Source organism: Calonectris borealis, chromosome 26 (genome assembly GCF_964195595.1).
Source record: "Calonectris borealis chromosome 26, bCalBor7.hap1.2, whole genome shotgun sequence".
Classification (NCBI taxonomy): domain Eukaryota; kingdom Metazoa; phylum Chordata; class Aves; order Procellariiformes; family Procellariidae; genus Calonectris; species Calonectris borealis.
In genome coordinates, this window is record NC_134337.1 from 7,145,544 (window position 1) to 7,211,635 (window position 66,092).

General features: G+C 49.6%; 7 protein-coding genes and 1 long non-coding RNA gene across 22 annotated transcripts; 4 read left to right on the forward strand and 4 right to left on the reverse strand.

Moving 5' to 3' along the window:
- The first annotated feature begins 4,721 nt into the window (after window positions 1-4,721).
- HSD11B1 (hydroxysteroid 11-beta dehydrogenase 1) lies at window positions 4,722-9,485 on the forward strand. The gene is made up of 6 exons (XM_075174176.1): window positions 4,722-5,073; window positions 5,685-5,815; window positions 6,404-6,515; window positions 7,178-7,363; window positions 8,184-8,327; window positions 8,918-9,485. Exons 1-6 carry the CDS (start codon window positions 4,986-4,988, stop codon window positions 9,136-9,138), a joined length of 882 nt encoding a protein of 293 aa, XP_075030277.1. The 5' UTR covers window positions 4,722-4,985; the 3' UTR covers window positions 9,139-9,485.
- A 1,982-nt stretch (window positions 9,486-11,467) lies between these two features.
- On the forward strand, window positions 11,468-14,845 carry LOC142093271 (11-beta-hydroxysteroid dehydrogenase 1-like). Its single transcript, XM_075174291.1, has 6 exons — window positions 11,468-11,664; window positions 12,248-12,378; window positions 12,975-13,086; window positions 13,219-13,404; window positions 13,965-14,108; window positions 14,541-14,845. The coding sequence occupies exons 1-6, from the start codon at window positions 11,577-11,579 to the stop codon at window positions 14,762-14,764; spliced, it is 885 nt and encodes a 294-aa protein (XP_075030392.1). The 5' UTR covers window positions 11,468-11,576; the 3' UTR covers window positions 14,765-14,845.
- Window positions 14,846-15,426: 581 nt separating this feature from the next.
- Window positions 15,427-15,883, reverse strand: LOC142093274 (uncharacterized). Its single transcript, XR_012677360.1, has 2 exons — window positions 15,748-15,883; window positions 15,427-15,657 (listed from the first exon to the last, which is right to left on the reverse strand). It is a non-coding gene; the product is annotated as an uncharacterized LOC142093274 (long non-coding RNA).
- On the forward strand, window positions 15,642-31,314 carry TRAF3IP3 (TRAF3 interacting protein 3). 15 transcript variants are annotated; one of them, XM_075174282.1, is made up of 17 exons: window positions 15,648-15,888; window positions 15,998-16,206; window positions 18,645-18,992; window positions 20,239-20,397; window positions 20,937-20,994; window positions 21,225-21,249; window positions 21,677-21,706; window positions 21,993-22,088; window positions 26,037-26,108; window positions 26,372-26,512; window positions 27,240-27,377; window positions 27,630-27,765; window positions 28,553-28,615; window positions 28,695-28,754; window positions 29,291-29,442; window positions 30,629-30,883; window positions 31,050-31,314. In XM_075174282.1, the coding sequence occupies exons 3-17, from the start codon at window positions 18,812-18,814 to the stop codon at window positions 31,131-31,133; spliced, it is 1,650 nt and encodes a 549-aa protein (XP_075030383.1). In that variant the 5' UTR covers window positions 15,648-15,888; window positions 15,998-16,206; window positions 18,645-18,811; the 3' UTR covers window positions 31,134-31,314. The 15 variants fall into 15 exon arrangements, with proteins under 15 accessions (XP_075030377.1, XP_075030385.1, XP_075030391.1 ...); XM_075174278.1 differs by having other exon boundaries at window positions 15,649-15,888; window positions 20,283-20,397; XM_075174277.1 differs by having other exon boundaries at window positions 15,650-15,888; window positions 18,641-18,992; window positions 20,283-20,397.
- Window positions 31,315-31,936: 622 nt separating this feature from the next.
- Window positions 31,937-33,131, reverse strand: C26H1orf74 (chromosome 26 C1orf74 homolog). The gene has a single exon (XM_075174292.1). It carries the CDS (start codon window positions 33,090-33,092, stop codon window positions 32,253-32,255), a length of 840 nt encoding a protein of 279 aa, XP_075030393.1. The 5' UTR covers window positions 33,093-33,131; the 3' UTR covers window positions 31,937-32,252.
- A 395-nt stretch (window positions 33,132-33,526) lies between these two features.
- IRF6 (interferon regulatory factor 6) lies at window positions 33,527-37,697 on the reverse strand. Its single transcript, XM_075174499.1, has 7 exons — window positions 37,476-37,697; window positions 36,362-36,566; window positions 35,784-35,906; window positions 35,534-35,680; window positions 34,943-35,335; window positions 34,409-34,527; window positions 33,527-34,094 (listed from the first exon to the last, which is right to left on the reverse strand). The coding sequence occupies exons 1-7, from the start codon at window positions 37,647-37,649 to the stop codon at window positions 33,873-33,875; spliced, it is 1,383 nt and encodes a 460-aa protein (XP_075030600.1). The 5' UTR covers window positions 37,650-37,697; the 3' UTR covers window positions 33,527-33,872.
- A 7,948-nt stretch (window positions 37,698-45,645) lies between these two features.
- On the forward strand, window positions 45,646-52,725 carry GUCA1B (guanylate cyclase activator 1B). Its single transcript, XM_075174502.1, has 4 exons — window positions 45,646-46,178; window positions 50,264-50,413; window positions 51,852-51,966; window positions 52,598-52,725. Exons 1-4 carry the CDS (start codon window positions 45,975-45,977, stop codon window positions 52,723-52,725), a joined length of 597 nt encoding a protein of 198 aa, XP_075030603.1. The 5' UTR covers window positions 45,646-45,974.
- A 6,948-nt stretch (window positions 52,726-59,673) lies between these two features.
- On the reverse strand, window positions 59,674-63,177 carry GUCA1A (guanylate cyclase activator 1A). Its single transcript, XM_075174501.1, has 4 exons — window positions 62,980-63,177; window positions 60,892-61,041; window positions 60,238-60,328; window positions 59,674-59,834 (listed from the first exon to the last, which is right to left on the reverse strand). Exons 1-4 carry the CDS (start codon window positions 63,175-63,177, stop codon window positions 59,674-59,676), a joined length of 600 nt encoding a protein of 199 aa, XP_075030602.1.
- Window positions 63,178-66,092: the final 2,915 nt, after the last annotated feature.

Consider the following 66,092-nt stretch of genomic DNA (forward strand, 5'->3'; position numbering starts at 1 on the left):
CATTGCCAGGTCTGAGCTCTCGGCACATTACTGTAATTCAGAAGCATCGCTGCTGCGGCAGGGCTAACAGTTGATAAATAGATTAAACTCAGACGAGAATCACGTCTTTGGCCAAGGCAGCTGCAAATTCTGTCAATCACAGATCGATTCCCAAGATTAGCCCTTCTCTACAAGTTGTAGGTATCTCACCCTGCCCTACGGAAAAGGGAAAATTTTGAAAATGAGGAGATAGAGCTGGTCTCAAGCAGCCCAGCTTGCAAGCCCAGGGCTGACTAGGGGGCTCCAGGCGAGCCCATCCAGGATGACCTCCACCACTTCTGGTTTGGACCTCAGGTTGTCTTCACGTGTGTACGTGGCCTCCTCACATCATGCCGGCTCCCTGCTGCCCACACCTCCTCTCCACAGTTACCCAGTCACAGGGTTTATGAGCTTAAAGCAAAGAGGTTTGTGAAACAATCAAAATAGTTCCTCCTAAGGCAGCTAACGGGATTAGACAGCTAAACCACGCACTGCGCCGGCAGTTCCGGAGCCAACTCGGTAATATCATGTCCTGCAGAAGACAATCTCCTGCCGCCTGACGCACTGCAAGCTCAGAGGTCGTTACCTCCCGAAAGGTCAGCCTGAGAGGTCAAGCCTTACGCGTTACCATTTCCACAGCAGATTGCATTGATATTGGACAGGACCCGCTCTCTGCAGAGTGGTGAATTAGACACATAATGGCTGATTTTACCACACAGACGATATGAAGTCTTATTTCAACCACACAATGATAAATTCACTGTGCGTGGAGGCTTAGTAATCCATTTAACATCACTTTAACGATGATGAATGACAGACTTGCCAGATGCAGTAGATTAAAAGGCTTCAGCAAACTCCCCTGTCTTTAAACCATGGCACGACTCTCCAAACCAGCCTCTTTCCCCAGCCCCATCTCCTGAGCCCCCTCACGTCTGTGTTTCGACACCAGGCAAGCTGCAGAAAGCCCTGGCCAATACAACTGCCACAAATACAACCCCATGCAACCAGCAAACGGCATCCAACGCACACCGCCAACAGAGCACAGCGGAGGCATTCCGAAAGCCCGTGTGTGAATTGCAAAGAGAAATTTTAATTATAAGTACTGGGATATACCAGAGAGCAACCAGATGGAATAAGATGTACAGTCAGCACTAGTAAGGACGCCTCAGGCAAACTGCAGCATAGAAGCATATGGAGCATTTAAGACTGAGTTAAACCAAAGTCCTGAGGGATAAGCTCTTGAGGAGAGCCATGCATTGCCCAAAGTGGGAGTTAGGTTGCTGAGCGTCATAGGAGTTGATGTCTGTTATTGTCTTTAAGACTTGTCTGAACCCAGTTTACTTTAACCTGTAAATGTGGTATTTTCCTGGTGCATTAAATCCTCAGGAAAATTGCAGCTGGCATAAGACCTGGTGAGTATTTGTCTGTACCCATCCTGCAACACCTCTTCAGAGATCTTATTTCAACTTGGAGCCGTTGTCCAGGCTTTCATCATATGGTGTTGAAGGCCACCTAAAACCCAGCAGCCCTCCCTCACAGGCCAATCACTCCAAGGGCATGAGCCGAATATCTTTAGAGAGTCCTCACTCGCTATTTGCAGTTTGGACTCTGGATGTTTCAAGAGCTGCCAGGCTAAAATTAGGGGCCCCGATAAGTATATCGGCCTCTGCACCAAGGGCGTTGGGAACATAGATAGTGGCCAAGACTTAAAGCAGCCACAGTATCAACAATCAAATATCAAGGCAGCAATTCCTGATTTGGTTATATAGGAAAAAAAAATAAATTTAGTGCTTAGATGTGGCTTAAACATCACAGTATTTTCTCTAAACCAGCAGTGAGCAGACATACCACGTCAAACCAAACCCAGTCCTAAAATCATCTCAAGTCTCCCTTGGGAGCCGAGAGTGCATTTTTCAGGAGCAGTGCAGCCGTGACAGTGATGGTGTTTGCAGGACGTCGGCACTGCCCGCAGGCTGTGTCCAGGAGCCATGGCGAGGCAGCGTGCAGCCAAGCCGAAAAACACACACATCCGTCAACGGCCCAATAGCATCATGTTGACATGTACATCAGCCTAACGCAAATATAACTGAGGGCAGCCCTTTACAATGGCCGTAGCTGTAAAGAAAGGAATTAAATCTGTGCTCACAGTAAAGCATGCTGGGAGAGCTGGATATGAGAAATAATGTTTTAATGTCCACGTGACAAAGGAAAGGAGAAGGGAAGGAAAATCCTCTGCATTTAACAAAGATTTGATAATGGGTTGGAAAAAACCAAGTATCACTCAAAACAGCAAAAAAGAAGTGGTATCCCAATTCCTGCCAGGTGCTTTTGAGTCCCTGAGCTGCACGCACAAACCTGCCCAAGCCCCAGCCCTGCCCCTGGAACGCGCTCCCTCCGGGCTGCGGGCACGGCGGGGGCTCTCCAGCAGCTCCCCTCTGCTGCTGCCGTTTGTTGTCAGAACAAGTTTCCTTCACGTCTTCGTTTCCTTCCAGTGAGCTCCAGGCAGCACTAAATGAAGAACCTCCCCTGCGCAGAGCACTTAGCACAACGCCGAGCATCACCCCTCGAAAGACACGGCTTCAAACAGACGAGTGACGCAGAAGCGACGTGCAGCGGGGGAAACATCCAGGACAATTCAGGTGAAGCCGCTTCAGAAGCGAGAGGCTGCCGCCCCGTGCTCCATCCCACCGGGCCAGGGCCAGGCGCACCACCGGGCTCCCCTCTGCCACGGCACGAGGGTTTGGCAGCAGCGGGGCCAGGGCTGGCCTCATGGGCTGAGATCAGAAAACGCTTCACTGCAGTCCTCTTCCTGCCCTCCTCTCCCTTCCCTCGCTCCCCACCCCCAGGAAAAGGTTAAAAACAAGTTCTTAAGTTGCATGCAGCAAAACAAACCCAGAAAAAGCTGCGAGTGGGAGTGAGGAGCAGCAGCAGCACCCTGGAAGGGTGACAGACGGCCGAGAGCAAACCCACACCGGCAGTGAAGCGTGGCCGGATCCGGCAGCTCCTGCTGCTGCCGCAGCCTCCAGCCCTCCCGGGGACCCCCCCCCTTCATTTCAACACAATGGCACATACACAAGTTTTCTTTTAAAAAAAGTTTAAGTTATGTCCAAAATATTCAGTATTTCAGTCCTTCATTATCAGCTACTTTGTTCCACGCAAAAACCCAAACCAAACCTGCAATTCTCATTAAACAGCACACCAGCGAGGCAAGCGCAGCGTTTGGCTCCGTACCCACCGGGCTGCCTCTGGCCCTGCGTCTCCCCGCGCCAACGCAGAGCAAAGAGCACGATACCTTCCCAGCACGCTTGCAGATGGTGCACAAAGGTTGGCAGTTATTGCTTTACTGCAGTATCCTAACACTAGTAATAAACAATATCTGAAAAGAGCCTCTCTCCCGGCCGGCAACACAGACAAGATCACGGCTGAAGTAAAGTTAATTAGTTCATTTTTTTTCCAAGCCAAGGAATGAAGTGGTTGCCCCATGATCATGACCCAAGTTCAAAGCAAAGGGAGGCAGAAAAAGGCAGAGTGACTGTACTGGTCACTGACCAGTGTGGGTTGAGTGCTTCTTATCAGAGGGAAAATTGAGACTGAAGTAGAAAGGCAGAAAAGAAAAAAAAAAAGTAATCTATAAAGCAGAAGCAATGCCAGAGAGCTCCACTGCCCAACCAGGTATGTCGCTAAATTAAATAATCTTTATTTTAAACTTGCAATAGAGGAAAAAAGTTTTCTTCAAATAATTCTTTCTGGCTGGTGATGGTGGCGGGGTCTGAGGGACAACCACGACATTGTGCCCATGTAAATCAGACCATAGTGCAGCCCCTGCACTGCAGCTGAGGCTCTTGTCCCAGCAAACACGACTTTCCCTCCGGGAAAGCAGAGGCTCTAGCGAGGCGGCTCCAGGAGCACACGAAGTCCCGCAGCGTGCCCCCATCCCACGTACCAACGGCAGGTTCTGGTACTCTGCGATGAAGATCCCAGTGCCAGACCAAAGCTGGAGCACGATTTATACCTATTGTGCAAGATCGATGGCATTGAATTTGCGGCTGCCTAGACTCAGGGAGCTAGCGGATGTTATGTGGTTTTTCCTCAGACTACATTCACTTAAAAGTAAGAAAAAAGCTCTTGCAAAACTCAAAGCAGGAACCATGGCAGCAAGGACCCCTATTTCTCTGCAGAAAACAGTATTCAGTATTTCATTGCCTGAACGGCCCCTTGGCGCTGGGGCAGATGCACCCCTGGCAATGGGTTCAGCTCAGTCCCTGCTCCCTCATCTGCTCGCAGGAGTAGGTAGAGGAGGAAAAAAAAACCCTGCCTCAGCAAAGCTCTGTTGGAGCTGTTCAGGGGTGGTGCGCACTGCTGGGCCCCCCCGTCCAGCATTCCGGTGGCAGGCAGCTGCCGGGGGGCACAGAACACAGATGCCCTGGGGAGCACGGGACCTTTGCCATGTCCTGCTGCATGTCCCCCCCAGCACAGCAGCCCCCGGTTCCTCCCCCGGTGCGTGATCCACCGCAAGGCTTTCAGCAGCGACCAGACCTGGGTTGCATCTCCGCACGCACCCACGTACACTGCCAGTGGGAATAAACGACGATGTTTGACCACCTGCACTAGGCTGCCTCCGACGTTCTCGAAGTGAAACTTGATGCTGCTCAGCAAAGACACACCTCTTCCAGGGTGTTGTGCAAAATTCTGCATTTTAACGTAGGACAGGAAATATGAAAAGAGCCGGGCAGAACCCAAACAGCACCGCCGGTTAGGCCGAGGCTCACCAGCTCCAGCAGGGAGCAAATCAAAGGCTTTGCTTCACTTATCCATCCACCCGTGATTTTCCAGTGCTTTGGAAGTCGCAGTTCCTTCGCTAACAGGTTTTAAAGGATTGGCATTGCTGCTTCCCTCTGGAGCAACTCTGCAGAGGGTTTTTTTTCCTCCCTTCTCTTTCATGCTTTATTTCCTGACTCCACTGTGGGATGGGTCGGTTGCAAAAGATTCTCATTCCCTTTTTGGGATTGGTTTTGGCCTTCTGGTTTTATTCTGCGAGGGAGAATTTCAAACCGGGTAAGTATTAAAAGTGAATCTGTCTTTAAGGAAAAATATTAAAAGCCACATTTGAGTGTTTTGCATAGAAACTGTACAGAGCTTGGATCAAACCACGTCTGAGCCTTTGTGTGGTGGCTGATACCGGAAAGTTGTTTTAACAAAGATTTGAAAACAAACGAGCAAGTAGTAGCAAAAATACTTCCTGAGGGAGCAGGTGAGGCAGGGGGTCTGAGACGGAGAGGGCTCTGAACGCTCCATTTTCCAGTGTGTAGAAAAGAATTTACAAACATGACTTTTAAATGTTGGATTTTAAGTTTTGAAGCATGCACTTTGTGGGTGATTTTTATTACAAAATAGTTGGGGTGCTTAGAAGTCGTGTCCTGACTTGTGGAAAAAACTGCCGAAAGAGTCAAGCCTGTCCCTGTGTCACTGCATTCAGTGAGGAGCTGCAGCTGCTTCTCAGCACAGCTTTTTCCAGCAGATGGAAGGGACGCCCTGGTGCCGGACACTCTGCACTTGCAGGCTCGCTTAGCTTCCAGTTAACTACTCATTCTCAGGGACATTAGGGGATTTTATTTTATTTTTAAATAGGGTTTGGATAAATTAAATCCCTGTGCTTTGGTCCCCAGAGATGCTGAAAGGGAAGCGGGTGATTGTCACCGGAGCAAGCACTGGAATTGGAGAGCAGATGGCGTATCACCTGGCGCGGATGGGATCCCACATTTTGATCACAGCACGGACAGAGGCCAAGCTACAGAAAGTAAATGGCAAGCTGAGCACTCACACATGCATGTTCATGGCAGTGCACACACAAACGTATGAAGGCCAATCTCACATCACAGGTACATGCATGAATATATGCACATGTAATTGCCATGGCACACTTACATTCACAGGTATGCATACTTGCACCGTCCGGGGCTCCTGCATGCGCAGAAATCCCTCTCCTGCAGATACATGCACTCTGCATAGCACGTATTCGGATATTTGAACTTGCTTAGTTATGTACACATATCCCCATACACTCAGGCTCCCTCACCACACACACCTACCCACCCTCATTCCACTGCAGTGATATACAAGCTCCTGCGCACCCTATACACATGCAATTCCGGTACAGACTGCACCGATAAAGAGCCAGACTGCCTTGGGTAATGCATTCACCAAAGGAATATTGTTTTCAGGCTCCCTTTGAAGCTTAAAAGGCTCCAAACATACTCCCGAGACTCCAAACCGCTGTTTTAAGGCAGGGACACGTCACGGGGAGCACAGACACCCTCTTTTGCTACCGCACCAGGCTCCCCAGGGCAGGGAAGGGGGTTTCTGACGCGTCGTGTTGGTGCGGCAGGTGGTGGAGCGGTGCCTGGAGCTGGGGGCAGCCTCCGCGCGGTACGTCAGCGGCACCATGGAGGACATGGCCTTCGCCGAGCACGTGGTGAAGGAGGCAGAGACCTTGCTGGGTACGTTTACAGCCTGCTCTCCGCAAATGACAGCGGACATTGCATCTCTCCTTGACCATGCTGCTTTTTGCCACGTGCCCGCTAAAAAAAGCAGGAGAGATGGAGATGGGGTGAGGCGGGAGACATTTTTCCCTCATTAAGCCCTTTTCAGTGCCGTTCCTCCACCCAGCTTCATCACTCCAGCTCAAACTGAACTGCGCTCTCGATTTCAGCTCTGTGCCCTCATGACGTCCTGTTCCAGTATCGTAATCCTGGATTTCATCACCCCCAGCTACTGCGGTCTGAAGCCGTCCATCAGGCCCGTAGCAGCCTTGCTATTGCGGTCATGGGTCACGGCTGCGGAAATGCAATGTTTCGGCTCTGTGTGGAGCGCTCCCTCTCCCACCCCGGGCCCACAGACAACTCGAGGGTGATCTCCCTTGTGCCATGGTACCTGTGTTTTGAACGGGGGGGAGGGGGGAGGGGTGGCGGGAAATCACTACAAAATTTTTACTGGCAGCCACCATCCAGACTATACCCCTACTCCAGAGATGCCAGGCCACAGCTCTGACCCAAAAACGTGATTTCTTTTCATGACATTGAGTCTGCTCCCAGGAAAGGCTCTGCTCTGCTGGTTGTAGCCCTCTCCCACCCAGCGCTAATGCCCGCTCCTCTGCTTGCAGGAGGCCTAGACATGCTGATTCTTAATCATGTCGGCACGTCGTACTTCGGTTATTTCAATGGGGATGTCGGGCACGTACGAAAGCTCCTGGAGATCAACTTCCTCAGCTATGTGGCAATGACCACGTCTGCCCTGCCTATGCTGAAGGAGAGCGAGGGCAGCATCGTAGTGGTTTCATCCATGGCAGGTGAGTGGGGAGCAAGGTAGGTGACATGGGATTCAGTCAAAAGACACTGTGGCCTGATTTTCACAAGTAAGCAGCATGCAGAGACACCAGGCGTCCTAAAGGAGCCGTAACTGCTTAACACACTCAAAAAAAAAAAACCAAATCCAGATCTTTTTTGTATTTTCTCAATGAACTTTGTTCTCTGATGCAATCCAATCACCCTAGCTTGCTTTTTGACCAGCCCTGTAATTAAACCCTTCACCCTGGTGTCAGGCTCCTTAGAGCAGCAGAGCTCATACACCTCCAGTTTTATGGAGAAAAGTGGAAATGCAGTAATTTCTCACTGCGTTGGATCTCTGGCTGTTCATCTTGGTTTGGTAGGTCAAGTTCTTGCTAATATTTGTAGAGTGAGTTATTGACTGACTCTATTCACAAAAACATGACTCCATTCTAATAAATTTCTGTTAAGTCAGGAGACTAAATTGCTAACAGATGTCCCCACTCACAGCCAGTATGTTGGTTAGCCTTCTGGTGATCAGCTTAGCTCAGTATCCAGAGGCAAGAGTTTAAACTTTGCTCCATCTCTCCCCTCTGAGAGTTCCCTAGTTCCTGCAGGTTGCTCACACCCTGAGCAGAGACATGAGCCATGGTGTTGGCCTTAAGACCTTAAAAGAGCTGGAAGCTGACGGGAATATTTGTAATGCTGCTGTTCAGGTGCCAGGATGACATTTCACTAACAGTAAACTCCCTTTGGGTAAAATACTCTAGCTGTTGAAGAGCAAAACAGAGGCTCGGGCAGAGCAGCTTTCTGTGCTGTAACAGAACTTCACTCTGTATCCAGGTAAAGTCGGGTTTCCCTTTACGGTCCCCTACTCTGCAACTAAGTTTGCCTTGGATGGATTTTTCAGCTCCCTGAGGCAGGAATTCAGCATTCAGAGCATTAACGTTTCCATCACACTCTGCATCCTTGGCTTCATCGATACTGGTAAGATCAGTGCTGTTTGATCCAGCTGATCAGGAGCTGGGCATCACCTTCCCAGCTTCTTGTCCTGCCCTTCAACTCCCTCTGCCACTGACTCTCCCCTTTCACCTCTGCTGCTGCTGCTTTTCCTCCAGACTTGCCGTAGCACGAATGCATGCAAAACACACCCTGGTCTCTGGGGGATCCTACCTCTCTTCCACCAAAAAACAGTCTCAAAAATAATTTCTTTCCCCCCACTACATAAAACCAGCTACCGCACACAGGCTGGCACAGCCTAACATTCAGTTAGTACAAAGGGATGTGCCAGCCAGCTATCTCCCGTTAATCCCATCTGTTGATGCACCAACGAGGTACGGGAATGCACGTGCATGATTAGGGCAGCTGGGAGAGCGCTGCAGGCGTCGGGCAGCAGAGAGGAACGCAGCCTCATCAACCCACCTCCGACACGTCCCGCTTTAACAGACGTGTCGCAAGCCCCGCGCCCCCCGCTCCGCGTTCGCTCGGCCAGCGCCCTCCCCCGGCCCTGCGCTCGCTCCTCGCGGGCCAGCCGGGCGAGGGGCGTCCCCGCCTGAGTCCCTCCTGCTCCCGGGCAGAGAGCGCGCTGCGCGCCGCCGCCGACCTGCTGCTGGTGCCGCCGGCGCCGCGGGAGGAGTGCGCGCTGGAGATCCTCAAGGGCGGCGCGCTGCGCCGGCGGGAGCTCTACTACCGCTACGGCTCCACCCGCCTGCCGCTGCTGCTGCGGGACTGGGCCGCCGAGCTGCTGGACTACCTGGTCAGGAGCCGCTACCGGCTGGAGCGCCTGAAGGGGAAGTAGCGCCCGCCCGACGGCCGCCGGCTCGGGGGCTGGCCGGTCCCACAGCCTCCTCTGCCGGCGGGACGGGCCCGGCAGCCGGGGCCCCGCCGCTGGGCCTGCTCCTCGCACGGCAGGACGGGCCGCCCACCAGAAATCTCCGCTTGCGCTTTGAAAAGTTAATTATTTCGGTTTTAAGTAGATCGTATCGCCTCCGACGGGGCTGGTTGGGGCGGCCGCGAAGCGCGGTGCGAGGCGTGGAAGAGGGGAACTCCCCGCAGCTGCAGCATCCCGTCTGGTTAGACCCACTCCCCTCCCCAGACTGGGGAAAAGTAGTAAACTAATTATTAAATAAAACTTACTAACCTAAATTTTGTGTGTTTTGTTTTGGTTTGTGGGAGGTTTTTTTTTTGGGGGGGGGGGGTGATTTTGGGGATTTTTTGTTTGTTTCATTTGGTTTTCTAATCCTCTCTCCATTACTAAACTGCTGTAAATGGGCACAACTCCACTGACTTGCCTTTCACAGGAAAGTTGAATCCTTGCAACAATCCTTCATTATTTCATTGTAGGAGTCACTGTTTTTAGCCCCTTTTTTCGTTAGCTTAATGACCAAATTAAATGCAAGTGTTTCCGCCATGTTTAGAGAGTTTTGCTTGGGGTACAGTTTCTTACACAAATGCTATAACTGGAAAATGCCTTCTAGACACATGGAGCTGCTGCATCACCACCCTAAGCCACGAGCTTGGGCCGCAGGAGCGATGCACACCCAATGCGAAACCAAAGCACAAGGCTGCAGTCAGCACTGCACTGTTTCCCTGACCCTGGCAGCAGTGCCTGAGCTGGGGCATTTACATCTAACATGGTTCTGGCCATTGAAGTACCTACTGTTACCTGTTCTGAGACAAAACAACACGCAACTTCCCCAAACCCTTCCCACTGAAGCGCTCCCCAGGATCAGTTTGCTCCTCGCTTTCTAAAGGAAATGGGGAACTGGCATTTCTGTTCTCCTTACCCTGAGATCACCTACACAAACCAGTGCACACGGAGTGGGTTTTGCCCTTTAAACTTTCAGAAAATTATTTGCAAACCTGTTTGCCATATGCCTAGGCAGATGCTGAGCAGCGCGACACACAACACTTGTGAAAGCTGAAGAACTTTATTATTCACCCGCTTGGCTCTTTTACCACCTTTTGCAATTAGTGGATTCCTCAAGACAAGAGTGCCATATTTAGGTACAAGAGCCAGCAAACACCAATTATGATACAGAATCGTAGGATTGTTTAGGTTGGGAAAGACCTTTAAGATCATCAAGTCCAACCGTTAACCTAGCGCTGCCAAGCCCACCACTAAACCATGTCCCCAAGTGCCACATCTACACGTTTTTTAAATACCTCCAGGGCTGGTGACTCCACCACTTCCCTGGGCAGCCTGTTCCAGTGCTTGACAACCCTTTGGGTGAAGAAATTTGTCCTAATATCCAATCTAAACTTCCTCTGGTGCAACTTGAGGCCGTTTCCTCTTGTCCTATTGCTTGTTACTTGGGAAAAGAGACCAACCCCCACCTCGCTACAACCTCCTTCCAGGGAGTTGTAGAGCGCGATGAGGTCTCCCCTCAGCCTCCTCTTCTCCAGACTGAACACCCCCAGTTCCCTCAGCCGCTCCCCACCAGACTTGTGCTCCAGACCCTTCACCAGCTTCACTGCCCTCCTCTGGACACGCTCCAGCACCTCCATGTCCTTCTTGTGGTGAGGGGCCCAAAACTGAACACAGGATTTGAGATGCGGCCTCACCAGTGCCCAGTACAGGGGCACGATCACCTCCCTGCTCCTGCTGGCCACACTATTTCTGATACAGGCCAGGATGCCGTTGGCCGCCTTGGCCACCTGAGCACACTGCCGGCTCATGTTCAGCATCAATAAGGATCTAAAAACTTTGCCAGCCCTGCTCTCTGTAGATATTCCTATGAACCTGTACCACGGTGATCATTGCTGATTAATAAATCCTTGTAGCAGCCAGCTAGGAAAGGAAGCGTTGCCTCAGTTTTAGACACGGGAGAGGGAGAGAGAAGGATGCCCATTCCACGCAGGTCCACACTGAGGGGACACGGGTGTCCCAGCCCCAAAGGCAGCCACCAAACACCACGCCCACCACTTTATCGAGTTTGAAGCTTTTCAGTGCCTTCCCTTCCATGCGCTCAAAACCACACCTGAAACTCCTGACAGAACAAGGGTGCAAAGGGACAGCCTAAAGTCCAAAGCGACACTTTCTGTTAGGTTAATGTTTGCTAAGTTACAGGAAGCACAAAGAAGTGGTCCAACAGATTCCAGCAAACTTGTGCAAGACAAGAATCAGTTCAAAACTGCTAGCGCTCCCAGCCCTGTTTGCAACTTACTGAGGCGTCCACCTCCCTGCGGTCAGAGCCGTGGAATTTGTTTTGCTCCTGCCTGTACTTCTGCAGAGAGATGGGCCTGCTCCTGAAGATTTTCATCCCCTTGCTGGGACTGGCGCTGGCCTTTTATTTTTATTCAGCCCCCGAGGATTTCAGTGAAGGTAAGTCATTGGAAAAACACGCTTTAAAACCACAACCAGCGAGGCTGCTGCCAGAGTAGCAGTGCGTGCCCACGCAGAAGAGCACGGGCCATTTGAAGGGCCTTTCAAAGCACAGCTGGAAGAGCCAAAGAGAGCTCAGAGGGGAGCACAGGCAGGCCCCAGTGGAAGGAGTCAGAGCACCCTGTGCCACACAGGAAACCTCATGGGATTATGCTGGGGTCTGCCGGGACGCATGGTAAGTGTCTGATCTCAGCAAGTGATTTATTTGGGAAACATGCAGTTATCCACTTAAAGCATTTAATCATTTTATTAGTCAACTCTCACCGTTCCCAAAAGCCGCTTCCAGACCAGGCTGGATGCAGAGCTCAAGCCTCGCACACACTCCCCACCAAACTGGGATTAACCACCAGACTCCAGTCGGGGTTTGCATGAGCGGTGCACGCTGCAGCGGGGCAGCGCTGCTGCCTGCAGCTCCCTGCACCCAGAGGCGAGGGGCGGCGGGGGCAGAGAAGAGCTGTGGTGCCCGCGTGCGGGGGGACACTGTGGGCTGCGCCAGCTCTGAGCCCTGCGCCCTCCTCCCCAGAGATGCTCCGGGGGAAACGGGTGGTCGTGACAGGAGCCAGCAGCGGCATCGGGGAGCAGATGGCGTATCACCTGGCACGCATGGAGGCCCACCTACTGCTCACCGCGCGGACAGAGGCCAAGCTGCAGAAAGTAAATGGCAAGAAGAGCGTGCTGGGCAGGCAAAACGCATTTGCAACCCAGAACCCCACAGGCGGGCAGAATGCAGATTTTCACCCCGGCCCAGGCAGGCGAGGATGCCAGATACCCTACAGATCAACCCCAGCGTTTCCCCAGCATGAGCCTGTTCTAACACGCACACACCCCCCACTGCAACAAATTGTGTTTTCAATGCTGACAGCACAGCATTTCTTCCTCCACAGTCTTCGGCTGTGAATTCTGATTTCCACCACCAAGGACAACACTAGTCTGCCCAAGCCCTGGTCTGATCAACCCTTGCCCTTTCTCAAAGCCTTAACTGTTTTTGCATCCCATGTACAACAGAATCAAAATTAAGCAGTCATGTCCCTATTTATAAATACTATATATTTGGCTCAGATGTGCCATTGTTTAACTCTGCAGCCAGAAACATTTGTCTGAGCAACGTGTCTCCTCCCATGAAAGGGGAAGGGTTTCCAGCGGGACAGGGAGATGCGCTGCCCACTCGCCTCAAGACAGCAACAGCCTTCATGGGATGGGGACGGGGAGGGGAGGGTCCATCGCCAACGCCACCCCCACTGTCACCGCAGGTTGTGGAGCGGTGCCTCAAGCTGGGTGCTGCATCCGCCCGCTACGTGAGCGGCTCTATGGAGGACACCACGTTCCCCGAGGTGGTGGTGAAGGAGGCTGAGAACACCTGGGGTAGGTGGTGGGGAGCTGCCCCTCCTCACTCCCCAACACACCCCACGCTACATTTTGGGGCCATCCCAGCCACCAAGAAGCTGCTTTGGTTTTAGATGCTGGTTGCTAATAGTAAACATGCTCTGCTTCCAGGAGGCCTCGATATGCTCATCCTAAATCACATCGGTTACACCTACTTCAACTACTTCAATGGGGACGTTGGGCACGTACGAAAACTCCTAGAGATCAACTTCCTCAGCTACGTGGCGATGACCGTGTCTGCCCTGCCCATGCTGAAGGAGAGCAAGGGCAGCATCGTTGTCGTTTCATCCATGGCAGGTGAGCACACATGAGCACACAAGGGACCAGGCTCTCCCTGCCCACATCCCTCCTCTGCCTGCAAGGGATCCCTGCTGCAGCTCTTCTTCAAAAGACAGAATAAGGACCATCAGGCAGAGAGCCACCCTGCTGGGAGTCAGGATCAGCATATGATCTATATCCAGGATGCACAATTCCAGTCCTCTGGGGGATTTATATTCTATGCCCTGTCCTGTCTCTTTGCACCCACTAATCACTTCTTGCAATGCAGTCAATGGTATGCCACTGTAGGTTATTTTATGTGCATAACCACATATTATACGTGCATTTGGTATACATGGGTATATATGCAGGAATAGAAGAACAGTATCACCTACAACTGAAGGTTCTTCATGCCACCGTATGCCATATGTTACATTTTAAATATTCCTGCATTTGTTTATTTCTCTCAAGCATCCATGACATTACTCAGTCATCCTAAATCACAATATTGTAGCTACTTGAAGGGCAAGAGGAAGGGAGAGCCATGCAGCCTGGTGACTGCCCAGTACACAAACCCTGACGTTGTCTCTCTGCTCCAGGCAAAACTGGCACCCCATTTACAGCTCCCTATTCTGCAACTAAGTTTGCCTTAGACGGATTTTTCAGCTCCTTGCGACATGAATTCATCATAGACAAGGTCAATGTCTCCATCACGTTGTGCATCTTGGGCTACATCGACACAGGTAAGCTCAGCATCACTGGGGCCCCACAACTCAGTGCGTTTCCAGACAGAGCCAAGCTGAGCCCACCACCCACCCTCCAGCCCCACCGCTGCTGCACCCTCAGCCTGCAGGGGCTATGCAATTGTAGAAACAGGACCCCAACTCTTTAAAAAGTGTGGCACAAGACCTTGGATTCTGCTATCCCTGCGGTAAACCTGGGGGAGGTGGGGATTCCATCCTAAGGTCACTCAAGAGGTGAAAAGGAATGGGAAGGACATTGCTATAATTGCTATTTATTTTAACTATTCTAAACCTTGTTAAGTAGGGCTGATCCCAGAGTCTGTTGGTTTAGAGGAAGCTACAGACACCCCAACTGAGCCGGTGGTGCCTGTGGCAGCCCCTCCATCCCACACTGCTCTTCCCCCCCCCCCCCCCATACTCCCATCCCTCCAGAGAACGCCGTGCGAGCGGTCTCGCACGCCATCCAGAACACGCCAGCACCGAAGGAGGAGTGTGCGCTGGAGATCATCAAGAGCGGGGTGCTGCGGCAGCGCGAGCTGCACTACCCATCCCGGGTGGCGGGCAGCCTGCTCCTCCTCCTCCAGGGCATAGCCCCCGACTTCCTCGACTCCCTCATCAGGAGCAACTATAAGGTGGAAAACATCAGAAGAACATAGCCCCCGGTGCAGCGAGCACACCGGGACACCTTGGGCCAGGCATGAGGGATTTGGGTGTTAATCCAGCTACTTGGGTGCCCTTTTCCATGCCACTGGGGCAGCCCCATGCTGATGCACTCTGGCAACCTGAGATGGGGTGCTCCAGAAGCCTATTAACACACAGCATGAAGACGTCCTTTTTAGTAATGAACTCTTGCAACTGGCTTTTTCCAACCAAGAGGCACTTCAGAGAAGCTCCTGGCAGCAGGATCTGCTGCCAGTGTCCTGCTCACCAGCAGGTTTCCTGCTCAGCCTCCAGAAGCTGTTCCCCCACCGAAAGCCACACAGGCAGCGGTGCTGAGCACTGCGGGAAGCAAGCCGAGCCACGGCCCAGAATGAGGACTTGGGCCAAGCAGCACAAACCACCCAAAGCCACGAGAGGGTCTTTGAACCCTTCTAGACTGGTCTTTGTAAAAATAAATCCTACATTACTTTACGAGATCTCTCGTTTTGCTTGTGTTCCTTTTCCACATGCATAAGCACAGCGCCCTTATCAGCGCCCAGCTGGTTAAACCGACCTCCCTGCATGATTTGCATTAACACAGCTTTCACTTCTCTGAAGACCTTAATGAATTTCTGCCATTTGTGACCTCTCCTCAGCTGCCAATACCCACTTTTTTCCCTTTCCAATCTGCAACAAGCCTTAAAATAATAGCATTACTGTACTTCCCTAAGTCTGGATTTCTCTACCCCAAAGCAGCTCGGGGAGAGTCAGTCACCAAGCAGCTGCGTGAACCAGCGCTCAACCTCCGCGTGTTGGAGACCGATTAAAGGGAGATGGCCCAAAAGATAATTGCTAGCTCTGCTTAGAGAGAAGCTGGAGACTTTGGGGTCCCAAGATAACCCAAGTCCCCCTGCGAGCCGGGCCCCTGCGCCCCGCAGCCAGGCTGCGAGCGGAGACAGGAACCAGGGCTCGGCTGCAGCTGCAACGTTTCCTGTTTTACAGAGCGAGAAAAAGAGCGAGAGCAGCAGAATGAGGTGGTTGGCACAAAGATGGCAGTTGGAGCGTGTTCGCGCTTGATAACACCCTGCTCACCCCGCTCCTCCGCAGCGGTCGAGGGGTAGAACGGGACCCTTCGGGCCAGGTAAGTGCCCACAGCGCCGGGGCCGGAGAGGGATGGAGGGGAGCGGAGGCTACTGCACTAAAGGCAGCAGCGTGCACCTTTTTTTCCTCTTTCTTTGCCCCATTCTCAGCCTACTCGATTGACACCAGGAGGTTGTAACATGAACTGGCAAGAAGCACTTTTTTTTTTTTGGTTTCCCTTGAAGCGAGAAGCGTAACAGCTTGGAAAGCAAAGATAAAGGACATGTCTGTTAATTAGAGAGCATAATTTGGGGCAGCAGAAGGAGGAAATAAGAGTATTAGCTTGTCAAGAGGGCCTCAGCAGTTTGCTCGGTGTGGGGTGAGTAATGGACCGTGTATTTCTTTAAGCTTTACCTTGCTTTTGGTTAACCAAGAATATTAAGAGCTGTTGTTGGGATGCACAGTGACAGACTGGGCAGCCCAGAGGCAGCGCGGGTGGGAGAAGGGCTGAGGTATTCCTGATGGGAAGAGCTGATGAGCAGGGACCAAGCAGGACACCCGAGGCCCAGATTCAACATGGGTCATTTGAAAAAGTAGTTGAAAAATGCTTTTAAAGTGTCCTGAAGAATTTGGAGCCGGTTTGGCTGTAGATACACACTTTGTCCCAAGCTATGGGGTTCATAGCCAGCTTTAAGGCAGCACATTGCAGGGCACTGGCATACCCAACTCGCTTTTCTGAAGCTCTTGGCCAGACCTTGCCTTGCCTGCTGGGCCAAGGAAAGCACGTGTGCGAGCACCGAGAGGGTGCTCAGCGGGATTGTTATGGTACGGATGCGAAAGCTGCATGAGAATAGCCTGCTCAGTCTTTTATACCCCCAGAGTCCTCCAGCTGAAAGTGTATCCCAGTAAGAAACACCTGAGTAGTGAAACACTGTTGGGGTCATTCAGTAAATTTAAGCTAAAATTAGAGATGCTTCAGAAGCTATTTAAAGAAGAGAATATTCAAATAAAAATGAATAAAAGCACATAAACAAGCGCTGTACTTCAGGGGTCTCCAAAGCCCACGTCCCATGCGGGCTTAGCGTTGGGAGCAGTGTCCTGGCTGCAGGTTTGCAGGCACCTGCCCAGAGCAAGAGCTGACCACCCCAAAAAAGCCGCTCTCTTTCCAGAGGAAGCCCCTACAATGAAAAGACGGCACTAGCAATGAGCTTTGGGTATACCACAGCTAGCATAAGGACAAAAAAAAAAATTACGGCGCAGACATTAATGCAGACTAAAAAGCACGGAAGTAGTCTATATGTAAATGGGGTTTACTTGTTCCCATTTTTTTCCATTAGACTCAACAACTTCCTAATTGCTTGAGACAGAATGAGACCAATGAAGTTTTGGTGGTTTAGTTTGACACCGAAGAACATTTAACCTGAATTTTCAGAGACTAAAATTACCTTTTTCCCCCCTCCTTCCTACATTAACATGATTTACTAAACATGAGAAAAGCCCCACGCCTGACGCAGCAGCTCCAGACTGAGCCCCCCGGGGCCAGGCACCCTCCGAGCAACGTTCACGGGATGTGCACGGGGATGACGAGCCTCTCCACCGCCAACGGAGCGAGGGGACAGGAGAGGGGGTCACAGCTTGCACTCGAGGGGCGGAAGGCAGAGGAGCAGTTGTGGGTAGTTACTGCTCAGCTTTCCCTTTAACTGATGCAGAGGCAAAGGCCCAAATACACTCCATACGACCAAAGTCCAGTAAAAAACAACGCACAGGTGGCTTGCAACTGTGCAAAGAAGCCAGCAGGAGGGAGAAGGTTTCGTATCTGCACTCTGCGTGCGCATGTAGACAGTGCAATAGTGCTGAAACCGAGGAGCTCCTCCTTCGGCCAGGCCACCGCCTTGTTTGGGCCACAAAATCCCCAAACAAAGGTAGAGGCAGAATTCGTGCCTGAAGCAAACTGGTACCATTGAAAGTGTAACCATCAACCGCTATACTTGTATTTGCAATGAAGGAAGCAAGCTGCAGCTTGGTGACACCCAGACCCAGGGCTGCAGCCAGGAAGGCTTTGGGAGGACAAGTGAAGGTGAACAAGCAAAGGGCAAAGCGTTACACAGCATCCGAGCCAGAGAGCTGGGGAGGGAGGGAGGGAGGGAGCAAAAAGGAGGTAAGAGAAAGCAGCACTCGGTAGCTGGGTCTTCAGAGAGTGGGTGCGCAGGGACTTTGCCAGATACTCCATTGAAAACTACCTACAACACTTCCACTGCTCCAGACCTCTCTGAGCACACAGAAGAGGCAGCCTCCGCTAAGAAACGTAATGCAACTGCTTGAAGAGTAAGTCACACAACAGCAATACTATATTTGGACCTATTAAAAAAAATTGGCACACTTAAAAGTATTTTAGTGCAGGAATAGCAGCTATTGCTCTTCCTGCGTTTTCATCATGTGCTAAAGAGCACGCACCAAAGAATTAGTCTGAATAACAGAGGGATTTTATTTTATCAGGAAAGCAATTCTCCCAGAGGAAGCAGTGGAAGCATCATTACTTGGTAGCAAAGCCAACTTCATGAGGTTGCGTTAATTGTTTGAAATTCTGTTTCTGACATCCCCGGATCAGCACCACCCAACAGAGGAGCAAGAACAGCACAGTGCGTTTTACATAGCCAACACGTATGAGTTCATGGACGACAGATTTCTCCAGGAACACTGCTTGCATCTGTTGTATGAGGACTCCAGAATCAGCATCCAATACCCCACATGCATTTAATCTCAAAATAACTAGTTTTCACCCAAATCATGTCTTTTCCCTTGGTTTCATCAAGGCAGAGGACCCCAGAGCAGACAGGGCGGTCACAGACCGGCAGTGCTGCGCCCAGCATGATCAGCCAGCCCGAGAAGGCACGGCGGTGGCACAGGCACGAGAGCTACGATGAGAAGTGTGAGCGGCGGCACGAGACGCGGGAGGCCCTGCGGCACCGAAACAACGTGACGACATGCCGCCGCCTCGGGAGGGGAACGGAGGAGCCGTCGCAGAGCCCCCGGCAAAGGGAGTTCCTGAGGAGGAGAAACCTGGCGAGCGATGCTGGAAGGACACCGCCGGGACAGGAGCCCGAAGCACGCATCCCCCCGGACCCCTGCTCGCGGGTGGAGCCAAGACCACCCATCCTGCTCCAGGTAACGCCAGCCCCCGGCGCACAGCTCAGTGCTCTGCCTGCTCCAGCTAGCATCCACTAAAGCATTGGCAGCCTGTCTACCGATCGCAACAGCATCGGGATCCAAATCAAAGTACAGCCAAAAAGTGAGAATGCACCAACAAAAATGTTTATTTCCTTACGAACTGCAGAGTCAGGCACGGATAAACGCTGTCACCTCCCTCCTCGCATGCTCCTCTCCCATTTCCAAGCCCTGAACTTTGCTAACCTTGAACCAGACAGAGATTTTCTGCCAGTCCTCCAAGCACAACCCCACGTCCTAGCTGCCAGATTAGAGTTTTGCACATACGCAAATGATTTATACCCTTGAAAACTGAACTCTAAACACCTGGCTTCCCTCCATCACCTTTGCTGTTAGCAGGAAGGGTGCAGGAATTAGGAGGCTCCCTGGTACTCATTACCTACCCTGTGCTGCTCAGCTAACAGCAACCCAGAGGAGTCACTGCCTTGAATAACATCTATAGAAAGATGCAATGCAAAACTCCCCGCTCTGAGCGCCTAACAGATTTCCTTCTAAACTTATATCCCATGCAAAACGAACAATTCCGTGGTACGTTGTGAGTTCATCCTAGGGGCTTCACAAACCGATGCGAGCAGAGACGGTCCAACACGAGATGACGTACAAACACAGGCACGCCCTCAAGCTCCCTTTGCAGCGCCAGAGCGTGCAGAGCAATTACCCACCTCCCGCTGCCGTTTGGTTCACTGGCTTTAATCACCTGCTAGACAGCAGGAATCCAGAACAAGCATTTACATGTACATGGCCCATGCATGGTGCCTTCCTCCGTTTGCTTTTGCAGAGGTAACAAGGGGCGGGAGGCTGTGGGGGGCAGAGGGGCGATCGGCAAGCACCGTGCTCCCCCAGCCCCGGGGGGAAGCCAGTGCAGAACAGGTACCTCTGCTCCAAGGCAGCCAAATGGTAGCAGAGGCCCAAGTCAGGACCCAGCTCCCTGCCACCAAAAGCCCTCATCTTTTCAAAGATCTCAAGGCACTTTGGAACTCCTTGTCCTGTTCTGGTGTGTCATCCCCACCCAGAAGCCAGCAGGTTTTCCCCCACTTGCCACAGAGCTCTGGAGCTGCTGCAGCCAAAGCAGCAGATCCTTGTGAACTTGCCATGGTTTCTTGGCTTCTCCTTGATGCTCTTCACCCAGTCACTGCAGGAACAGAGCCCGACCCGGCCACAGCCCCTTCCCCTCCATTCCTCACAGCCCATTTTGGAGAGATGCTGACTCGAGCTGTCCTCTTGTTCCAGCACCCATGGAGCTGCCCCACGTTCCCCCCTGCACGCTCCCCGCTCAGCCTCAGCATCCCCCTCGGCATTTCGGCAGAAGCCATCCACAGGCAAGGTCCCTCCATGAACACCCAAGGTAGGTGAGGGATGCTCGCGTTTCCCAGCACAACAGCAGCCACGGTGCTTCCCTCCCACCTCTAAGTCTCCATTGAGCCGTTTGGGATGCAAGCTGGGAGCTCCCCTCTAACCCGAGCTCCCTTGCCAGCAGCCCCACACCTGCGCTAAGTTTTATCATCCCAGTCTGAGTTTCTCCTGCAGATGTTAAGAACATTTTTCCTGTGGAGGAATAAACCAGCCCAGCCCACAGCTTAACCACCAGTGCTGCAGATGCTCTGCCGTACGGCTTCCCTGTATGCGTCCCAGACTATCCGGGGGGCTTGGGGCTGACTCCAGTCTGCAGGACTGCTTAACTTCCACTTCTCTTTCCATCTGAGCAGGACTCTTCTTTGCCTCTTATCCCTATTGAGTTGTGTTGCTGGAGACTGTTTAAACAGCGGCTCTCCATCCTAGAAGCAATGCCATCTCCAAGACAGCCGAGATGGACACTCAAACAGAAGAACTTCATGGCCCCTCGGATGGGGGGATCAGTCACGTCCTTTTGCTTTGCTTTCACAGGAACCCAGACCCTTACAAATCCAAGCACAGGAGTGAAAGACTCGAGCCAGCAGACAGAGTAAGCCAGTCCTCCCCTCCCTCCCCAGGCTGTGAATTCGGATACCCGCAGGGCAGCAGCCTCCGACACCCAAGCCCAGCCGCGTTTCACCTCGGCACAAGCTTTCGCTGCACAAATACCCACGCTCTGCTTGGGCTGGTGGGGAGCGGCTGGTGTCCAGAGCCACGGACTGCTGCAGACCCCCGCATCGCACTCACCTCAGTAACACATTTTCTTTTTTTTTATTTTAGTTGTGGAATAGCAGTTTTAAATAAGGTAAGTGAAACACGGATAATAACTAGCCTTGAACTCCTGCAAAAGAAACGAGTTTCTAGAACTTCTGACTGGGACATTCACTAGTGCTAAATTTCTATAGCTTCAAAAATGGTGACGCTGCTACATAGGAGAGAAAGGCACTTCTGTCCCACGGGTATCTACTGTTCTCATTCAGTAACTGCCCTGCTTTGATACACCACATGACAAAGATGCCATAACTCCAATGCTGTAAATTGCTGCAGAAAATATTTTCACTTCCCTGGGAAAACCAAACAAACGAACCCCAGCAGGCTCTCCTCCTCTGCCCAGACTCAGGCTGTTAACTCCAGTTTTATTTCCAAATATTTGGATTTTGTAGCCAGTTCATAAAATGTTTATAAACTGAAACAATCCTATCGTTTTTAAACACTTGCCCTTTCCCTTTCAGGAAATGGTGCAGCTGTCCAACTACCTGAAGGTAGGTACCAAATATGTTGTACGTACCCACCTGGAAAGCAGGTCTTCAGTCAGTACACCACCACTTTCAAAATTATAATTATTATTAAATAAAGAGGTGTTACATACCCAATTTTAACGTGGCCAGGAAAGCCTGCAGAGAAGCCACTGAACCCAAAGACCTGTCTGAAACCCCCCCAAGCGCAGGAAGCCCCGAGCTGGAGGGGGGAGGTGGGCTGTCCCTGCCAGCTCCGGGGGTCCCCACCGGCTTCGGGGTCCCCACTGACGCACTCTCCCCTTCCCCGCAGGAGGCCCTGCACCGCGAGCTGCTGCTCAAGCAGAAGATGGTGATTTTGCAGGAGCTTTTCTCCACGCTGCTGCAAGCATCAGAAAAATCCTGGCAGGTACCAGAGAGCTGCACGGGCTGGGGGGAGGTTTTGTCTTGGTGGGACCAGGCTCGTGTGCAGAAGCAAGAGCACCCCAAGGGTCTCCCTTTCTTGCTAGGGGCTAAGCTCCAGCTCTGCCTCGCTTTACCGGCTCGGAGATGTTACAGGTTTCACGTGCAGCGCTGCCACCTCGCAGGCAAGACATCGTCCAGAACCGTTCCCCTGCAAGCAGCCGCTTGCCCTGCCTCTTTCCCTGCCGTCACCTTTCGTATTAGGGAGGGTTGAACACAAACTCAGAAGTTAGGGGGTCACGTTGCTTGAAGTTTTCCCTTTTGTCCCCCAGAAGATTGTTACAAAATGCACTTTGCTTTCAGATCAACAGGAAGTGTAAAAATCTTTCCTTCTAGAAGGTTTTTGGGGGTTTTTTTGGTTTTTTGGGGTGTTTTTTTTTTTTTAAATACTTGCCTTTCCCAGTTTTTCTTCAATAAAAAGCAAATAGAAGTGTGTAAGTGGGGAAAAAAATTGGAATGAACCCAAACAACCATCTTCCACCAAATTTTCTTTCCTAGTCAAAACAAGTGTCAAATGTTTTCAACCAATTTTTTTTTTTTTTTTGGCCAATATAAAAATTTCAGATGCACCAAACTGGTGCACCGAAGTACTGGCAAACACCGCGTTGGATGGGGGAAAGACAAACTCTTTCTTAATCTGGGAACACAATGGCTAAAAAACCCCACCCAGCGCACGCAGCCTTCCCGCCGAGCTCCCGGCCACCCAGTCTGTTCCTCGCTAGGACCTGCGGGGACATCCTCTGCCCCGGTTCCTTTCGGGAACATTCTGGGCCCCAAACACAGGTCAGGACCCAATACCACGAAGCTCTTGCACACCTAGCTTTAGGTGCTCTGCTGAACCATGGTCCTGCATCGAACTATTTCCTCACCCCACTCCTCCGGGTGGCACTGAACCAGGGCCCATTTTTTTTGCCATCAGGAGGTAAAATTAAAGTGATGCATTTTATGCAACATATGAAGTATTTTATATAGGATTATTAAATCAAGTATTAATTTACAGTTCATTGTGCCATTAAAAAAGTGGTTTGAAAGTTCTTCTGGGGCAGAAAAGCGAGCGATTGGGTGAGATGGTATAAAAAACTTGTGTTAGATGTACTGCGGTTAGAAACTTCCGCCCTTCGCTTGCTTCTTCAAATATGAGCAGGAAAAAACACCCTGACACACTCTGCAGGAAGTGGCCATGAAACCCCAGATTAGAAACAGGTGGGTGCACTTTGCCTCTTGCTACCTCTGCTACAGGAGAGAGACTTTGCCGCTGCCCCTCGCACTCAGCCTTTCGTCAGACTGAAAATTAACTCACCGCTGGCACTGCAGCCAGCGGGGCAAAGGAGGCCGATGCTGCCCGCTTGGAGGGGACCCCCTGGGAGCTGCGCGGAGGGAGGCAGGTGGGGGCAAGGGGCTTCTCCAGGAGGTGCTGGCGAAGGGAGGTACAGACAGGTCCCATACAAAACGCTGTGCCGTGGAAACTGATGGTTGATTGCCCATTTCCAGGCCCAGGTGAGATGTCAAATGCTCACTGCAGCAGCTTTTTAATCCTTTCCAGTGTTTTGGGTTTCAAAAGAAATGTGATTGCGTACACGTGAATGATCTGGCAGTGACTCGTGAAACGGCCAGAGTCATTTTTGAGGTGCTGCTCTTGTTCGTGGGTGTTTCTGGTTTGATGGAGCAAGCAAATACTTCGCAGGAGGATGGGGTGTAGTTAAACTGAAGGGATAAAGCCTTTGGTTCCTTCCCCCTCCCACAATTTTACTTCTACGTTAAAGAGACCTTCCTACCACCGGTCTGGACCTTAAATCCCCCATCTGTTGTAAAACTCACTTTGTTGATTCAAAAATGCTGCCAGATGAAGGAAGCTAAGTAAATCTCAGTTATAATTAAGAGTAATTAATTCTGAGCTGTTCTCTTCCTAAAGAAGAAAATTACTACTATAATACATTTTCTTCCCTTCCTGACCTCTGAAGTTGAGCCTGACTTTTGGAAGTACCTTGCAGCTCTGCAGAGTTTAAGCTCTTTGCCGTTTCCAGTGCATTATTACTACTACTTTATGGACCCATTTTTCTAGCACAAGCATCACGTCTGGGCAAGCTGGAAGCCTTCCAGAAACAGCACTTCTTATTGTTGCTTTAAACCAGCTGTTTAAAATTACTAAGGGAAGGATTATCAGAGAATTCACCAATCACAGGACAACCAAGACACTACAGCTGTCAGCCAAAAACAGTTTAACACACTTGTATGGCACTTAAGTGACAGCAGTAGAGAAATGCAGAAGAGTTTGGGAAAGGTGTTGGAGCTGTCCGCTCAGGTAACCTCAGACTCTCTGAAGACACAGGCTACAGAGGATTCAAATCCAGTATTTGCAAGAGTGGGCGTATTTTGAACATGTTAGCCCTAATCCTTTCCTCTGCCTGGCTTTCAGTAGGTGTCTCTGGGCTCTCTAGCAAGGCACGGTGCAAGGGTTCCCAGGGGGTGCTCAAACAGTGTCACCGGAGACACTGCAGAAGAGAGGAAAAACCACCACCACCACGATCATGGTGGCTATGGGGGGGGTTGTTGTTGTTTTGTTTAGTTGTGGGTGGGGGGGTTGGTTGGTTGGTTTGGGGGGGTTGTTTTGGTTTGGTTTTTTTTTTTAAAGCAGCCCTTTTCATGTAGATAACCTTCAACACAAGGGCTTGACCAAGACTTGTTCACATAAAACTTTTCTGCTCAGAAGCATAATTTCTTATGCCCTCCCACATATGTGCACATACCCACTCACCCCTCACTGCCATGCTGTTCTGGTAACAGCCCTTTTGCCAATTTAGAAGCTGCATCTCCATGAAAGGAGTTTTCAGCACATTTCTGGTCTCAAGCATAGGAAGGGCCCGGTGCTCTGTTGCCTTGTACTTTGCACAGTTATTTACATCTGTGCACAACAGCCGTAACACCACCACCCTCTAACATGAGCCTTTGCAGGCAGCAGAATAAACAAACTGCAGAGGAAAACTAGGCATAATATTTCACATATAAAAATGCTTTTCAAAATTCCACCTACTTTCTAAGAGGATAGAGCCATTAGTACTTTCTAGCAACAACTGAACTGGGAAGATTTATTCTTTGGGACTGTAAACTTTCTTTTGTGCAAATTTAAACAGTGCTAAGACACCAGAGAATCTGGTTTTGCTTGGGTCTAACAGCTATTCCTGGAACATCAAGGAGTTTCTTTTTCAGAGGCTTGACTTCAAAGAGCAGTAAGCAGAGAGGATACCGGCATTCTCAGTATTAGTGGTGGAAAAACAGCCTACGTGAACTCTTCGCTAGAAATTTTATCTGAATTTGCATGCAGTCTGGTTTCACAAACCGTAAGAAGCCTGACTAACACTGAGAGATTATAAGGAAAATGAATCATCACTGTTGCCTTCTATCCCCCTGCCCAACTGCTAGATGTTGCAATGCAGACCCAACCTATTTCCTAAGTGAACCAGCAAGACAAGACCTTAGCAGCAGCCGGAGTTTTGGGCGAGGAGCATTGCAGGGAGGAACCATCAGCCAGGGAACCGGGCTGTAGGCAGGGACAGGCGGCAGCTGTGCTTCTGCCGGACCCATCCAGACTAACCCGAGATCCCCTTGCTCTTAACTTCTCATCGTGCTGCGAGTACCTGCACTCAGTGGCCAGTGGAACTGCCTCAGGAGAGTTTTTCAATGTGTAGAAGTCTTATTTCCCCCATATCCCATTTATTCTGAGATCGTGAAGGGCTTATTTGAACTCTGAGCATTGAAAAGACTTTGACCAAATTTAGCCACAATATTATAGATGAAGAGAAGGGAGAAAGCAAATCAAAACACAAGCTAACAAAACTTTGCAGGCATATTGTATAGTTCATGATTCCACACATCTGTTCAATTGTTTTTTCCCCAGGGTCAGCTGAACGAAGATAAACTGAAGTGTAAGCTAAGGGCACTTGAAAATCAGCTGCAGGCCTGTACCCAGGTAATGTCTGATTGCTGAGAAAAACATGGGTGAAGAAAGGCATGAAAATAAAATACCGAACCATATAATTAGGCCGGGTCTCAGTTTCTAGAGCAATCTGATTAGATATGGATCTGAAAACAATTTTTCCTCTTTGCTGAAGCAATGTTTCACAGCAAATTAGCAGCAGCATTTACACTCTCTGGATTTGCCAATATACAGGCTTAGCAAGATTAGCAATATGTCAGATAAGACCCTCAAGCACTTTAATTCTTCCTTTAAAGAGTTACTCAAAGGAGTGTGTGAAGAAGATCCTGATAGAGATGGAGGACCAGAAGCAGACGTACGAGCAGAAGGCAAAAGAGGCTCTTCAGAAGATACTGGAGGACAAACTCCAAACAGAGCAGCAGCTGCAAAACTCTCAAGTAAGCAACATGTTTTACACCTGGCTTTGCTTTAATCTAGTCCAACTGTGACAAACAGCCCCCACATTCCAGGGAAAGGCAATGACTAGTTTACCATTGATAACAAAGATGCAAAATTTTTTTTTTTTTTTAGCTACTTAGCAAAGTCCAAAGCAGTTTAGTGGCAACCTGTGCTCATTCTGTGAGCCATACATCAGGTTATTAAAAACAGCACACAGTTGGGGAAATATACTGCTGTTTGGCAGTTTTAAACATAATCCCTTCTCCTCCACCATCCCTTCTCCCCATTCCCTGCTCTGCATGCCCAGAGCAACAAGCCACAGACACAGACATCCAGGGCACGAGGTCTCCAGAGACATTTTTTCTGGAGTTGCTCTTTTATATGAAAATGGATTTTCCCCAAGAGGTAGCAATTTCCATTGACCCACAGGATAACTGGTATTTTCAAAAAACGAGTAAGTCTTATCCCAAATACTACCAGGCTTCTAAATCCTCCCGGCAGCAGCGGAACTCGGGTTCCGCAGCAGGCCCTCTGCCCACGTTTGCTCTGTCCATCAGATGGCATCAGACCCACACGGGTTACCGTGACCCCGCTGCAGGAGGCGGCAGCGCGGCCGCAGCCCCGCGCACAGGCTGAGGCGGGTGCCACGGGTGTTCAGGGCAGCCTGGCACGGTCCTGCCGGGCAGTGGGTCACAGCCCACCCGCGGGTCCTCATCTCCTCCACAGAGAAGCCTGGCAGCGACGAGAGAGGACCTTGCCTTCTGGAAAGAGCACTATACCACACTCAAAGCCGAATTGACCAAGACGACCACGGCGCACGTCGCGCTGGAGAACAGCTTCCACGTTCTGCAAAGCGAACTGCAGGTATGTTAGATCCCTGCCGGAACAGCGTCCACGGGAATTCGCGTTTTCCAGTTTGCAAGCAGGGAAGCCCGCAGGTTGAGATCACTGTATAAGCAGCCCCGTTCGATGAAGCACAGCAGTTGCACACGCAACCTCGCTCTCAGCTCGGGGCTGCCTTCCCTTGCCAGAAAGCCGGCCGAGGCCGCGTGCTCGCGGGCTGCCCGCGGCGTGGTGCCAGGGCGGGGCTGATGCGGGGGCTCTTCTCGCCCCCAGCGAGCGGAGGCGCAGAACGAGCAGCTCGGCCAGGCCCTGCGCAGCCTGCGGAGCGAGCACACCGCGCTGCACCGGCGAGCCAGCGCCTTGCGGGAGGACAATGACCTGAAGGCAAAGCACATCAGCACCATCGAAGGTATCGTGTGCAGGGGAATGGTGGGGGGGTCTGTCCTCCAACTGAACAGGGGATATAAGGGAAATAGTCTAAAATGCTGGTCCTTAAAGCCAAGCACACACACGTGCAAAACACGCTCTCTGAATGGGCTGGGCGTCTCAGCTTGCCGAGAAAGCCTCTGGTTTCCAAAGGGCTCCTGAAGTCATTTCCAACTAGATTAAAGGCCTTCAGAGAAGTGAAATAAGTGAAATAACTTTTCCAGAAGAAAGGATAGAATGAGACCTGTAAAAAATCAAAGATGAGTCCTCAGCCTTGATGAGGACTTTTGCATCCTTGTCAGACCCATCAAACACAGCAATGCAAGCCCGCTCGGGTGGCGGGGCATCGCCCGTCACTGAGGTGCTGCTGTGTGGTGGTGGATGTTACCAGTGTATAAACATGAGCTAATAGTGTCTTAAAGTACCAATTCAGATAAGAGGCAAGGAAACTCACACATACTTCACATGGCTGTTTTAAAACACAATTAAGGAAGAGTAAATTGGTGGCAGTTCTATTTTTATAACAGGTCTCACACAAACAGCTTTAAAATAAACCATAAATTAACAGAATGTAAGGCACACTAGAAAAAGCTACCAAAACTGAAAGAGCAATTCACAGCTAAATATCTGATCTTCAGGGAAGAAATTTCAGTGTAGCCAACAATATCCACTCCACTCAACATATGTGGAGAAAGAGAAAGTTGCCATCCTTGCATAAAGATACACAGAGATTTACATTGACCTTGATTTTCTTCTTACCATTATTTCAGATAAATTGCAAAAAGAACAAAATCAGAAGGTAACACTGGAGGCAACAATCAGCCATTTGCACAGTAAGTAACACAAAGAAGCGCAAAGTAAGAGATCCGTGTTAGCGCTGAGGACAGTAACAGCAGCTTTTCATGTTCACAGACTTGATACAGAACCAGACCAATGAACAGAAGAGCCAGGAGACGACGGTGCATAGGAAAGGTCAGCAAACTTTGTAACTCCCACCTAGCTCTCCTCTCACTGGATACAGGAATGTTAGACCTGACTCTAGGAGAAGTCTGCATTGGTTTAGAATAAAGGATTATTTTAAAGCTGCACAAAGCGAGTTATTATATTTTGCTAGTTAACATTAAATGTAAGTGTATTTTTGATGGCAAACACTTTAAAAAATAAATGGATTTCATTACAAATTCTACTTCAGTGGCTATGCCATTTTTTTCCCAAGCAAAATACCTTCCAGTTTATAATTGCAACTACAGCTTACTTGAAAAAAGTAATAAAAGGCATTTTAACTCTCCCTCCCTTCCATTTCTGGCAACTAATTATAAATACTTCTTTAAAGATGATTAACTTATAGCTAGAGCAGAGGCAGGCCCATGATAACTAACTCGGCTCCTGTGTCCTCTGCTGCTTGCGTAGCACACAAACGTTATCTTTAAACTGTGCTGAGTAAACAAGATCTAAAGCAAACCAAAAGTCTGGACCTGTTTCTCATCAGAAGCCTGACTGTTTTCTAGACCAGGGTTTCACCACGCAGACCCCACCTCTCACTCCTGCCAAGGAAAAACAAAACGCTCTGTTAGAGTACCCCGAGAAGGAGGAGGAAGAAGAAAGTCTGAAGGATGAGGTGCAGAAAAGGACATCCCAGCTTACAGCAAAGGAGAACGAGGTGAGGAAGTCACTGAATCATGGCTGAGACCAAGTTCCCTGCTGGGGAGCAAGCTGCTGGTGTAAGTGCTCCAGCAGCAGCAGCACACATCAAAGCTCCTGGAAGTAACCTGAGCTGGGTACCTCCTGTAAGGATTCTCTCTGCTGAATGTTTATCCTGATACCAGCCTCAGCTAAACCCCAGATGCAGTGTCCATGTGCAAGGGCTGTAGCAGCAGAGCCCTCTCCATGTAAACCCATTTCTGCTCTCACAGACAGGAGAGTCTCAACAGTCTCACAAGGAAGAGCAAAAGCCACACTTTAAGAGCTGAAGCCCTGAGCACAAAGGAAGGAGAAGAGGAAAACAGGCTTGCAAATAACAGGAAGGGTCTGCTAACAAAAGCAATGCCCTTACAACTGGGCTGCAAAAAACTTCAAAGCTTTCTGACCTCTTATATGCTCTTTTCCATCTAAAAAACTGTTTCAGGACACAAGACTGGCAGCACAAACTGTGCCCTCTGCCAACCAACAGCTCCACAGTTCTTACAGTAGTACTCAGATAGCAAGGATTTATAAAAAAGAATTTGTAACTTACTGTAGCAGAGCTTAGAGCCACGCAGAAGAGCTTGTCCTACTGACCCACACCGGTGAGCACACCACCAGCACCAAACATCACCCACCATCACCTGGGGAAGGGTTTTGTAAAGCACAATCACAGCAAAAGGGAACAGCTGTGGGGGTCCAGCTGCCCCCGCGGCTCCTGCAGCCTCTCGGCACAGGCAGCCCCCTTCCACAGCTGCTGCTGCCAACGCAGCGCTCCCCGGGAGGGCAGCAGGGTCTCGCGCTGTGCCCTTTTGGACCAAAGACGCTCCCTGGGTTTTGGGGTTGCGCAGCGCAACCAAGGCACCTGTCCTGTGTGCTCCATGTCTCAGAGGGTTTAAAGGACTTTGCAGTTGCTCTTGCAGTCAGTGAAATGCAGACTGAATATCAGAATGAGAGGCAAAGCCTGCCACGAGTTTGCACTCCATGTTTTCTTCCTGACCTGCACGCTTCTATGGTCACAAAAATAACTATTGCTTCTTTCTCCCATGTGATGTGAAGGATGGCAGCAAAGCCAAGCAGGTCACGGGATGGTAACCGAGCGGGCATTGCCTCTATCGCCACATTCCCAGTAACACTGAGATCTGCTCTGTCCCCTGGGCATACAGGTAGCAGAAGTGAAAATCCCCCGTCACTGCAGTGCCCGTGCGTGGGAGAAGCGCTGCAGCCGCTGCGGGAGCCCTGCCACTCTCGGTGCGTACAAGAGCGAGGGGATCCCTCCTGCTAACGGCCCCTCGCTCTGCTTGCAGTGCACGGAGCTGCGCTCGGAGCTGGAGGCCCTGAGCGAGGAGTACCGCTCCTGCCTGACCAGGCTGCGCCAGTGCCGGGACGAGCTCAACCACTTCCAGAGCAAGCAGGCGAAGGTGGGAGGCGTTCCTCGCCGTGACTCCCAGTGCTGCCGATCGGTCTGGGAAAAATTCCCCCATTTACTTGTGCAGTGCGGAAAGATGAATGACATGTTTGCTAGGGATGAGATGAGAAGTTTCTTCTCCCCACCAATCTCCTAGTAACACTTACTTCTCCTTGCAGAGACGGCGCAGTCACTGGATCCCTCTCCTGGTGGCAGTGATAGCAATGGCCATAGCCACCTTCCTTGCAAGTTACAGGCCATGAAGGACCTTCTCGATGACCGATCTCCCTGCAGGAACTGACTTCTGCTTCACCAACAGCAACGTGCCCTTGCTGCAGCGCACCGTCTGCTGTTTTGTACTCGCCTGTTTGGTTCATATCCTGAGCTGGTCTCACTCCAGACAAACTCCCGCGGCTCCAATAAACGCTGGGAGATCGCTCCTTCCCTCGGCTGCTTTGGTTATTCTGTGTCAGTTGAAGGCTGTGCTGCCCAGTTCCTGCAGCGCTGAGGGACGAAGCCACTCCAGCCACCACTGCCGGGCTCACGCGGGGCAGGAGGGACGGGGCAGCAGGGACGAGGATCCCGTGCCCTTGGGATCCGGCCTCCCTGGTTTTCATGCCCAGCGGCTGAGAGGACTACAAAATTCTCTTCCTTCACTTATTGCCTCCCTAAATGGGAGGTATTCGACCCTGGACCATCTCTACTGATACCTGACAAACCCAGCTCAGGGAGGCTTTTTAGCACAGTCCCCTCATACTCCCCCATGCACTGCCTGTCCTGAGCAATTTTCCCACCTCCTGCCCGCTGGGCCCAGTTCGGCCCACCGCTCTTTGAGCCTGTCTCGTGGCCAAGCACCCCCACAGCCGCTTCGCTTCCACTGCCAGCGCCACATTAATTTGACAGAGACAGGGGTTTTAGGCCTCTTTTGGAGCTGCACTGTCCAGGTTTTACAGTAGCACTTGCCCCTCGTTCAAGCGCAGGCTCAGCTACGAGGCGGTGCGTGACACCACCTCGCACAAGCAGTAAATATGATACGGAGCCTACAATAAACTTCACAAATTCAAAATACTGTGGTGTTCAAATTTTTATTAATCCTCAGCTGTTCGCAGCAAATAAATAAACCCTGACTTTACAGGGCACACTCCGCAGTCCGGATGGAGGCTGCAGAGCAGCTGTGAGCGCGTACATCCCCACACCGGTCTTCTGGGAAGTACATGTACTTGATTTGCCTACAAGGTCGGGGGCCCGAGATCGTCAGTGATCAGCCTTTGTTGCTCAGGGACCTCTTGAGAGCCTCAGTGGGCCGCGCATACAAGAACCGGATCTCTTGCCTCAGTCCCTGATGCAAGTGAGAAATAGGCCAAAAAGACTGAGTTTGTGTTTTACAAGGCAACTGCTGGAAGAGACACCACCTCGCTCAAAATGCAGAGATCTACAAAGTCATTCTGCACACTGAAGGCCTCCTTCAGCTCATCGCACCAGGCGTCCAGCACCTCCTTCAGCTCCGCGCAGAGGCTCTCCGGGATGCTGAAGGAGTAGATCTGGACCCTGAGACCGTCCCTTATCCTGGGGCAGGAGGCCTGGACCGTGAACACCCTCAGCGGTGTCAGCGCCAGGCAGTTCTCGGTGCCCTCCTCCATGGAGAAGGCGTACGCCGCCGGGTAGCCCAGCAGCACCCCGACGACGGTGCAGAGGTTCCAGCCCGCGGGGACAACCTCGCTGGAGGACACGGGGCCGGTGGCGGTGGCCTCGGCGGCCCCTAGGTGGGCAAGGAGGGCGGCGAGGTGGTCCCTGATGGCCTCGGCCTCCGCTGGCCCGCAGAGAGTCGGGCACTGCCGCCCCGCTGAGACGTCCATGAAGGGCGCGGGGCGGCCGCGCAGCACGGCCGCCAGCCTCCGCCGGGCGAGCCCCGGGTGCAGCAGCAGGGCCGAGCCCCCCACGCCCAGCAAGTGCAGGCGGCGCGGGGCCAGCCCGGCCTCCCTTAGCCGGGCCAGGTACCGCCGCAGCTCGGCGGGGCCCGCCGCGCCGCAGTCGTACAGCAGGGCCGGCTTCAGCCCCGCCGCCACCGCCAGCACCTCCCCGGCTAGCTGCAGGGCACGGGCCGCCGGCAACCGCCACCGCCGCCCGGCCCCGCTCCCCAGCTCCTCCCGCGCCGCCGCCACCAGCCGCGGCGCCGACAGGGCGCTGCCCGCCGGGGCCTCCGCCTGGGCCGCCGGGCCCATCGCCGCGGAGCGCTGAGAGGAAGCCACCGCCGGGCCCACCGCTTCCGGGTCGGCCTCGGCGCTAGCGTGGGCGGTGACCCGGGGCGGAGCGGCTGGGTCCCGCCCGGAAAGGCCGCTCCGCTCCGCCCCGCCCGGGCCTCAGCCGCCTCCTCGACAAGGAAGAGGCCGTTTAGGAGCAGGTCGCTGCCATTCCACTCAGGCAGAGCGGGGAGGACGCAGCACAGAGCTATGTCCCAGCTTTCAGCGCTGTAGCATTAGCGTGCTTTCAGCTTCAGGTGCTTCTCAGAGGGTGCAGAGCTGTTTATTTTATATATACGTGTGTACGTTGTGTGTGTGTTCACATACATATAAAAAAAGCACACTGGAAGAAGTGTCAGCCTCCCAGCTTGCAGCTACAGACCAGTTAGAGAGAAATAAAACTAGACAAGGTGATATTCTCCAGGCAGTTTTAATAGAGCAGAGATTTTTTTTTTTCCCCTCTAATGATCAAGTATTTATATACAATGTATCAATAGTGGATTAAAAAAAAATTACAGAATTGAAAATCTGATTTATACATATTGGTTGTTTAAGCAAACAGCTGAAAACAGGGAAGGAGCTAGAGGTATTCCTGTAATCCCCTCCATTTTAAACACTTACAAAACAAAAGTACCACAGACTGCTGAAATTGAATCAGATGACCAATTTACAGATTTTATTCCGATTTAGGCAAGGCACTCATTAAGAAATACTTCTCTGTATGTACAACATAAGGAGCCATGGGGCAAAGCAAAGCGTCTGTCACTGTGCCGGGAGCGGCTGCGCCATGTGCATGGCGGGGGCCTGCATCGGCCACCCCTCCTGGTGGTTCTGCAGCAGCCGGTACAGCTGCTTCAGGTGAGCCACGATGTTGTCCTTGATGTCGGGCGTAGAGATCTGGAGCCGCACGCTGCCACTGTCAAAGGAGCGTGTGAAGTCACCGGAAAACATTTCGTAGATCATCCGGGCCACAACTGGAATGACCTGTTTAAGAAGAAGTCAGTTGTTTTAGCCTAACCGTGACACAGTATATTCCTGTTATTTTGCAGGAATCCCCTGCCCTGGGTGCAGCAGATGGTTTCCACAATAACCTAAAGCACACTCGCAGACTGATGCTATTCGGCGCACGTAGCATTTGTATTTGCCATGACAAAACCCACCGGCCCTGTTGGGGTTTCCCGGTGTCAGTAACCACAACAGAGAAGACCAGGTCTCTGCTATCCGTGGGCACTGACCCAGCGCCAACGCACCAGCCCCAGCAAGGCTGGCACGTGTCACTTCAGAGCCCCAGTTCCTACCTGAACCACAATCAGCTTCCTCTCCCTGGGTTTTCCATCAGGCCATTCTTCTCCAAAACAGAAGTAGATCTCATACGGTGGCTGTTTCTCAATTTGTCCTTTCTGATGGGCAATCAGCTCTAGGAAGAAAAGCAGAATGCCGCAGGGTTGTCCTCTTTTCGGTTAGAAACAGTCACCACATCCCACCTCATTATATCATCCCAGGTCTCACCTACACACTGCCCTTTGCCAGAGCCACCTCTTACACACACACAATTACAGCTTATTTCTTGAACCCAGGAGAGCCTTCTTTAACAGCAAGGCCCACCAATGTTTTTCAGAGCATTAAATGAGTGCACATTCACTTTCTTCCGATGCGCACCTGCTCCATGGTCCACTGAAGTCAGGGAAGTGGTGGCCCTACCCAGGCTCCATGCAAGAGCAAACCAATTGGTGCCTCCAGGCTGAGCACCAGTGCAGACCACCCTTTCCAACAGTGCCACCAAGTGCCCAACCAGTATCCAAAGCTATTTTCCAGAAGCAGAAGCTACCTACCACTTAGGAATGTTTCCAGACAGAAGAGTTTGACTTTCTTTTGCCTCTCAATCAAATTTGGTGTGGTGGAGGAAGGTGCACAGGGACCAGACCAGTACACCTTGCACTGGCAGAGCCGGACAGCGTAGATGGCATGGCCACTGACCTCCAGGATCAGTCCCCTGTCCATAACATCCAGCAGCCGACTTGTGAAGATCTTCTGCCTTTCGTTGGTGATTTGCTCTGTTCCTGGAAACTTCACTTGCTCCAAACTAATAGGCCCGAAGAGCTCTTCCTGGTCTGGCATAGGACCCAGCTCTCCATAGAAAAGTCTGCATCCCTGCGGGTTGCTTACAGTCGTCGTCGGTCCAGTCTCCTTTCCTCGATATTCAAACTTGATTTCTAGGTCTGTCACTGAGAGAGAAACTGTCAGTATGGCTTTTCCTGGACCTTTGCATGTACTGCATCAGCAGTAGAGACATACCACGCAATCCACGCTACAGTCACAGGGATGTTTAAACTATACACGGTTCTCCATCCTAACAAGCAAACAGCCACAGGAAAAGAAGTCAAAACACTTTATTTTTTTAAAGTACAAATCCATATACATACTTGGTAGAGAGCTGATCCAGAGCTCAGGGCTGCTGAAGAAGTCATGCTGCAGCGCAGTTGGGGGCATTTCCATATCTAGAGGTTCATTCTTTGGCCACACAGCTTCAGGGCTGCAGTTTTCTGCACTGGCTGGAGCCATTGGAGAATCTACAAAAAGGAAACAATTCTTCAATAAACCAAGATTTTATTTCAAGCATGCACCAATTTACAAACAAATGCCTTCACTAATACATTAGTCTATGCCACCAACCATTGATATTAAGAAATGGAAAGGTCTCTTGAATAGGGACGTGCTGAGATTGATTCAATTCTTCCTCTTCCTCCTCCTCAAGATCATTATCCTTTTCATCCCATGGAGCTGAGCCAGTGGAACCTGCAAACAAGCACATCCTTGTGGGTAGTCGATCAGCGTGAAACACTGGAGTGCATTTCTTCAAAAAATAATGTAATCTTCATATTGGCATTGCACAATACTGGAAATCTATTTGTGTATTTTCTGAATATAATTTAAAAAAGGAAAAATCTGATCTGTACAACATACTATTTTCAGTTTAATATATAATTCTAGAAAGCTAAGGAAACAGATAAACTATCACCAGTGTTGGACTGTTTAGCAGAAAAGAGCCAACTGTGTACAGCTTTATTAATTTTAGTACAGGTACACTATGGTTCAAAGTCCTCTTAGCTTAAGTACAACTGGGCTTTCACATGGCAGCTGCTCTCTGCTGCACGCAAAGGCAGCTTGAGAGTTAATGCCCCGGAGGGAAAGGAACTCGCGTTGGACGAACGCCTGCTCAGTAACCAGCCCTGTGTCAGCGAGGCCCTCACCTGGATTAATGATTGATCCCTGGGACTGCGGGATATCGCACACTTCATAAATTTTAATAGGATTCATGGGCACCTCCTTGGTGCCATCATACATCAAATTAAATTCCCGGCTTTTGTTAAGAGCACATCGGAGCTGGGCTTTCCACTTTGCAGGGTCTGGCTCATCGACTCCTTCTTGGTACTTTCCTGTTTCCACAGCCCATGCCTGGGGACAAAGTACACTGTGCTCAGTCCACCCTCTCAACAGAGCAGCTTTTATCAGAAATCAAACTTCCAAACAAATTCACTGTAAAATCCTTCTCTTGCAGAAGTCTTAACTACAGCTCTTCTGATAACAACAACGGAAATTCCCACTTTAATAGCTTTTCCCATTAAAAGAAAGGGGAGAAAAAAAGATGTAAATCCAAATTTCCAAAAACCATTAGCAATTCTGAGCATGCATCTTCATACAAGTTAAGAAAGTATAAATTGTACAGGATTGTGCACTGGGTTTTTCTAGGTGTCTCAGGTTCAATACCAAAAGTCATTTTTCACAGTGAGCCATACCCCGCGTAGGAGGAATGGACTCGGTTAAAATGGAGTGGAAGAGCAGCCACAGACATGCAGCTGGCCCTCTCCCTCTCTCGCCCAAAATCAGACTATCAGTCCAAGATCCCTCCAAGGCAGAGGAGGTCAGAAATTCCTCAAAGAGTGTAGGAGTTATAAAGAATCCCTTGGGATAAGAACATGAAGGACAGCAGTGATGACTATTGGAAGTTTGTGGTGGACCTTTTAAGATTTACGCAACAGTATTTAATGGTTTGCTGCTAAGAACAAGCCAGCTACCACATCCTAAACCGAGCAGATGAAGCAAGTAGCAGCAATCTTCCAGAGCCCATGCAATCAGACATTGTCTGGCCTTTGGTGGTCAGAAAGGGTTAAAGAACTCAACACTGTTTCAGGCAGTGCCAAGCTTGGCATCCAGGTGCACAAAGTGGCTTCTCTAAGGTCAAAGAAGCAGGACAAAATGTGCCTGGAAACAGCTACCGAGATGCCTATCCAGCTCTGGGCCAACAATTCAACCCTTTGTCTCTGTTTAAGAGCCGTGGTACATCCGAGCTCTCCCCTCCCTCACCTTGAAGATGGTGTTCTCCTCCTCGTGCTGCGGGCTGTGCCGAGTTGCGTGCTTCCAGGGGATCTGAAACCGCTTCGCTTCTCGGTTTAGCCAGATAAGGCCGGGATACATACCGCTATCTACCTGGGCTACCAGCCACGGCTTCAAGCGAACTCTTCGTGGGTGTAACGCCATTGTCTACAAAAGACAGGGATAATAGTAGATCAACTGCTAAAGGTTAGTTGAGACCCGTATGCTTTAAAAAAACCATCAATTTCATGAAAAAGGACCTATGCCGTTAGTGCTATTGTTTGTTATGTTACTGCACATCGAAACCACTAATTCAGATTCAGCTAGATGACTCTTCTGCCAGGAGGAGTTACAAACACGTCGCTAAGCAGGGACCATAATTGTTACAAGAACAACTACTCACTATTAAATATTCCAGTAAGCAGAGACGGCGCGTTATTTGTGTTAACTGAGCACGCGGAGGGCGAGCCCCAATCAAACCGAGCTGTAAATGCTGCGCAGGAGATAAAGCCACAAACAAGCCACAGCAAGAACAGGCAGCAGAATTTCAAAAGCCTCCACGTACGCCTTAGCGGAGGGACCTATCTGATCCAGTTCTTCTCCAGTCGTGTCAGACTTGCATCCAGGAGCAGAAAAACTAACGTGCTGAACCAGAGGCTTTTGCCCCAGCTGAGGTAAAGGTGGGAGCAGCAGGCTGAGGCGGAGGGGACCGTTTTATTAGAGACAGACGTTCCTCTGAAAGTCATTTCATGACTTTTTCATGAATGCTCTGAATGCAGTATAATCATTTGCAAACATCACTGACCTATAATAACCGGGATGTTTATCCAGAAGGACATGAACTGCAAGTCTGCACTCATGCTAAAAATCAAGTGATGTTGACTTAATGTTTAGGTTTTTTTAAAAAGCAATGCTGCAGTTAACTGACCAAATCTGTTGTTGTTTAAGTAGCCTTGTGTTGCTACTACATTTGCAACCAACCAACAATATTTTTCTTGTGCAGAACAGATAGAAAGCCAAACAAACAAAACTAATGATTGTTCCTCTGCAGGAAGAGACAGCATTTGGTACCTTTAGATTTTGGGAGGGGAGTTTTATGCTACACGTGTGCTTAGAAGGCGTATCTTGAAACAGACGTGAGAAATGACAAATATTCCCATTAATAAAGCAGTTACAGGATAAGTAAAACCTTTGCCATAAGCTCTGAATACTGCTGCAGGAGTTGCAAAATATGTCTAGTAGCAGAGATAGAGGAGATTAAAAAATCCTATCTAAGAACTAGTCTAGGAACAGGTTTTATTTGTTCAAATACCTGCAGATTCCATTCAGATGCAAGCGCTCACACAAAATTAATCTGAACACAACTTCTTTTATTTGTTAAGCAAAGAAAATGTTCAGATTCAATTACAAATAATCTTTAAATAATAGTATGAAAATGGGCTTCATCAAGAACCTGGGAACGTTAGCAGACTGCTTCCCAGGAGCTGCAAAGGATCAGAAAGCAATCGTCAAAATTATTTTTATGCTTCTGAAACTCTGCTGTGTTAGTTATCCATGTCAAAAATCCTATCAGAATTAAACTTTCAGTAGCGTGTTTTCAAAGACACAAAGTCCAGGTTAATCCTGGACTTAGAATTGAGACCAAAACCAGGTATTGATTTCCCTTACAAAGGAAATAAAAGTGACTTCTCACTGTGACAAAGAAATCCTAACTAAAGCTTGTCTCCACAATCTCCTTTACACTTAAGTTTACAAGCAGTTCCCTCTGCTTCTAGTAACACACACTGTGGACACACGCATTTGCAAGACCAAGAGTAAATTCAAACTCACACACCAGGGAGAAAAATTCATGCCTCTCTCAAACAAAATACATTCAGTCACACGGAGGGTGCGCTGGCACTGCCGTATTAGGTTTGAATTGTCCCTCGGATCACAGACAGCGTCTGTCAATACGCGACATTACAATGCTTTATGACCTTTTATCACCAATGACTTGTTGACACAATAACCGAGAGCAAATCAACTTGAATCCCATTGCTCGGCTCAGACGGTGAGTCAGCCTCTTACAACCTTCAACTTCGATCCAGTGGAGTCCACCAAAGCCAGAGGCTGCTCCCGCTCCGAGAGCTGCAAGGGTGAGCTCGGGGCACGTCTCCACACCATTAATTGGATTTGCTGAGGGAGGCTTGGTCCTCACTCAAGACTCTTTGGTGCACATACCCAGGAATCCTCCAGTTTGCTTTATTCCGACTCAAACTGGCTGGTGCGGAGAGGTAATTAGCACATCCCTGTGCTGCTAATGCCTCCCTGGTTAGTGATGTAATTATTCCCTGTACCCCAATTATTACTAAGTCGCACATTTTTTCTTGGAAGGGAGACATTCGCCCCAACAAGAACAACTCAAGCAAACTCGGGAACAAGCAGGCATGCTGCTGCCACTTCCCCGATGGCCGCAGACGAGTGACCAAGATCAGGGACAGCCCTGGTTCACTGTGGTGACTCCTGGGGCTCCAGCACGGTGCCAGCCAGCCTAACAACACACAGTGCACCAGGAAAACGCGACCTGAAGCCCGTCCCGGCCTTGCTGCACAGATGCTTTCACTCCCCGCCTGCACGCCCAAGCGCATTCAGTGCTCCTGCTCCACCCTGTTCACGAAGCCTCTAAAGAAGGAAGGGGTCTTCTCTGGGTTCATTTCTGCAATACCACAGACCTCATTCCTTGCTCGTTACCTTTGTGTGATTACATTATTCTGTATTTAGTGGATTTGTATTAATTTTTTCAAAGGCAAGCAGCTCAACTCTTAACACTAGCATTGCCACAGAGAAACAGGCTGAATTTCCATCCAAGTGTCCAACAATTAATCACCTCCCTATACCAGGAACGTATAGCTCCCACGTTTCAGAGATCTATACATCACCTTTCTCGCAGCCACTCGTGCTCCCCTGCCCTGCGCAGGGCGAACAACACACCTTGAGTACAATTAACTCTTACAATGCACGGTCCCTGCGCCCCAATCTGGTAAGCTCAGCCCTCTGCCATGGGAGAGGCAGCCCATGACATTGGAAGGGGCATGAGTTGTTACGGTAATTTGGGTTCCCGGGGTGGTAACAGCTGTGGTCCGAAAACAGCTGCCGGTGAACAGGGTGGGGGGGCAAATACTACCCTTGCCCTAAGTCTAGGCCTCGGTTTACACCAACTTGAAAGACGTAGCCTAGGGCTAATACAGCACAAGCCGCGGGAGCAGATGGGGAAGGGGGCAATAAATGGACATTTTCAGCGGGCTTTACCCTCCCGGCTGCCTTCGGACCCCGACGACCCCCCCACACACACCGCCGCCTCCCTTTCCCGCTCGGATGGGGACGCGCCGAGCCGCAAACCTTCCCACGGACACCCGCGTGTCCCGCGCGCCGCCCCGCCTGTTTTGCGGTTCAAACCAAACTCCGGCGGCACGGACCCCGCTCCGCCCGCCGCGGCACGAGAGCAGCGGGGAGCCCCACGCGGAACGGGGCTTCGCGAAGGTCGCGCCGCGGTCCCGCGAGGCCGGGAGGACCCGTGGGGCGCGGCGGGGGTCGGGCCGGGGCGGTCCCGCCGGGCACGGCGACCCCCCGCCCCGCGCAACTTCAACTTACCCCTCGGCGGGCGGGGACCGGCTCCGCGCCCGCGGGGGCTCTCGGCCGCCCCGCGGGGCCCGCGCGTGGGCGCAGCGGCGGGGCGGCGCCGGGGAGCGGGGCGAGCGGAGCGCGGCCGCGGCGCACACTCACCGCCCGCTCCGCCCTCACCTGCCCAGGTGCGCCGGGCGCAGCCGCGCCGCCGCCCGCTCCGCCCACGGCCGCGGGGGTGGGCTGCGCGCCGCTCCGCGCCCGCGGGGGTGGGCTGCGCGCCGCGGGGCTGCGGCGGCGGCGCGTCCTCCCCCCGGAGGTCTCCCGGGCAAGCGGGGCATCCGCACCGCGTCGTTTTATCCCGTCTCGTCTCTTTTGCAGTGGAATATTTAGGAGGGAGAACAGAAGGTGCCTGTTTCTTCGCAGTTCAAAGCATATTTGGCCCAGCCGACCCGTAGCGCGGAACAAAGACAAAACTTAGATATGGTTAACGCAAAGCCACGGGCACGCAGTTTTCTCTGAAAAGCGTAAAAATGTCCCTCTTCGCCTCCATCCCCGCTCGCACACCTACCGTGGCATCTGCCCCCGCCCGGCCGCAGCCTTCCGCCGCGATCTCCGCCAGCCTCGCGTTTCATTTCTTTTCCTCGTAGGTGGAGAACCGTGACTCAGTGGTGAATCGTGGTTTCAAGAGATCATACAATACTTTACCATTCAGTTTCAATGAACTAGAAAAAAACAGTGGGAATTTCCCTTCTCTTTCCCATCATGAACACTATGGATAGTGCTGAATCCTGATTTAACATCCAAAGCTCAATCCTATGCCAAGACTTTGGAACTATGCAAAATTTTTAAAATGTTCACACACAGAGAGAAGGCAATTCCACATTCTTCTTGGAAAGTTTATCTTACCTTGTAAGATAAATATTTCAGGCTTCATTCATCGCTGAAAGGTAACCACTCACAGGCAACCTTTAGCAGGAGTTTGTCAGCACATCATAAAATCTTTCTGGCAATAAACAAAAGACAATAGGTGACACTCAAAGGTTAGTGGGGTTTTTTTGTGGGATAGCACTGCAATGGTAGATTTTAGATGTGTTTGGTTTGTAGTGCCTGACCGTTTTTGATATGCAAAGCAAGGGACAGCAGCTCATGTAATAATACCTTCTACCACGTTGTTATTCCTGCTGTATAAAAATGGGCAATGGTATGGCCAATTTGGTGAGCAACTGAGGAGAGATGCACAAAGACATTGGGTTGAACTCCCAGCAAAAGCATGAGGGATCTTTGATCTTTCCTCAAACAGGTCAGCACAAAAGCTGCTGTTCATCCTCCCTGCATTCCTCCGTGTCCATCCTGCCTGGCGACAGGTAAATTTAAGGATGCTTCAGGTTTGCTTTCCTTTGTGGCCTGATGCTCGGGGAGCTCTGGAAGCAGACACCGACAGTGATGCTGCACAGTCACCCACGCACTCTGGGCTCTCTGCGACAGAGGGGCTGGGAGCAGCCCTGGGCAGAGCTTTGCTCTTTCTAGACCCACTGCAAGGACAGCTGAGATTGCCCAACCCATGAGAGGGGTCTAAGGGCAGGTCAGGGCCGGGATATATAAAATAATGGAGCAAGGCAGCAAAATGACTAGGGAAGGGCCGCTTCAGCATCTGCGAAGGATCTAGTCTTGCCTCCAGTTTCATTGAAGTTGGTCCTCTCGTGCCAGGCAGCTGTGCCTGCCTGCACCCTGCGCCTTTGTTACAGCCTCTGCTGCCTTCACTGAGTGGTAACGCAGATGCCAAACAAATGAGTCTTCCCAGCCCTCTGCAGGGTTTGGTGGTTTTTTTTTTTTTTCCTTGAGTTTCTACCAGCCTCTGCTGAAGCATGTGGCAGCACGTCGTGTTAGTGAACTGACGGGAAATAAGCTGTCTTTTTCCATGCTCTTGGCTGGGAAACTCTGCAGCTTTTGAGCTGTATAGGTGATAATCTCAGGATAGCTCATTAGGCAGGATGTGTAATCAGATGTTACCTGTTTGCAACTAATCATCCAAAGGGTTCACTCTGACATGATACATAAAGCATTGATCCTAACCCTTCAGGCAGCCTAAATAGCACCAGCCTCTTTTTTATAGTGTTTTCTAGAAATCATTCTTTTTATTTTATTTCTCTCTGCTTTATTTACCTCTACCTGCATCTTTTTTTCAAATCAGATGAAGAAATCCTTTGGCTGATAAACTGTACTTCATGAAGTGACATTCTACTGGCTGAGAGACAGCAGCTCTGTCGGTACAGTCTGCAGAGCATGCACGTTGGACAATGAGAGTATATGCAGAGGAATTTTCATACCAGGAGCTATGGGATTTAATTTATTTCAATGCCAAATTAACATCAGTACTTTTATCAACATGATTGTATGTCGTGATACCTGCAATAGCACCAGCTAGGCTTTGTAACCCAAGTTTCTTGCAGTCCTTTGTTCCTAGCTGGAAAAGATTGTAGTCATCAAAACAAAGGGGAACCATTTTCTCTCCTGGGAACAGATCACTAAGTTCCCATAAGGCAAAACAAAATTATGCAATGAGGCAAGACAATGTCCTGGGCATGTGGAGTCTTGTTGAGTGCTCTCAGCACTCACATTCCAGCATGCAGCCTCGGTACAGGAGAGCAGCACAAAATGGTGGAAGGCTTCATCAGCTCATGCAAAACTCCCCAGCTGTGCTGCAGGAAAAACCGCACTGAGCCCACCCCACCCCTGTCCCAGCAGCAGGGCCTCTGCTTCTTGAAAGCTGTTTGTGACCCAGAGAGAGAACCCATGCCCTCAGCAGATACTAGCCAAGATGATTCAAGAAATATCATTGAGGAAAAAAGCTATTTCTTTACATGGTATACATAACAGAGCATGGGAGAATAGAAAATGCAACAGAACTATTTTATAAATACCACAGTGACTATGGCTGCCAAAGACTTCTTTCTAGTAGGTCTAGTTAAGGGGCAAATGCTGCGGAATAGATCCAGCACAACTTTTTTTGATGAGCCAGACCTCAAGCTCTGCAACAGACAAATTAGCTTAGAGTTAGGGGCTGAAGTTTGAAGCATTTACAAAAGGAAGGATTGAGTTTATTAATCCTGTTGCATTCTTCTAGGCACAAAGATAAACAAACAGGATTCCTCTACATTATTAGATAAAAATATAGCTTTTCATTGAAAGAGAGCAGTCTTAACCTTTCGGGCAACTCCTTTGGTTCTTCCCATCCATCTCCATACTTCTGCTGTACTGCCTATGTCCTCTTCTTGCTTGCAATGCTTAAGCAAAACCATGCATTGCCTGGGCATCCTTATGTACAGAAGTGCAAAGTTATGCTATACTCCTGCAAACCTGTATATATATACCCGCACGTGCAATACCACCAAGGGGTTGCTTACAGGTGTGAGTAGATTCAGAGCAAGCTCTATTCTTACAGTGGAGTATGAATTGCTGTACTGTTCTGCAGTATCAAATTTTAGACTGATTCTTGACCAGTGTTTTTCCATGTGAGAAATTCTTCTTTCCAAACCAATCAAAACAATGTTCCAAAAATGTCAACAGCTTAAATCCTTCTGGGCTTTAGCACTATTATAAAGAGGAGTCTATTGTTTCCTATTAATACTGCTCCAATCCTCTTAAAAGAAGAGGAGGTCAGGCTGGCTCAGACACATTTATAGCTACGGGTCATTTCTTTCCAGCTGACACAGATAATGGCTGGATTCAGAACACCTGGTATGATATGGATAAAAGCTGGTGGCTCCAGCAAGAGAAGGAAAGAACAGCAGGTTGCTTGTAGGGGGGAGGGCTTGATCCCTGGTAGTAGGTGGCTGTGGGCTGCCTGCCACCAGGCTATGGTGAGCAGCTGCAGAACAGAAAGAGGCTGGAGACAGAGCTGTAGTTGCATCTGTGCTAAAAGTGGTAAGCAATGTTCAGTGCTAAGTGGAAGCAGGGGTATTTCAATGGAAGAAGTCACAAAAGGGGGAAGGGGATTAAGGAGAACTCAATGCTTTAAAAAACAGTGAAATAGAATGTTAAAATGTTCCTGTTGTTTTTAACTGAGTGTTTTAAGAATGAATTGTGAAAATGAGAGAAATATGCACATTTATATCTTTGTGCATTTACTAGTTCTCTCAATTATTTTGTATAGAGTAAAGCCTATAATAGGCATTCAATTAACTTTATGCATTAGCAGGTTTTTTCATGTGAGTGGTGTTAGTGGTATGTGCTTATTTTGTCAGGATTTGCTCTCTGTAATTGTTGTTCAGTAATATGCCCTATTTCACTGAAACATAGAGTATCCCCCACAAGCAGGTAGTATATGCCAGTATTGAAAAACTAATGTTAGGGAAGTTTACCTACAATCCCTTTTTTTTTTTGAAAAACTACAGTAAAGCAAGTGGGGTTGTATGTTGTGTGTAAAGGGAACCTTGGCTCCTAAATTCTTTGACATGAAGGTATTAATGTGCAGAAGGACCTGAGCCTCTGGAGTCTGCTCCTAAATAGGGCACAGCTCAGAACATCTGAAGGTCTCTGTGACTCATAGGTGGGAATCTCCTAATGATCTTAGTTATTTTTATATGTGCCTGATGCCATATGTTATACTGCCCTAATGCAGAGAAGCAACTCTACGATCACCAAGTGAGCACATAGAGCTGTGGCAGTAAAAACTGTAGGAGAGAAAGAGGAAGAAGAAAGTAAAACACAAAAAGAAGGTGGAATAGCAAGACACAATATTAACATAAAATAAAGACACAGGACAGAGAGAAGAAAAAGAACAAAGAAAAAGCAACTAAAGGTGATAAAAGGACAATACAAGCAAAAGACTTTGGCAGCGTTTTCCTTTTGTTCCTTCTTTTTTTTAATCTTGCTTTACAGAGCAAAATGGGACAGCAGTTCACCAATACCGAAGGGGAGCAAGCAGAGATTGATGTTGCTGAATTGCAGGAATGGTATAAGAAATTTGTGGTTGAATGTCCCAGTGGGACCCTCTTCATGCATGAATTCAAGCGGTTCTTTGGGGTCCAGGATAACCGTGAAGCAGCAGAGTATATTGAAAACATGTTCAGAGCTTTTGATAAGAATGGGGTAAGTGGTGAGGAATTTTTACAATTATTTGTCTAATAATTTGCACCTCTTCTTTCTCTAATTTGGAGCTGTTTTGGTGCAGTTTCCACCCTTGTTGCTGTGCTTCAAGAGACTATGGCAAGGGTGATGGACCTGCTAGGGCAGGAGAAGGAGCACATGCTGCACCACTGTATGGGCTGGTATGGATTTATCCTCTCATAAATCTGTACACAAATTCAGGACAGAATGTCCCTTTAAGGGGCTAAGGATGGATTAAAAGGTTGAAATTTAGGCAATTGCATTTTGAGACAGGATTGTTGAAAGATCCTCAAATAGCCAAGGTTGCTACATGGAAAAAAAAAATATTTATCTGTTGTGATAGAGGGGGAATTATAGTAAAGTCCTACTTGATATACATTGGAGGAAGTGTGTATATATACACAGTATGAACAGGTGGCATGTAACAAAATATTGATTTTAGCTGCTCAAAAGCTAAGGAATGCTGAGCAATTCAGACATTCTGGTTTTGATTCCCTTTGCTGTATTTGTCATCAGACACCTGGGAAAAGCAGGCTTTCTGGTTTAGTAGCAGTTCACGCATACCCATGTATTGGCGCAAAAAATAGCGTAATATTAGCCTGTGATATTTTAGCTAGTCAAGGGAAATGTAATATGGTTGCCTTTCTCATCTTGAAAGTAAGCAATACTTGCCAAATGGTTCAGTTTTTTGTCCTGAAGCTCTTGATCATATTCAAAGTATGGGGTTGTTTGTTGTTGTATATCAATATAGGAAAAGGGGAGACAAGTTTGTCATATCAGATATACCAATTTCCTTTAAGCTTCCTTTGAAACCAGTGGCAACAAAAGTCAGTTTGTGAGAAAGAATAAAAAAGCTACAGAAGATGGAATCATAGAATTGTTTAGGTTGGAAAAGACATTTAAGACCATTGAGTCCAGCTGTTAACCTAGCACTGCCAAGCCCACCACTAAACCATGTCCCTAAGCACCGCATCTATGCATCTTTTAAATCCCTCCAGGGGTGGTGACTCCACCACTTCCCTGGGCAGCCTGTTCCAGTGCTTGACAACCCTTTGGGTGAAGAAATTTGTCCTAATGTCCAATCTAAACCTCCCCTGGTGCAACTTGAGGCTGTTGCTTCTTGTCCTATTGCTTGTTACTTGGGGGAAGAGACCGACCCCCACCTTGCTCCAACCTCCTTTCAGGTAGTTGTAGAGCGCGATGAGGTCTCCCCTCAGCCTCCTCTTCTCCAGACTAAACACCAGTGCCCAGTACAGGGGCACGATCACCTCCCTGCTCCTGCTGGCCACACTATTTCTGATATGGGCCAGGATGCTGTTGGCCTTCTTGGCCACCTGGGCACACTGCCGGCTCATGTTCAGCTGGCTGTCGACCAGCACCCCCAGGTCCTTTTCCTCCGGGCAGCTTTCCAGCCGCTCTTCCCCAAGCCTGCAGCGTTGCATGGGGTTGTTGTGACCCAAGTGCAGGACCCGGCACTTGGCCGTGTTGAACCTCATACAGTTGGCCTCGGCCCATCGATCCAGCCTGTCCAGGTCCCTCTGCAGAGCCTTCCCACCCTCCAGCAGATCAACACTCCCGCCCAGCTTGGTGTCATCTGCAGACTTACTGAGGGAGCACTCGATCCCCTTGTCCAGATAACTGGTAGAGATTAAACAGAGCTGGCCCCAATACTGAGCCATGAGCAGCCAGTTTCTCCAGAAGAATGGTGTGTGAAATGGTGTCAAAGGCTTTACTAAAGTCTAGGTGGACAACATCCACAGCCTTTTGCTCATCCACTAAGCGGGTCACCTCGTCATAGGAGGAGATCAGGTTAGTCAAGCAGGACCTGCCTTCCATGAACCCGTGCTGACTGGGCCTGGTCACCTGGTTGTCCTGCACGTGCTGCGTGATGGCACTCAGGATGATCTGCTCCATAACCTTCCTGGCACCGAGGTCAGGCTGACAGGCCTGTAGTTCTCCGGATCCTCCTTCCGATGCTTCTTGCAGATGGGTGTCACGTTTGCTAACCTCCAGTCAACCGGGACCTCCCCGGTTAGCCAGGGCTGCTGATAAAGGACAGAAAGTGGCTTGGTGAGCTCTCCCGCCAGCTCCCTCAGTACCCTTGGGTGGATCCCATCCGGCCCCGTAGACTTGTGTGTAAGTGGTGTGGCAGGTCACCAACCATTTCCCCTTGGATCATGGGGGCTTCATTCTGCTCCTGTCCCTGTCTTCCAGCTCAGGGGGCTGCGCACCCAGGGAGCAACGGGTCTGACTATTAAAGACTGAGGCAAAGACGGCATTAAGTACTTCACCCTTTTCCTCATCCTTTGTCACTGTTTCCCCTGCATCCAATAAAGGGTGGAGATTCTCCTTAGCCCTCCTCTTGTTGCCAATATATTTATAGAAACATTTTTTATTGTCTTCTACGGCAGTAGCCAGATTAAGTTCTAGCTGGCCCTTCTAATTTTCTCCCTGCCTAACCTCATGACATCCGTGTAGTCCTCCTGAGTTGCCTGCCCCTTCTTCCCAAGGTCATAACCTCTCCATTTTTTCCTGAGTTCCAGCCAAAGCTCTCTGTTCAGCCAGGCCGGTCGTCTTCCCCGCCGGCTCGTCTTTGAGGGGACGGCCTGCTCCTGCGCCTGTAAGATTTCCCTCCTGAAGAACGTCCAGCCTTCCTGGGCTCCTTTGTCGAGCAGGCTCCTAAGCAGGCCGAAGTCTGGCCTCGGGGAGTCCAAGGTGGCAGTTCTGCTGACCCCTCTCCTCGCTTCTCCAAGAATCAAAACCTCTGTAATTTTGTGATCGCTGTGCCCAAGACGGCCTCCAACTGTCCTTCTCTGTTGGCAAACAACAGGTCCCTCACCAGCTGTGTCAGGAGTGATCTTCCACACACTCCAAGAACCTCCGAGACTGTTGCCTCTCTGCTGGATGTGGGCAGGTCAGACTTGTCTCAGAATTTGAAGTTGGCAAAACCCAAATTCCTGCAAAAAACTGAAGGTCCGAGTCCAAATTCTGTTATGAAAGCTGTGCAGAAAGGGTTGCAGAGCAAATGGTGTGCATAAAAGGCAAAGTCCCATTCCTAGTTTATAGGAGTCTTCCTAATAAGTCTGAAAATCTGTTTTTAGGGCATGCTGGTATTTGCATATATTAAGAACTAAATTAGGCCTAGATTCATGTGTTTACTCAAATATGCTCATGGTATATAATCAGTTGAGCAGGACCTAACAGTCTAAAGGATTGTTAGTAATACAGTAAGAAAATAAAAACAATTCCTCCATTGTCTTTTTATGCTTATTGGCCTTTGAAGTCCAGCAGTAGCAGTTTTTGCTCACAGTTACTGCAGAGGATTTCAGTGCCCGTAGCAGAGCGTGCGGGGAGGAGATGCGCAGCCCAGATCTTCCGGGGGTTTTGCTACCCGGGTCGGGAGGGCTGTAAGGGGACATGGGGCCCTGGTTCAGCCCTGGGGATGGTGTTGATCTGCATGAGGGCCATCTGCTGGAGGCTGCCGAGGGAGCCCTGCATCCCTTCACTGTCTCTGAAGCTTTTAGGAGGATGAACACCTGATGTAAACCCTTTATTGTGGGTGGTCTTGCTGCCTCCTTCCGAATGGTGACATTTTCATTGTCTGTCTTCCTCAGATGAATCAAGACCAAAGAGTGGGGAAGGATGGAAGAAAGGGGTAATGGTTGGGTGTCTCATCGGTGAAGCAGCTGAGATTGTTGAGAATGGCGATCCCTTCCCAAAAAGTCAATGCCTCCTGATCCTTATCTGCCTCCCCATCCTCCATGTAGTCTGTGTTGTCTTGGGGTATTTAAATTCCTCATTTCTGGAGTCCTGGCAGGTGTCCCCCCTTATTGCACTGTAGGAAAACTGCTTTGTTCTCCAGTGTCACTTCTTGGGAACTTATCCTTGGTGCAGAGGGGTATGGCTGTACTTACTGATGGTCTTGGACTGGCACAAGTCTTCTATAAAGTGGAAAATAGCTGTCCCATGGAGTATCTTCTTGGCAGCTTTTTATCTAGCTTTTGTAAGCGGTTTCCTATTGACTATACCCAGTTAAGTGCCATTCAGCTGCTTTTCTGTTTCTACAGGATAATACCATCGATTTTCTGGAATATGTAGCTGCCTTGAATCTTGTTTTACGAGGAAAACTGGAACACAAGCTGAGGTGGACATTCAAAGTATATGACAAGGATGGGAATGGCTGCATAGATAAACCTGAGCTGCTGGAAATTGTTGAGGTAAGTAGGCATTGCCTAATCACTTATTTAAGCAATCATGGTTCTTTGGCAATGTAATGATGTATATGGTTTTTGTGATAATCAGGTTTCAAGGCAGCTGTGGGCAGTGATGAAGTGAAAATGCCTGACCTTGGTGAAAGGGTCATGTGCTCAGTGGTTTGGTGGAGCCTGATGGGGTGGCTGAGGGATAAGTTAAACCCCCTGCGGGCAGCCTGGCCCCTGCTGCTGCTGAAGCTGTCCAGAAATGCAGCATCTGGGTGCTGTTGTGGAGTTCCTGTATCTCTGTTCTGCCTTTCCTTTCAACCTTTTTACACCGAGATTCATTGCACTGGCCAGTGGAAGAGGGTTTCACCCTATGTGCCTTACAGGAGCTAAGTTTCCTGCCTGAGTAGCTGGTGAGAATACACCGAGAGGTGCAAAATAGTACAGAAATCCCTTTTGTAATTCTTCCTTTCTGTTATGTTCTGCGCTTCGTTTTAATTAGTGACTTCGTGAAGGTGTGAGAGGAGGCATGGGCCTTAGAAACAGTCAGACACGGAGTTCCTGGGTTCTTACATAGGTAAATATCTTGGTGATTGTGCTAGAATCACCCCTGCACCACAGGTGCTGTTACCCTTGCACAGCAGTACTTTTGAGGCTTAATCAATGGTTGTCAAACATTTTAGGACCTTAGGTGAAATGCAATATCAAGAAAACATCAGAAATCGAATCTGTGGAAAGCAGGTCCTTTTGGCTGGGAAGTGTGACCAGCTTGTTACCTGCAGCACCAGCAGCAGGCGTGAGAGCATCTGTGAGCTTGTCTGGGGCAGGTTCAATTATAGTTTTGAGGTCAGCTAGGAATTGGCCAGAGCTGTATTAGGCCCTTGCTAATCCCCTCTCTGGGAAGACTTCAGACAAAACCCTTCAGCCTAAGGAGTAAAGTAAAGTTAATAATGAACAGGTGGTTGTCATGGGAGGAATAGATAAAATCTGCCCCTTTCCACTGACAAAGTGGAACAGAAACTATGGGTCAAAATATGTGCTAATACAGGTTTGATCTTGCAGCTTGGGCACAAGTTCCCTGGGAGAGTGGGCTGGGTAAGTCCAGATGTGCCTGGCCTCAGATGTTAGAAAAAAAAAAAATCATACTCAAAAGTCAGATGATTTTCCCATCTGTGAAACTTGTGCCTTGTCCTTTGCAAAGGAACCCTGAGGTCTGACCAATATGTGAAAGGAAAATAGGAGGGCAGCAGCTTCAAAGAGCAAATGAAGTAATCCGCAGTGTGTGTGAGCATAAGGTCAGACGTTTCATTAAAGGTCTGAGGCTGTTAAGTGGCAGACCTTTCTAGAAAAGTTAAAACCACAGCCTTTGTAAAAGACCTTTACATGGTTGGGAAGATGGAGTTCACCACTGCTTTTCATTTCTAGTCCTTCTCCTAATCTGTGAATTTCTTTTCAGTCTATCTACAAGCTGAAGAAAGCATGTCGGTCGGAGGTGGAGGAGAGGACTCCATTGCTCACACCGGAGGAGGTTGTGGACAGGATATTTCAGCTAGTGGATGAGAATGGGGATGGTAAGTGATCGATGGCTCAGATTGCATTCATGCGTAATGAGAAGCTATCTGTGCTGGGCAGGCTAGCTTTAATTACGTCTATCAAGAAATCACTTGGAACTATTATGTTACTCATATTAGACACATTGGGTTTCGTTCTAGTCTGTTAGAGTCAAGAGTAACTTGGTGCAGCAGGAGGAAATAATTTTCATTGTGTTTTTTAATGTAAAATACAGAGGGGTCACTATTCCATCTGGATCTTGATGCCACACAGATCTCACCCTCTGAAAGCCTCCAGTAGCCAGAATGCAGGTCCCAGTCCCAGGACAAATAGCCTGAGTAAAGACCGTGGCTCTAGTCACATTGGAGCTTGCAGGATCAGACTTGCAATCCTCCTGGAGGAGCATGTGTAAGCTAATGCAACATTTCATGTTAGCCGACGGGATGGGGTAGGTGAGAATGCATTGGGTTACAGCGTGGTGGTTTGTCTTTCAGCTAGCTGGCCTAAACTACATGGGGAAATGAAGTATAGCTTTTGTCTTATTAGCATATTTTCTGACATACAGGTAGTTTTTACTTCCTGCCTTCCTCTTCTTGTCTTATCTGTCATGTTTTGTCTCCCCATCTTGTGTCCTCCTTGTCTCATACACAGGGCAGTTGTCTCTTGATGAGTTCATTGATGGGGCCAGGAAAGACAAGTGGGTGATGAAGATGCTGCAAATGGATGTAAACCCTGGAGGATGGATCTCTGAGCAGAGGAGAAAGAGTGCTTTGTTTTGAGAAAATTCAGTTTTGATACAGCTGAAAATGTGATGCCACCTACAACTGTGGCTCTCTTACTCTGGGGTGGTGGAGTAAGCATCCAGATGAAAACTTCAGTGGTTTAAGAAGCCATATCTCAATCTAAACCCCATGTGCTGCATACTGCTGGTACCCAGAGACTATTTTTGGCCCATGAATAAGTCTTTCTGTGTACACAATATCATGTTTGCCAGCTCTGGTTTTTGGTTACACCCCAAGGAACAAAATTTTCATGGCTTCCTGGAGCGGATCCTGGGCAGGGTTTTATTCTGATGATAGACGGGATCGGGAAGTGAGAAATCCTGATGCAATGGTACCGTCTCCAGTGCAGACTAGTGTTTGCATCATTCATGCCTGCAGAGATATAAACACATCAAACAAAGTGACAACAAAAGAGGTGCTCTGGCAGGCTTTCTACATCCAGGAGGTCTGTATGCATATTTAATAGGCTATACTACTGCTAATGTAAAATTCCTGAACATATCGCTATCCAAAATGAGAATTGGATTATAAGCGGTAGCCGAGACAGTACACAGAGTTGAGGAAAACATAATGCGTGGGCTGGACAGGTGGAGCAGCAACTCCTTGCATCTCCCTCCTGTGGACCGGAGTGTGCTCCTTCTACCTGTTCAGAGACCTGGGTTTCTGTGGGGCTGGAAAAATGCTATTTCCAAACACTGAGCAGCAGAGGAAATTGTACCTCTTCTTGACAGCCACGTTTGGAGGATGGATTTGCACAAGTGTGATTCTGCTCCTTTTGATCCCCTTTTTCTTACTGAACCATCACTCTAGAACAGCTTTTCCTGCCCTGTGAAGACTGACTGAGCTCAAGGAGCTCCAAGACTTTCACTGCACTGGGAGAAGCTTTGTGTGGAAGGAGAGATAAGGGAAGAGCAGAGTTTTGCTTGGCAGCGTCTCTGCAGTGAGAGGATTAGTGCTGCTTTATTGGCAGGACCACAGAATGGAACAAGTGACAGAAAATCCAAGTGAGTTACTGAAGTAGTACAGTGGTTTTACACTGGACTTAGTTTAGCCACAGACTATAGATATAAAATTTGCACAGGTTGTAGGCTGAGCTCTGCTATTCTAACCCATATTCCTACATATATACATGTATGTGGAAAGAGAATTTGGCTTGAACCAATAATTTGGTTCACCTTTGGGTTTATTTATTGGGTTTTTTGCAAGAAAAATTTCTGCACGAAAATAACATGAATTTTTGTCTTGTTTTAGTCTTCCCATGGGATCAGTGGGCCAAGTCACATCCATGAAAAGATTTGCAATCCCTTTTTTGTGGCCTTTAATTATGACTGTAGTATCTTTCATTAGTTGATTAGTTTGCTGGTTTGTGGTCTTGTCAATTTAGCTGCTGTTTAAATTCAGGAACATGAGGAAGTATTCAGGGTAAGACACAGTCAGTGCTAGAGTTCAAATCCATATACATTTCCACTTCTAAATAGCCTTTCTAAGAGTCTTCTGTAAATACACACTCACTTGTGGCATGCTTACTTATCAGAGCAGATTAGACTTACAGTTTATGCTGCTGTAAGGCAGCTGTTTAGACCTCATTCAAGTCAATAGCTTATCAGCCAAAGATCTGAAAGAAAAATCTTACTTCTGACTTGAGGGCCTGGAAGAAAAGATTCACTTTACTGATTTTCCAGCTTGTGGACAAATGTTTTCATGAGAGGATACAAATCTCTAATTCCTTAAATTGCAGCACCTCAACCAACATAACACACTCTGCTTCTTGCACAATTTTAAAGTGGATGTTTACTTACTATAGCTGCATACTGCAGTTTTACTTAAATGCTTTAAATTTTCTTACTCTGTTCACCTGGCCAGATCAGCACTGAAGGAGCTGGTTGGTGTCCCCCACAGCAGCAGTCCTCTGCTGGGGTGATAGAGGGCATCCTAACACTGAGCACTTCTACGCTTGGTGGTAGAAATTTTGTAACACACGAATTTAATAAAGAATTATTTATTAAAATTCTGTTTTGTAGTATTTCTTTTTCACTTGGAATGAAGGTGAAGATCTGTGTAAGCACCTGAGTATCGGACCAAAACTGTAGTCTTTAAGGCTGACATAATGAATTTAAGGGAGGTGTTAAGTGTAACAGCTGACCTGGGTAAGAGAAATATAAGGCAGAGATGGTGATGCTATTGCAGATGCAGAGTAGGAAAGGAGTATCTTCTGTTTAACTTCTGTGTAATGATGGTGGAAAGCATGTGTATAATAAAAAAAAATCTGCTGAATGGAATTTGAAACAGTTGCTTACAATGAAGTGAGCTGACAGTGCTGCAATGAGATGGCCCCTGCCAGGGCTGAAACAAGAACCTTGAAGAATTTAGGGCTCAGAGTAAAGTGTTGGACTCAGCAGCACGATGCCTCTGCATCCTCTGGCCTGGGCAGACCTCAGGTGGTAGCGGTGCATGTGGTGGGTAACACTTGTGTAGGGCTGGCATAACCCAGTGGAAAATTGTTCCTCTTATCAACTGTGTAATCTTTTGCCAAGAAATAGCAAGGTGCTTTAGTCTTAGTCCTATTTTTACACCTGTAGGTATAAACACTTTGATCTCCTCCCAAACTCAATTCAGCATTCACATCAAGCTGTTGATGTCGGACATTTTGCATAATCCATTTTTCCAGACTTACAGCCCAGCTAGAATTGGATTTGACTGATCGGATTTCTTTTTAGTCTAAATTGGGAAACAGGATGGCTTGGAAAAGGCAAATGCCATGTGATTTTTTTGAGCTTCTACCATCTGCTCTGATGTTTGATGCCTCCGAAGTTGTGTAGGATTGAAGGCGAAATAATCATGTTAGAAAGCTGAAGGTGAAGCTGTTGCTGAAGGTGGCTGATGGGGAGAGGGAAGAGGGAACCAGGGAACAGGAGCCAAAGGAGGCATCGCATCCTAAAATGCTCTGGAAGGTGCATTCCCAGGGAAAGCACTGAGCAGTAGAAATAATGAGGCTGAGAAGGAAAGAGGGTAATTACATCTAACTCTGTGCTTAGCCATGCTCTTTAGTTGTCTGTACACCTGATGTTCTGAGAGTGGAGGTTCACCCATGGGTAGCTGGGCTTTGGTGGCTGCCCAGAGGAAAGACTTGTGTCCAGGTCATTCCCAAAGCACCCATGTGCAGCTCCCCTTGAAAATGTCGTGTTGAAAAACAGAGTGGCTATGCCAGGACTTACACAGCTGCTCGCTGTAGGGACGTTTTGTGGTCTCACCATACTCGGTCGTTGTCTCACAGCACCCGTGCTCAGCTCTGGCAGTATGGGAAAATCTTTCTTTCTTTCCTCCTCCCTCTCTGCAAAGGAAGGTGCACCTCAGAATATTAGAAAGTATCTCAAACGTGTTACCCTTAAAGACACCATATTTAAGGTAATCTAATGGTATTCTGGGATCTGAGGCATGATACGGGAACACTGGAGCTGTGCTGTAGGGCTGCTGCATCCCCTGGGGATAAGGGACCTTTAGAAGCATCTGGCTGAGAACCTGTTTTGTTTCATTTCTCTGCCTTTTAGGCCTCACACCCTAACGCACAGGGATGCAAAAGGAGATATTTTTGCAATTTGCCATCGTCTGTTCCTAAGCTCACCATCTCGCTTCTCTTTGAGTTTGCTGTCTAGGAGCCCCTCGGCTCAATTCCCAGCGGGTTCCTGGGATTCCCGAGTGCTGCTCCTCTGCAGAGCGAGGTGCCTCGGCAGGGATCCCCCCGAGGGTGAGCGGCACCGGCGGTCGGGCGGGTACCATCGCAGAGGGATGGCAGAGCCCCTGGCTGGGTCCCCTGCTGCGGAGAGCGTATGAAATGCCAAAGCGGTGCTCGACATCCTTCTCCAAAGCTGGGCTGGGAGGCAGGACGCGGGCACAGAGCCCTCCCAACTTCCAGTCCATGGATTTCTGCATCCCTCAAAAGGCAGATGTGCATTGCAGCTTCTATGGTGTTTTGGCACCTAAACCCCACTGAGATAAATGGCACGGTGCTGCCGAAAGCCACTCACTGGGCGGCTTTAGTGTAGCTACAACTCTTCTTAACAAACCTGGCTCCAGGGACTTGTCCCGGCTCACCGCAAAGGGGAGGCAGAGCCGGGACCTGACCTCAGACCTGCCGCGCGGTGCTGCAGCCTCGCAGGCCCATCGCCCCTCTGATGGCAGCTCCCAAAAAAAGCCTCTCCCACGCTCACCGGAGAGGCTGTGCTGCCTCTCATCACCAGTGACACTGCCACAAGAGTGAGCAATGCATCCGTGGCTGGCACATGAACAGCCGCCACTATTTTGAAATAAACCTATTATGCATGAGTTAGGGCAAAGAGAGTCACAATATTAGTTTTTAATTATTTTTAATTTGCTTTCTTAGAGGCTGAAAAAACATCCTTTGGAGAGAGATGCTGAGGTTTGAAAGGTGCCTTCGGCCAGCCGGCAATTCTGAGACAGCCCTTTTAGAATAACTTCGTCCTTGTAAACAGCAATCGGGTCTGTCAGGGCTGCTTCTTGCGGCTTCTTGGGCATGCAGAGGAGAGAGAGGCTGAAGGAAGCGCGGGCAGGACTGAATGTGTCTCTGTGGAGGGAGTGTGCACAGAAAGCCCATGCTGAACTCGGCTCCCTCCTGGCTGCTTGTTGTAAAGACGAAGTGCAGTAAGTTTTGTGCCGGTCTGGGGAAGTTAATTCCGCTGCAAGGAGGAGTGTTACACACTGAGTAAACAGCTCAGCCCAGCTCTAGTAAGATGGTTGCAGCCTGCTCCCTCTTGCACCGGTGTCAGTGGGGTGGCTGGACAAGCTGGCCCGTCAAAGGGTTCCTCCCCGTGGCCTTTTGGTTTGTGTGCCTCTCCAAGAGCACCGGAGCATGGGCCAGGCTGTCGGGGGCAGCCGGGAGCCACGGGCAGCTGCCGGGGGGCTGTGGACGTGCATCCCGCACTCGCTGTCCGCCTGGGCGGAAAACAGAGGCAGGAGGGAGCTATGGGGCTGCCACACGTGGCCCACCCAGAAGGCAGCAGGGCGGAAAGCAGGAGGTGCCTCGAAATGTGTGTGGGTAAAGAAGAGCTCTAGAAGAAAGAGTTGTAGGACTACCCAGCGGGTGAGGTTTTATTAAAGTGAGCTACGCTTGCTCAATGCAGACGAGGTTCAGAAGAGCAGGCAGCACTCACAGGATGCGAGAACCTGGGAGCAGCCCTTTTTCTACACTAATTCTGAAGAAAACAGACCTCTCCCTGTGCTCGTGGTGTTCTTGCAAAAGAACTGTTTTAATGAAGCCAAATCAAAAGTTTCTGCACTTGCATGAGACAGTTAAACTGTCCTGCTGGAAACAGAATGATTGATTGAAAGAGAGAAAAAGCACAACCTGAAATAATCTTGTAAAATATCTTTATTAGTTCCCTATAAGATTGGAAATAGAAAAGCTTCCAGGTAAAACACTGTCAAACGAAAAAGATGCACAGGAAAAATGGTCAGAAAGTTGCTTATGAATTACAAGAATCCAGTGCTAAATAACAAGTCTTTCAGCTAGGCAAGAAATCCTTCCTGGTGTCCTGTATTGCCTCACCACGCCTGAAACTTGCTCCCATCAGATGAGGAAAGTCCTCTCCAGAGCAGCCAAGGCGCAGCCCCGGCTCGGCGTCGGACGGCGGGCGGTGCGGGGGCGAGGCCGCTGCTCTCGCAGCCTCCCTTGTGCGTGTGCTGGGTCCTGGGTGCAGCCCCTGCTCGTGGCACTGGGTAATTAGCACTGGCAGACGAGGTTGCTGTCCCAGGATGCTATAATAAGGAGTGACTGGGTTTTATTCCACGGGGGACGGTACTTGCGCCCGCTGTACTGTGGAGGTGATGGTACCCATTGCCTGCTCGGGAATACTCAGGTACTCGCAGATGCTCATGGCACTGGGTCTAGCCCGTCTCTAGCAGCGCACCCCTCCGAACTGCATGCAGACGATTTGCTGCCATTGTAGTTAAAACCACAGATGCTCGAGGGTGCCACGGAGTGTAACTTGCAGGAGAGTAAGTGTGTTGTACAGGTGAGATGACATGCAGGAATATTCCTACAAACATTCAAAACTTTTCCTTCTCAGGTTACTGCCATTGCAGCCCTTCCAGATATTTCAAGGAGAAACATGCCCTTAAAGTTCAGATAGTTGTTAAAAAAAGGCACCATTCTATGTTTTTAATGCTTTTAAACAAAGAAAAGCCACTGCATTTACCACTCCACCATTCTTCTTTTTCTAGCTCATAGAAGTTTTTATCTTACATTGTCATTAATGATTGCTAACATAATAATAACAAATCAAAGAACAAGTGACCAAAACCGCTGATCTCATGCTCTGGAAATATATATGGAAAGAGAAGGTTCAGGTCTGCTTTCTAGGTTTCGTACATGTGTCCTTGGGGTCCCCTCTCACCAGGGCCAAGTGCCGGGCAGCCCTGGGGTTCGTCCCCCGCAGAGGCTGCAGATGCTGGCGTTGGCCTCGGTGTGAATTTTGAGGCTCTCTTGGTGTGTTATCTAACTGCATCGTGTGGTGCCGCTCCCCGTTCCCGGGGAGGCGAGACTCTACCCCCTCTCCGCTCAGCAGCAATGTCCGGAGGCCCCCGCACAGCGAAGGGCCCCGAGGCCCCGGTGGCAGTCCTGGGGGTGGCTGTGTGCTTCCAGCATGATGAGCTGCTGTCGCAGCACCCCTTCTTCACAGCAGCCTTTCCTCTCGGCGGCGGGTGCAGCTGCGGCGGGCAGGGCCAGGGCAGTGAGCCCCGGGCTCCCCCGAGCCGTCTGCCAGGGGAGCGGTGCCTTCGGAGCAGATCCTGGTCCCTGCGCTAGCAGGATAGTCTGTCGCTGGTCGGACTGGTGCTGGGACAGCTCACCAGCTCCCGCAACCACAACAGGTTTCGTTTTAATAATGTGAGGGGGAAAAAGTAGAGATGAAGGGAAGGCGTCCCGGCAGCCTACTGGGCAGCCTCCGCTGCCTGCTCCGTCTCCTGCGGGTTCTTCCCGTCGTTCTGGATCAACTGGACGATGTGTGTCAGGTCCAGGCTGCGGGTGAGGATCTCGAGCAGCATCTCATCCTTTTGCACGCCCTCCATGAACTCTTCCAGGGAGAGCTCGCCTGCAAGAGCACGTTCAGAAAAGGTCTGTTAAATCCTGCAGCCTTTCTCCTCCCTCCGCCGGCAGCCTCGGAGCAGCCCCCCAGGAGTTGCACGGGCTGTAACACCGGGCCCTTCCTGAGGTCCCGGGTCTGTGTCTCGTACACCCCAAACCCCGTCACAGCTAAACCCCGCACAGATGCCCACGCTGCCAGGATGAAGGGGGCAGTTTGCAGGGTCCCCTGGGGCCAGCTGCAGCCCGCGGAGGGGATGGGGAGCTAAACCTTCATGGAGAGCCGCTCTCTGCCAGCTCTCCCCATGTCCTGGTGTTTTGGGACATCCAACATCTGGATGCTCTGGCAGACTGAACTGCAGGTAAGGGGGAAGTGGGAGCAGTGTTTGACATTGCATAAGAAAGTTCCTCACCATCTCCGTTTATATCGATTTTGTCAAACACCATGTTTGTGAATTCCTCAGCCGACATGGTTTCGTTGCACCGGTTGATAGCTCGAATAGCCTGGAGGGAAAGAAGGACACAGAGGGCAATTACTGAGTGTGGTGCGGATTTGTGTATCCATTGGTACAAGTGGCTAAGTGACTGGACGTGAGAGGCCAAACTTTTTTGCAGGCAGTTAGGTTCTGAAAGGAATAAGTCCTTTCTAAAAAATACGGAGATTAAAATCACTTTAAAAGGCAATCAATGCATTAAAAGATTCAGTGGGCATACTGGGATAAGCCAGGAGCCATTCACCTCTGAAAATCCTTAGATTAAATTCAAGTGCTTATCTCAGCCCGGGTTTCGGTGGACGTGGTTAAACAAACTGCAGGGAGAAGACAAGGGGTTGCTGCGTGTCGCAGCGTGCAGGTGCCGTGGGGGTGTGGGGTGTTCGAGACAGGTCCGGCCAGGGAGGCCAGCCGGTGGGAGGACTGGCAGAGGACAAGCAGCAGGTTTGGCCAGTGCCTACTAATTTACCAGGGAGTTGTCTTTCGGGTTGGAATATTCCTGTTACAACCTTTCTGTCTACCTGCGTTTAATAACCATTGTCTGTCAAAGAAACGGAAAAAGCTGAGCCCACTCACTTTGATGATGTTCAGCAGTTCTCCCCGGTCAATGCAGCCGTTCCCGTCCACATCGTAGAGCTTGAAATACCATCGCAGCTTCTGATCCACCTTCCCTTTCAGGACCAGACTCAGAGCTGCCACATACTCCATAAAATCTATGTAGCCATCCTAAAAGCAGAAGGTTAGAAGCTAGATGAGATTAAAAGCAGAGTCAGGCAGTAAGTGATTTTCCTGGTCACTTTTGGAAGTCCCCACGGGAAGACTTCCGTGTGCGGCCACCACCTTGAGAGCAGGGGCTTGGGGAGCGGCAGAGGCGCCGGGCGCGGGTCCCCCGCACACCCACCAGTTAAAGCCAACACACCGAACGGTGAGGGCTCCACGCTAATCTGTGCAGAGCCGTTATGTGTTGATAACGAACGAACTTGGTGTGTGTACCTGGCTTGGGGACTAATGAAGCCTCGAAAGCTAGCTAAAGGAATCTCTTTATGCAAAGCAGCGGTAATTCAGAGGTCAAAGAGGAACAGGCTTATGGAGATAAACCCTGATGGATTACCTAACGTTATCTTGTCTGCACACCTATAGCTCTTTTCTGCTGCGAAGGGGTCTCGCATGCAAACCTCCAGCAGAGGAACGAACTCAGGAATTACCCCAGCACGTTGCTGACATCTCGGGCCGGGAAGGTGCTGCTCTGTCCCTGTGCCGCTTGTGTATCTGCTTCACATTGGGTCACGTCAAAAGCACAAACAGTTTTATCTTTGACTTTCCTCCTAGGTGTTTGCCCGCCGCCAGCTCACTGCACGGCGTTGGAGACGTTCAGCTGGGCCCGCAGACAGCTCTCCAGCCAGGGTTATGGCACCAAAGCGAAGCTGTGTGTGAGCTCACCCGCCACCACCCTGCTCCCAGACACTGCCCCGGGACGTTCACAGCTTCTCGGAAGTTTGCTAAGACAGGTAGTGCCCGCCACGGAGCATTTCGACGGCACGTACCACTGAGATACAAAGCACTTCGAAGGAAAATGGTACAAACTATAAACACAGAAAGTCTTTGGGAGGGAATAAGCCAGGGTTTTGTCAATGAACAAAGCCACCGCACCATGGGGCGGATTCAAGAAGAGATCATCTGCTTTATCCCAGTGCTGCAAGAGCCGGATTAATAAATAGCTACTGAGCCCCATTCCAGCGGGATTTCCCGTGCATCAATTCCCTTTTCAGGCACGCGTTCAGACACGGAGCCGTGAGCAAGGTAAAGGCCAAGGCACAAACAAAATACTTGAAGTATTTAGGGCCTAAATTGTATTATTTTCAGTAGGATTAAGCCCACTAAGCCCTTCGGGTTGCTACAAAATATATTCCTCATCTCACATGAGGTGCAATTTCAAATAATTTGAAGTAAAGGAGGGTGTTGTTTCCTCTTGGAGATACAGCATCCATCTGCTTCTCCGGCACCGCTCCTGAGCTGGGAAGACGGCGCTCCCGAACGCATGCAGGTGCTCCGGGACTGCCCCGCTCCCGGGTCCAGCAGAGCCACAGCACGAGGTGCAAAGCCTCTCCGCAGGGAACAAAGGGCCCAAGCTCCTTATCGTATGGGACTGAGCACATGCAATAAAACCAATGAAACTGTAATCCATTTATAATTTAAAACAATAGAAAAGCAAACGTGATCTGTTCTGTAAACCATAGCTCATGCCACGCTGCATGGCTCGGGAACTCGCTGTTTCTGCATGAATGCAGCACTTGTTCTCACGCCGCTTGTTTCTTCCTTACTGTCACAACATTTGATATTTAAGGATTAAAGGGCACTTCATTTTAAAGGGATCACAGACTACCAGATAAAACCCCACTATGTTATTAATTTAAAACTAAAAGGGAAATATCAATTCTGGGAGAAGTCTATCTTCTCCCAGCACAGTCAGCGGGTGAGAAGTTTTTGCTGACATTTTTTGCCTTACATAACTGATTTACAATTTATGAGCCCATAGAGAATCAGACCATACATACTTAGATACACATCTATATTGCATACGCCCAAATACACCACGCGAGATCACACGCAGGGAGCAGAGCACAGCGATCCCTGCGCAGGCTGAGCAGGAAGGACAATATTTACCTTATTAAAGTCAAACGTCTCAAACATTTGCTCAACGTATTTGTTCGCTGCCAGACTCAGGTTTTTCAAGCCAAAAAACTGTTTGAACTCATAGAGGGTGAGCTGGCCAGAAGGACACTCCGTCATGAACTTCTTATACCACTGGTGGCACTCGGTAGCGCTCAGCTCCTCCACGGCTTTCCCGTCCATGTTCCCCATCTCCACACCAAGTGCTGGTCACTTTGCAGCCAAAAATGGATGTTTTCTGCAATTTGAGAGCCTTCTCTTAAATTCTGCTTCTTGCCTTTAAAGTCCAAACGACGCCAGCACTGCAGGGATCACAGCATCGGGAAAAACCAAACTGCCTTGTGCGTGGGCTGTACCGATTCAGTGTTGGTGGTGATGGACGCAAAAGCCACCTCTCCCCAGGAAAACTCAAAAGCACAAAACCCTCTTTGGACAAGACGGTGACATTTAAGTACCCAGCAAATCCCTCCCTGGCCAATGAGGCTCAGGGGGGTGATGGGCTCCTGCCAGGCATTAAGCCTTCAGGATTAAAATAGAAAGGAGGTAAAATGGGAAAGTCTTGCAGATTACAGGCACAGCAGGAGATTATGAGGGTGGAATTTTCTCCGTGATGGTGTAATCTCCTAATCCGCTTCATTTATGATTTTGTATGGGGTTACACGAGCAATAACTTTTGCATCAAAATCAGAGTAAGAAGAAAGAGAGAAAACCACTCAGAAGTCTCCATGCTGTTACTGGCTTAGCCTTACTCTGGCTGGAGGATTTCCAGACGGGCTGTCAATTTGAGCCTGAAATTCAGGGAGGGGGAAGTACCATTTCAGCTCCTATAAGAGATGCTATATGAGGGTAAATTTGTGTGCTGAGACAAACATAGAAACATAATTGCTTTGAACAGTAAAGCTTTAAGTGCTTAAAATGCAGACACCAGATGCTATGATGATCTCCTCCCGGGGAAGCTCCCTCTCCACCCAGCTGCTGGGTCCCCGTTTCAGTCTCTCTGGTCCTGCCAGTCGAGCGTTTCTTCCACAGAATCGCCCCGCAGGCGGCACGGCCCGGGAGCGTGTCCTGGCCGCTGCGTTACCAGAACTCGGCTGACGCCGGTGGAGTTGAATGCAGCTTCGATTTTCATTTACGATGAATTACCATGGAAATTCTCCATGTAAATATGACCAAAACCAATGGTGTTTTTACTCTGTTGCATAGCATTCAGAGAAGGACTGGGAGATAAAAAAGTATATCCTCAGAAAGCATGGGCCAGATCCTCCACTAGTAACGAAATGGATGTGACTACAGGATCTCTACCCGCAGAGAGTCTGTCCTATAACATTTACTTTTTTATATGTGACAACTTTAAGACAAAGAGCCCAACTTCTATGTGTTGCAGAGCTCAGTATTGCTTCTGCGCTGAAGCAAATTCGGAATAACTCTGCTAAAGCAGGTGGCATTACACAAGCGTAAAACAGTTATGATAAAGGAATTAGATTGAGGAACGCTAATTGGATGTGCTAATCCTGCACTCGCCAGCAGCAGCAGGCACATGCCCCTGTGGCACACAGCACCTGCAGCAAGGTGAGCCTTCAGTGGGTGCCCTGGGCTCTGACCCACCCACCCAAGGGGACCCAAAGGGCTGGGATAGCCCGTCCTGAAGCACAGAGAGAGGCTGCAATATTGAGGCATTCGTTAATAGCAGAAAGGTTGCGTATTAAATGCTGATACAGGCTCGCCAACTGTTTCAAGAAGTACTTGCTTACGGTGCATCCAGTTCTCCAGAACGGGCAATGCAAAAGCTGAACCGTCTTATGCTGCCTTCTGGAGAGGAGCTGCAGGGACGTGCCACCTGAATTTCAGCTCCAATTACTATCATCTCATTTCTGAGTGCCACAAATGAAACGTGTTTTTCCATTCACTAGAACAATGCTTTGCTTGTGTCTAGGAAAGCCTAGTGAAAGAAGACGTCCTTTCAAAGAAGGAGCAGAATTCAGGCTCAGCCGAAGCTGGCGAAACCTTCCCAGGTTTTGCAGTGGGTGCTAAGGCCAGGCTTTTGCAGAGAAGCCTGGCTGGGTGGCCAATCATGCAGTGCCATGTGCTGCTGACACCCAGGGCCTCCGTGTAAGCAGTTGGCAATAAATGACAGGACAAGTTGGACTGGGTTTTTAGAGCAAAATCCACACTGCATGTTTTTCTGGGGAGCAGTGACACAGCCTCACCACCCATTCCTCGGCTCACGTGTTCACTGCTGGTTGTAACTCAGACACTCGATGGGAAGTCACACTGGTCATTGGTTTCATTGCTTGGGCTTTATTGCTCTCGGCTACGGCTTTGTGCCCAGGATGGGTCTCCATTTCACAATGTTTGCACTCTGGACGTCCATCACCTTCCTGGTGTGATCAGTGTTGTGGTGGTAGCGGTACCCGCAGGTTGGCCTCTGCGCAGTGTAGAAGGGGCTGTACGAGTTGGAGCAACTTGGTTTGTAGAAGAGAAACTTGAAGGAGTTGGGCTGACGGCCCCCAAAATGGGCGACAAAGGGAATGAAGTGAGCGTTCAAAGGCTGGTCCCTGTGGCGATGTGCTGGAGACTGCTGGCTTGTTGGGATGGGCAGCGTGCGAGAGACCTCCTGCATCGCTTTGGCCTCCTCCGTTCCCTTTGGTCTCTTGCGGTCTTTGCCAGGGGCTTCTGGTGTTTTAGTCACCTGTGGAGCAAAAGAGCCAGACAAATGCATTGCAATTGCCCCCACACTTCGCCATCCTCATCAGTCCTTAAGGCCCCGATGCAAGAGTTTGTACTGGTGACCAAAAAGCAGCAAGTTAAACAAACCAGGAGAGCTTAGGGAGTGCCAGCCTGCTTACACTTGCTGCAAGAGCAGTCCAAGAGCAGTATAAATGCTGAAAGTCAGGTATTTACATTTCTTTAGCTAAAAATCTAAGGTGGTGTTACTTAAAGAGAAAGTGAGTTTAAAATCAAAAGATGTACTGGAAATATGGAAGCAACTTAGTGAAAATAAAACAAAGCATACTGAGGGAATACACGACGAGACTCAAAGGACTTGATTCTCTCTTGACTTGCATTTCAGCTGGTTATTTGTAACAGTGCAGAGTGAATATAAAGCG

Bases quoted from the DNA above. Each gene is read 5' to 3' on its own strand.
- HSD11B1 (XM_075174176.1), top strand. From the start codon at position 4,986: ATGGGTCGGTTGCAAAAGATTCTCATTCCCTTTTTGGGATTGGTTTTG. The intron at 5,074-5,684 runs GTAAGTATTAAA...TTTGGTCCCCAG, and splicing joins GAGGGAGAATTTCAAACCGG to AGATGCTGAAAGGGAAGCGG. The intron at 6,516-7,177 runs GTACGTTTACAG...CTCTGCTTGCAG, and splicing joins GGAGGCAGAGACCTTGCTGG to GAGGCCTAGACATGCTGATT.
- LOC142093271 (XM_075174291.1), top strand. From the start codon at position 11,577: ATGGGCCTGCTCCTGAAGATTTTCATCCCCTTGCTGGGACTGGCGCTG. The intron at 11,665-12,247 runs GTAAGTCATTGG...CCTCCTCCCCAG, and splicing joins CCCCGAGGATTTCAGTGAAG to AGATGCTCCGGGGGAAACGG. The intron at 13,087-13,218 runs GTAGGTGGTGGG...CTCTGCTTCCAG, and splicing joins GGAGGCTGAGAACACCTGGG to GAGGCCTCGATATGCTCATC.
- TRAF3IP3 (XM_075174275.1), top strand. The intron at 21,250-21,676 runs GTAAGTGAAACA...TTTCCCTTTCAG, and splicing joins GAATAGCAGTTTTAAATAAG to GAAATGGTGCAGCTGTCCAA. The intron at 26,513-27,239 runs GTAAGCAACATG...TCTCCTCCACAG, and splicing joins AGCAGCTGCAAAACTCTCAA to AGAAGCCTGGCAGCGACGAG.
- C26H1orf74 (XM_075174292.1), bottom strand. From the start codon at position 33,092: ATGGGCCCGGCGGCCCAGGCGGAGGCCCCGGCGGGCAGCGCCCTGTCG.
- IRF6 (XM_075174499.1), bottom strand. From the start codon at position 37,649: ATGGCGTTACACCCACGAAGAGTTCGCTTGAAGCCGTGGCTGGTAGCC. The intron at 36,567-37,475 runs GTGAGGGAGGGG...CTTTGTCCCCAG, and splicing joins AGGAGAACACCATCTTCAAG to GCATGGGCTGTGGAAACAGG. The intron at 35,336-35,533 runs GTATGTATATGG...TTTCTCTCTCAG, and splicing joins CTGGATCAGCTCTCTACCAA to TGACAGACCTAGAAATCAAG.
- GUCA1B (XM_075174502.1), top strand. From the start codon at position 45,975: ATGGGACAGCAGTTCACCAATACCGAAGGGGAGCAAGCAGAGATTGAT. The intron at 46,179-50,263 runs GTAAGTGGTGAG...CTGTTTCTACAG, and splicing joins GAGCTTTTGATAAGAATGGG to GATAATACCATCGATTTTCT. The intron at 51,967-52,597 runs GTAAGTGATCGA...TCTCATACACAG, and splicing joins AGTGGATGAGAATGGGGATG to GGCAGTTGTCTCTTGATGAG.
- GUCA1A (XM_075174501.1), bottom strand. From the start codon at position 63,177: ATGGGGAACATGGACGGGAAAGCCGTGGAGGAGCTGAGCGCTACCGAG. The intron at 61,042-62,979 runs GTAAATATTGTC...TTCTGCTTTTAG, and splicing joins AGACGTTTGACTTTAATAAG to GATGGCTACATAGATTTTAT. The intron at 59,835-60,237 runs GTGAGGAACTTT...GTGCTCTTGCAG, and splicing joins AATCGATATAAACGGAGATG to GCGAGCTCTCCCTGGAAGAG.